A 72,089-nucleotide genomic window follows, 5' to 3' on the forward strand; every position below is an offset into this window, starting at 1 on the left:
ATTAGTTATAATTTACCTATGGGGTTAATTCCCTCTTACATGGTTAGAAAAGAGACTTACCTCGTCTAAAAGCCTACTATCCAATTCAAGAATGCGCTCAAACCTCCAAATTTGATGCCAAACTACTCAAAGCTAGTCAAACATTACATAAATAAATCAATCTATGCTCAAAAGTTGATATCTCCACTATTAGAGTGATTATCTAACCCAAATTGCAAGATTCCTAAAATTCACAATCTGGCCCACATACCCGGATTCCGGAAATGTTTGAAGAAATTTTGTTACGCATAACCGTAGGAACATAGTTATATGGTTTTCACTAAGTTTCATAATCTTTTTCGTGGTAAAATCTTATTTTTATTAAACCTTAGGTTTTTCATCTAAACTCATGATTTCTACCAACTTTTATGTTGAAATCTACCCATAATCTATATATTAAACTCACATTAAGGTACAAATTACTTACCCTCAATAGCTAGGTTGAAGTCTCCCTTTTTAAAGCTCCAAAATCACCCAAATGTGTGAAGAATGGGATAAAAATGCCTAAGTCCCGTATTAAATGAAGTTCACTACCTTCAGCGATTTCCGCACCTGCGGTCATAGCAATTTTCGCACCTGTGGACAAAAATCCGTTTCTGCGGAACTCCCCTAGGTCGGCTGGCGTCGCTTCTACGGACGGGTTTCTGCTTCCATAGAGGATGGGCTGCACCTGCGGAATCTGGGCTGCCCTTCCTTGGCTTCTTCTACGAGGCTTGGCTCGCATTCGTGAGCTCACACCTGCGGCTGGCCAAGCGCAGGTGCGATTATGGATCGCTTCAGCTATTGCTCCAAATTCTCATCTTGGTCCAAGCCTCGTCCGATTGACACTCAGGGCACCCGGGGCCCCGCCCGAATATACCAACAAGTTTGGAATTATAAAACGGACTAGCTCGAACTCTCAGAACGCCCAAAATAATATTAAAACTAAGAATCACACCCCAAAACCAATTGAATCGAACTTAAGAACTTCAAGTTCTTCAATTTACTTCTAATGCGCCGAAACGTACTTAAACTACTCAGAATGAAATCAAATTTTGCGTGCAAGTCTTAAATGATATTATAGAATTATTCTCGGTCTCTGAATTCTGTTAGGACCTCGATAACACCAAAACCCGCTCCAAACCAAATTTAAAGAACTTCTAAAGCCTCAAAGAACCAACTTTTACTATTAGGCGCCAAAATACTCCCTGGTCATCCAAAACTCGATACGAACTTACGCGCAAGTCTGAAATCATCATACAAACCTATTGGAATCGTCAAATCCTGATTCTGATGTCGTTTACTCAAAATATTGACCGAAGTCAAACTTGGCCTTTTTAGCCAACCTTAAGGAACCAAGTATTCCGATTTCAACCCGAACCCTTCCAAATCCCGAACTAACCATCCCCACAAGTCATAAATTAATAAAAGCACATATGAAAAGTCTTATTTAGGGGAACGAGATTCTAGAAAGTAAAATGAATGGTCGGGTCGTTACAAATATATACACTAATGCAGTTGGAGCATTAGCCAGTCCAAAAGGCATCACAGTAACTCCTAATGTATGTACTGAGTTCTAGAGGCGGATATCAAATTATCTGTAGTTGATGCACATTCTTAGGGATCTATTCTCTTCTTTTCTTTTTTTAACAATATTGGTGCACCCAATGGTGAAACTCTCGGTATGCTAAAACCCTTATCCAGTGGGTCTTGCAGTTGTTCATTTAGCTCTCTCAACTCTGTTGGTGCCATGTAATATGGTTTGCGTGTCCGGTGTCAACTCAATACCAAAGTCTATTTCTCATATTGGAAGTATTCATAGTAAATTCTTAGGAATACATTAGAGAATCTCTCATTATGATATTTGTTTTCTCAAAGTAAGTGTTTTTTCTCATGTGCCCCTTACCGTATCTATGAGACCCAAACAACCTTTCTTTTATAACCATTAAGCCTTCATAATATATACTTTGCTCGTCTCTAAAATCTATAATCCCCTTTTTGGACAAAACAAGCTTTTAAAGTTTACTAAACTTAATAGTCTTTCCATAATAATCTTGGGTAGCTTAGTAAGAAGATAATTAATCCATATACATCAGTACGTTAGAGTCAACCATATCAAGTACAACTTGGTTAACTAGGGTTTCCTTCTCTTAACTTGAATCTTAAAAGCTTTAAACACGTATCTAACTACTATAGATTTTTCACCCAAGTGGTAACCCAAAAATGATCGCTTAATATCTCAAAATGTCCTTGATTTTTAAATATTCGACTCATATTAAAATCCATACTAAAAGATATCTAATCTTGATCTTCTTATATAAGTTATTGCACGCCTATCATGTACATATTTTCAATCTTTCTGGTAAGTGCAACTGCTACAGAATAGGTTTAAGTCTTCGTATATGCAATTACTACCTTGTTTAGATGATTAACCAACCGTTCAACAAGCCTCTAAACTTAAGATGTTGCTCGCATATCCAGCTGAAAAAGTTTGGTGTTATATGTAAGTATACGTATCATCTAAATCAATTTCTTAAACGATCTAGCATGCAAGCTTACGTCACAAACTGTCATGAAGGAAGTGATTCATAAACACTTTAGTGAAATTATTTCCAAATTAGTTGTGTTGCTTATGTTGGCGTCCCACATTTCATGCATTCACCGTGTTCTCTAGTCTAAAAGTTGCTTGTTCCAAAAACCTTTTCATGAAATATCCTATAACTCGTAATATGGTAAGTATTTTACTAAAAATCTTTAAGGATTCTCTGAACTATCAGAAATAGTAAATTTGATATTTTCAACTTTAGGAACTTTATTATGGATACTTCGATGTTCCCTACAATCTTCTAGGTGCATGAGGACTCTAGAGCCCCATTATGTTGATTATTCTTCTCATGTTTATCCACTATATCCATCAAGATCTCAATTTTTTCTTTTTTCTTTTTTCACGAAGGTAAATACCTTTTGTGATAGCATATCTCTATCGCTATAGTGGTAGACTAGTACAAATTTTTGAAATGGACTCTATTACGCATCTTACCAGTATGGAAGAGCCTCGTAGTGGTACAATGAAACTTTCACTAGTTTTGTATACTACTTATGTAGCATTTCTTTGCTGGGAGATGGTTGCATGTCCATTGGCGAAATTTGATGTCTTTGGACCTCTAGCCGAATTCTATTATCGGGTAATTGGTCCGAGCCATACACAAATATGATAAGTAATGTCAGATTCAATTATTTGACCCTAATCGCCACACGCGTACGGAGGAATAATAAAGAAAGACAAGACACATCATATCACGTGCTCGAAGAATCACGATTATGGGAATGGCCGGCTACATAACCATAATTGAGATTCTACTGCTAATGTGTGCTCCATTAGTCATAGTAATAACCTATGACTCGGATACCAACTTTGTCAGGACCCAATTTAGGATCATGACCGGCACTTAGGAGCAAGTGCTTCAAGCAAGCCTTATGGGTATTTTATAGAAAATCGGACATATTTTCTCCTGTTTTAGGGCTATAAAAAATAAACCTGTCTTAGAAATTAACAACACAACCAACCAATATCCACCAAAATAAATTATAATCCTCATCAACGAAGTACTCTTAACAATTTAATACTAACTCCATCTCCAAAAATACGATAGGAAAGTCTAATACGAGTCACAAATCTATATCAATAAAAGAATACTTATGATACTCATAAAAATGGCTATGGAGCGACTCTAAGAGTTTCAAGAAAGATACTATAACAAATAAATAGCAATCCCTGCCCACGCAAATAATTGTGGGGCTTACCAGAAACTATCAACTCGTTTACTCTAATTAACGAAATCCTCGCCTGCGTCTATTGCTGCCTCTGTAAAAATAATAGCGGGGAGTGAGTCGCTAGCTCAGTGAGTAATAACACTTAATCACAACCATTTTTAATGGATACAAGTTAGAAAACATACTAGTATATTAAACAGAAAATATCATAAAAATGCCCTTACAGAAACAATAAACAATAACCAGTCTCATCATGTGTTTCTTGTAATATAAATCAATTGACAATTCGGTAATAAACTCGGTAAACACTGTGTAATATCAATATCAATTTTTGGGAGTCTTAAAATAAAGGATCATCTAATATGTATCATTGTGTGGACCCCTTCGTGAAAGGAGTCAAATATAATTGTAGGTCCCTACTCAAGGGAAAACTGTAACTGTATGCTAGTTCTACCTTCCACTAGCGAGGGCTATAACTGTACTCGATAATCGGTAAATACAAGGTGCACCAACGAACCCGCCATTAGCTACGGGATCCTTCAAAGTCTCCTCCCATTTATACTTTTCTTTATAAACAGTAAAGATTCACATGGAAGCATTTTCAAAATAGTACAGGGCATTTCAATTCTTATCAAATCATGCAATCCAAATTTCGGTAACGGTAATCATATCTCAAGTAACAGTAAAATATGTCTAGTAATAATGAGAATCTTTTAAATAAGTGTAAACATCTCAAGTAAAATATTTAGTACTATATCAAGTAAAGGACTTGTCCCACATGCAATTTCAAACATTCGGTAACCCATTATTTTTTCAGAATATAGTATAAACCATGCAGGTTATGAAAACACAAATTGCAGTAAGATTACTACTCACAATACTCGTGCCGAAATACCCAACGTGCCATCTCGAGCACTATTTCAACTTCTTCAACTACCTACTTGTAACAAAACCAATCTATGTATTAACTCCGTTAATTCAAACATAGCTGGTCCAATGCTTCAAATCGTTTGCACAAAAGTTGTATTCTTCCCCTCAATTAGTACTTGTACTAAATATTTCTAGCCTATACATTAGAGTGTCGGTATAACCTGAATGTTCAGTCAATTTAATAGGAATTTATTATAATGCGATATAAGAATATCTTAAGTTGTTAGTCTTGTTTCTACCCTTAATTAGTGAAATAATAACTAACAATATGCTAGGTATTGAGTAATGGGAATCCCTGATAGATTACCATGGAAATATTTAGAATTTAATTACGTAATTTGTTCTCCTGCTTCGTGAATCTCTTCGCTAGAAAGAAGCAGACCCACCTCACTGCTCCCTTCGATCGCTCCTGTGAGTTTGCCTCTGCCGAACTCCATTACTTTGCCCCTATCCCTTTTACTTGTGCTAACGTAGTGGCTTGGCCCTAATTCATCTTTTGTTATTATTATTATTATTATTTAGTTTAAGTTATTCTAAAAGAACTAATTTGCCCTTATATAAACATGGGGTATTACAGTTATTGTTGTACTCAGTATTGTTGAGCTGAGAGCTATGCGTGGTTGTGGTATTGGAATTATTTTGAGGAAATATTTTGGCATATGGGCACACGTGGTGAAAGCATTATATTGTGTTGTTATATATTGACACACGTAGTATTGTTGAGAGGATTGTTGGGGTGTTTGCACGTGAGTTGTCCGTTTTATTGCAATTATTGATATTTGCACGTGTGGCATGACAATGCGGGTTATATATGTGGGTTTGTACATGTGGTGAGACAAGGAGGGAATATTGTTATGCGCGTGCGGCGAGACAAGGCGGGCATTTACTTTATTGTTGCGCACGTGGGCTATGTCGGGGGTGATTTTTGATGACTTGTGATGGCCTAGGGCATTGTTATTGCTGATATTTGTATAGTGGTGTGCCTACCTTGTGTGATTTATACATTTTACGTATTGTTGTATTGTTTTCTATGTGCCATTCGTTGTCTCTGCTCCTACTTGTTGACTCGAGTCGTGATTGACCACTTGCACAAGCATACACGTAATTAATCACTCACATCGATTTGAGAAGATTAACCCTGATATCTAATGATCATTAACATGTATTCTCGTATACCTGCCTTCTGTGTGAAAGCTGTACTATTTGGAACGTGAGTTATCCATGCGGTTATGAGTTATTGTTATTGTTGGCACGTGAGTCATCCTTGTACAGGTTGTTAAGTCTAATAGGTGTTTTGACTGTCCCTCATTACTACTCTACTGAGTTTAGTCTTGATACTTACTGGGTACCGTTATGGTGTACTCATGATATGCTAGGTACTTCGTAGTTGGTTGATCACTAGCTAGTTGTTCGAGCCTTACTATGGAGACTCAAGGTATACCTGTTGTCGCATTCGCAGGTCTCGGAATCACCTTCTGAAATTTACCTTGTGCTATTTACTTCTATTCCGGAATGGTTGTACTTAGAGATTTTTTAGCAAACTCAATAGAGCTTATGACTTGTACTATCGATTTTGGGAATTGTATTTTATCTACCTTGGATTGTTGGCTTATTAGCAGAATTTCTACTTCATAATCCTTATCGATAGAAGTGACATTACTACAATCATGTCACTACTAGACTTATGTCTAACCGTCTAAGAGGCATCTTGGATGGCCATGCTTCTCCGATCCTTTTTAGTGATATAAAAACCTTTCTAAATGGATAAACAGAATTCAAAAGATACAAAAAAACAAATACTAGAACCTCTTTTAGAACAAAAATTATAATTTCAAGAATATTAAATGTCACGACCAGAATTCCCACCCTCGGGACCGTGATGACGCCTAATATTTCACTTGCTAGGCAAACTAATGTTAGAAATAGATTTTAGCCATTTTTAAGAGTTCAAATTAAATAATAACTCATAAGCTGAAATAGAGTGAGAAAACCATAACAACAACGATATCTAGATACAATCCAAGAATTGGTGTCACAAGTACACGAGCGACGTGAGTAATACAAATAATGGTCTTAACGAAAACATGACTGTCTGAAATAAAATAAACAGCTAGGATAAGGTAGAATGGGGTCTTCAGGGATGCGAACGTCGTGAAGTTGTACCTCAAATCTCTGTCCGGCAATCAATCCGAGCAATCTACTGACCACCGCTAGGACCGATTCCAAATTCTGCACAAGAAGTGCAGAGTGTAGTATGAGTACAACTGACCCCATGTACTCTGTAAGTATCGAGCCTAACCTCGACGAAATAGTGATAAGGCTTAGGCGGGTCACCTACAATAACATGTACGCAATATAAAAATAATAACAGGAAAGGAACAAAGGAAAAGTATGGAAGTTAACTTATGAAATAAACTCAATCATCGAAATTAGTAAAATCAGAAACATCAGTCCTCAAAATCTTGTATGAAAACACTAAAAGCTAACACAATGCAACAATGAATACAAAACACACAATCTGTTGCGACGCGTAACCCGATTCGACCGTACAAACATAATTCTCCCTTATTTCACAATATAAAATATCAAGAATAATATGTAAAATTCTTTGCGGCGCGCAACCCGATCCCACTATAAAATCAGAATTAATATCGTAATACTCTCTTATTTCACCATATCAAAATCACAAATAAAATCTATTGCGGCGTGCAATCCGATCCCACCGTATAATCACAATCCTCCCTTATTCCACCCGTTGCGGCGTACAACTCGATCCATAAACTGAATCAATAAATGTAATCAATTCAACAACTCAATTTGCAAGAATATCTACGATTAAAGAATTATGAAAGAAAAGCCATAAAGGAACCTCGTGCCAAATCAAGGAATGCTACAATTAATACAAAGCAACAAGCCAAGCCAAATATATGATAATTAAAGTGTGAAGCTAGAAATTAATCATGAAATCATGGACGAAACGAGTAGTTCAATACAAGAGTAAATAGATTACGAGTAACAAGTTACGGTATAGAAAGCAACTAAAACATGTAGCAGTTAAGACATAAAATGAGATAATTAATGAAATACGGGAAAGCATAAAAACAATTATTTTGACGACGTATATACACTCATCACCTTGCATATATACTGTTACACATGTAAGTCACATAACCTATAGTTCAATGGTTTCTAATTCCCTCAAATTAAGGTTACACCCAACACTTACCTCGCTCCGCAAGCTAATCAAAGCTCAACCGGGGCCTTTCCTCTAAAATTCGCCTCTGAACCAACCGAATCTAACCAAAATCAACTTAATATAAATAACCAATGCGAGGAAAATCAATTAAATAAATAAAGTTAATATCTTTACACTTTTCCCAAAAAGTAAACAAAAGTCAACCCCAGACCCTATTGGTCAAACCAGAGATTCGGACCAAAACCCAATTACCCATTCACCTCCGAGCCCGATTATGTGATTAGTTTCGAAATCCGACCTCAATTTGAGGTCAAATTCTCAATTTTACAAATACCCTAGTTCTTCCCAAATCCCTATTTTTCAACCATGAAAGAGAATAGATTACGGTTAGAAATCAATTGGTGTTGATGGAAATGGAAGAAAACGAGTTAACATATACTAACCTACGAAATTGTGATGAAATTTCTCTTCAAAATCACCTCTAAGCTGAGCTCTAATGAGAAGATTGTGAAAAATAGGTGAAATCCCATATTTGGGATATTTAATTGACTGGGCATCAAGCTATTTTTGCTTTTGCGAAGGTCCTAACTCATTCCGATGCACATCACTCAGAATGGCCTATGCATTCGTGTTGTTCCTCATGCGTTCGCGAAGGCTTATCCCCCCAGGCCTTCACATTCGTGATCCAGGGCTTGCGTTCGCGTAGAGTAACTGTGAAGCCCCCTTCCCAGGTTCCCTCAACCCTACGCTTTCGCGAGTGGTTGTCCACGTTCGCAACGGGCAAACCCCTAAAGCTTCGCGTTCGCGACCTAGCCATTGTATTTGTGATGAAGCAAATTCGCCTCTGTCCGAGTTCCCGTTCTCAATCACGAGGGTACCTTCACGATCGCGAAGCAAAAAAGCACCAGACATCAGATATCAGCAAAAACTTGCATTCTTCTAAGTCTGAAATGGTCCGTAGCCTATTCGAAAATCACCCGAGTCCCTTGGACTCCAAACCAAATATGCACACAAGTGTAATAGCATAATATGGACTTGTTAACATGATCAAAACATCAAAACAATACCTAAAACTACGAATCAGACGTCAAAATGAATGATATTTTCAAAGAAACTCAAGAACATGAAATTTTATAACTTGACGTCTGAATCACGTCAAATCATCTCTGTTTTACACCAAACTTTGCAGACATGTCATAAATATTGAAATGAACCTATAAAAAGTTTCGGAATCTAAATCCGTACCTAGTGGCGGTAAAAGCCAACCTACAGTCAAACTTAGGAATTCTTTAAATCTTTAAATTTCTAGTTTTCAACATATTACGTTAAATCAAGTTGGAGACTTTCGAATTAGATTTCGGACATACGACCAAGTCCCAAATCAAGATACGGACCCACCGGGACCGTCCAAACATAGATCCAGGTCCATTTACACAAAACATTGACCATAGTCAACTCAAATTAGTTTTAAGGCAAAATTTCATATTTTCTTTAGTTTTTCACATAAAAATGTTTCGGAAAAATACACGCAATACAAAATTTGACGAGTTCAAAATACAACACAAAATTAATGCTCACTAATCAAAGATAGAACAGTATAATATCGTCTCCATAGGGATTGGTTTTAAATAATGTTCAAGTAACTTTTGGTTTAATTGCTATTCAGGAGGATGAAATCTTGAGTTAACAGGTTATGAACAAAGTTTAACTACTAAATTAAAGAAATTGACAATTGACGGCAAGGAATTAGAAATTCGCAAAGTTGGTTTCTTATCAATGTGAGGAATAAGGGTTTGACACGATAGGTGCAAGAAAAATATGTGGGATTTAACTCTAGTTTAATTTACTCTAATGTTCTAATGATTCTCACAGATTTACTCGATGATTAGTTCAAACGTGTAGTCAAGACTCTTCTCTCAATTAAATCTTAACTCTACAAGGTGAACTAATATAAGCATTGTGAAGTATGCAAGTATGCGTTAATGGATTGCTCCTTAGGAAAACATCTCTCGAATATTCTCCCAACTTGATTTAATCAACAATTCAACAAGCTCTTTCGATTAATTAGGAGAATCAATGAATTAAATCAAACAAAATAATGCAAAGATAATCCCCAAGATATTTCTCTTTCGATTAAATACACTGATGAATAAAATTGCAACAATTGAAAACTCTATAAACGAATTCAAGCACAAACTAGAGTTAAAATCCACAAGTATTTATCAAAACACCATATCCGTCAAACCCTAAGGGAAACTACTCCATAATCATGGAGGAAGTCATCACAAATATAATTAAAGAATGAGAAAATATCAATCTAACGTTACAATCCAAACTCCGGTATTGAATTTATGGAAAAATGATGAAATCTCTTGTCTTGTAGCCTCCAATGCTCTCCCAAAGCTTCCCAAGTCAAAACGTCCCCTCTAAAATGACTTTTTGGTGTATTTATACCCTGTAGGAGTGGGGCCCAGGTGATATAACCTTTTCCAAGCCGAGACAGGACATATACTCTGAGAAAATTACACAGGCGCGCCGCCCCACGCGGAGCATTAGTGGGGAAGTTCAGAGAGCATGTTCTGACGGGCAACAGCAGAAATACACTGCAGCGCAGCTCCATGCGCCGCGACAGTGGAGTTTCCTCAGAGTGACTCGTTTTCTTCATGTTTTGACATCCATACTTGGCTCCCGACCATGAAGGCGATCTCGGTTTAATTCCTCTGGCTTTTACTCAGACTTCAAAGCTCCAACTTATTTGATTTTGCTCCCGAATATCATTTTAACTAGATATCACTTCTTGCAAGGCATAAAATACATAATAAGTGCAATACACTAACATTCAAGCTCGAACGCAAGTAAAATGTGGTAATTAGAGTGCAAACTATTAATAAAACACGTGATTCTAGCCTACCATCAACTACGCACACAAATCGAAAAAGGATAAACTAAGCTATTCGAGGTCTCGGAATACAAAAATGAAGGGTAAAATTATCAATGACCTATCGGGTCATCACATTCTCTACCTCTTATACAAATGTTTGACCTCGAATTAACATAGAAAGGTACCTGGACTGGTAAAAATGTGTGGATATCTACTTCGCATGTCCGACTCGGACTCCCATGTGGCTGCCTCAATCGGCTAACCTCTCCACTGTACTTGAACTAAAGTATAACTCTTAGACCTCAACTGCCGGACCTACCGGGCTAGAATAGCCACCGGCTCTTCCTCATAAGTCAAATCCTTATCTAACTGGACTGAGCTGAAATCTAACACATAGGACGAATCACCGTGATACTTCCTGAGTATGGACACATGGAACACCAGATGGACTGCTGATAAACTAGGTGGCAATGCCGTCCTGTAGGCCACCTAACCCACTCTCTCAAGAATCCAAAGGGTCTGATATACCTAGCGCTCAACTCAGAGGAATACCCTATTTCCAATCGTGAATGGAACATTACGAACTCTATGATCGATATAACTCTTCTGTCTACACTGAGCTATGCGAAATTGATACTGAATAATCTTAACCTTATCCAAGGCATCCTGAACCAAATCAGTACCTAACAATCGAGCCTCTCCCAGATCTAACCAACCAACTGGCGAACAACACCGCCTTCCGTACAGTCCTTATAGGGAGCCATCTGAATGCTCGACTGGTAGCTGTTGTTGTAGGCAAACTCCGCAAGCAGCAAAAACGGATTCTAAGAACCCCCAAAATTTATAACGCAAGCGTGAAGTATTTCATCCGATATCTAAATAGTGCGCTCGGACTGCCCGTCCGTCTAGGGGTGAAATGCTATACTCAACTCAAACATGTGCCTAACTCACATTGTACGGCCCTCTAGAAGAGCGAGGTGAACTGCGTACCTCGAACATAAATGATAGACACTGGCACACCATGAAGATGGACGATCTCACGGATGTAGATCTCAGCCAACCGCTATAAAGAGTAGCTAATTGCCAATGGAATGAAATATGTCGACTTGGTCAACCTGTCCATAATGACCCATACCGCGTTTGACTTCTTCTGAGTCCACGGGTGTCCAACAACAAAATCCATATTGATACGCTCCCACTTTCACTCAAGAATATCTAGCCTCTAATGCAAACCACCAGGACTCTAATGCTCATACTTAACTTGTTGACAATTTAGACACCGAACTACGTATGCAACAATATCCTTTTTCATACTCGTCCACCCAGTAGTGCTGCCGCAAGTCCTGATACATCTTGGTGGCACCCAGATGAATAGAATATCGGGAACTGTGGGCCTTCTCAAGAATCAACTCACGAAGTCCATCTACATTGGGCACACAAATATAACCCTGCATCCATAAAACCACATCATCACCAATAGTAACTTGTTTGGCACCACCGTGCCGCACTGTTTCCTTGAGGACAAGCAAATGGGGGTCATCATACTGACGCGCTTTGATGCGCTCATACAATAAAGACCGAGAGACTGTGCAAGCTAGAACATGACTGGGCTCCAAAACATCTAACCTCACGAGCTAATTGGACAAATCTTGAACATCTTATGCTAATGGCCTCTCCTAAACTGGAATATACGCAAGGCTACCATTACTCACTACCTTCCTACTCAAGGCATCGACCACCATATTAGCCTTCCCGGGATGATACAAAATAGTGATATCATCAAGTTGAGATCCTTCTGCTTGAACAAATACTGTAGACTTCGATGATATGTGAATACCTCAAATGACACACCGTAATGATAGTGCCTCCAAATCTTCAGTGCATAAACAATGGCTGCCAACTCTAAGTTATGAACAGGGTAATGTCTCTCATGAACCTTCAACTACCGTGATGCGTATGCAATCACCCTTCCATCCTGCATCAATACTGCACCGAGCCCAATACGAGATGCATCAGAATACATCGTATAAGATCCTGAACATGTGGGCAACACCAACACTGGCGTTGTAGTCAAAGCAGTCTTGAGATTCTGAAATCTCAACTCACACTCATCCGAACATATGAATGGGGCACCCTTCTAGGTCAATCTAGTCAATAAGGCTGCTACGGATGAAAACCCCTCCACGAACTAGCGATAATCACCCACCAAACCCAGGTAACTCTGGATCTCTGTAGTTGAAGTAGGTCTAGGCCAGTTCTGAACTGCCTCAATCTATTTAGGATCTACCTTAATGCCATCTACCAATACAACATGCCCCAAAAAGGTGACTGAGTCTAACCAAAACTCACAGTTTGAAAATTTTGCATATAACCCATTATCTCTCAAAGTCTGAAGTACAATCCAAAGATGTTGCTCATGCTCCTCCCGATTGCGAGAGTAGATCAAGATATCATCAATGAATATGATCACAAAAGAATCCAAATAGGGCTTGAAAATCCGGTTCATCAAATCCATAAATGCTGTTGGGGCATTTGTCAACCCAAATGACATCACTAGGAACTCATAATACCCATACCGAGTCCAAAAAGCCGTCATAGGAATGTCTGATGCCCTAATCTTCAATAGATGGTAGCCGATCTCAAATCAATCTTCAAAAACACCTTGGCACCATGAAACTGATCAATTAAGTCATCAATCCTCATCAATGCATACTTGTTCTTGATAGTGACATTGTTCAACTGCCGATAATCTATACATATCCTCATTGACCCATCTTTCTTCTTCACAAATAACACGGACACATCCTAGAGCGAGACACTAGGTCTAATGAATCCCTTATCTATCAAATCTTGCAACTATTCCTTTAATTCCTTCAAATCTGACGGGGCCATATGATATGGTGGAATAGAAATGGGCTGGTTTCCTAGAGTCAAATCAATACATAAGTCAATATCTATGGCGGGTCGCATCCTTGACAGATCTTTAGGAAATACCTCTATAAACTCATGCACAACTGGTACTAAATCCATGGAAGGAACCTTCACACTCGAATCACGAACATAGGCCAAATAAGCTAGAGATCCCTTCCCGACCATACGGCGAGCCTTCACATAAGAAATAATCCTGCTAGTAGAATGACCAGGATTCCCTCTCCACTACAATCGAGGCAACCCCGACATGGCTATGGTCACCGTCTTGGCGTGATAGACCAATATGGCATGGTATGGTGATAGCTAATCCATGCCCAAGATAACATCAAAATATACCATATCAAGAATTAGGAGATCTACGCTAGTCTCAAGACTCCCAATTCTAATTACACACGATCGATAGACACAATCTACAATAATAGAATCTCCCACAGACATGGAGAAATACAAAGAAGCACTCAAAGAATCACGAGGCACAACCAGATATGAAGCAAAATAGGATGACACGTTGGAATAAGTAGAGCCCGAATCAAATAGAACTGAAGCATATCTATGGCAAACTAGAATAATACATGTGATGACGGCGTCAGATGACTTAGCCTCAGGTATAGCTGGGAAAGCATAAAATCGTGGTTGGGCCCCACCACTCTGACTACGTCTTTTGGATGGCCTCTAACTTGCTAGCCTCCACCTCTAATGACCTGATCTATACCTCTAACGGTCTGACCTCCACCTCGGGTTGCATGGCCCCTGCCCCTAACTGGATGAGTGGACGGTGGAGAAACCGATGCTGGGACCATGGCACGAGAACTCTACTATGTCATTCCTCTCTACAACCTCGGACAAAACCTCTTGATGTGACTAGTACCTCTACACTCAAAACACACATCCTGCTGATGTGGCTGCTGAAGCTGAAGCTGATCCAAACGGGCCGAATAACCACAGTCATAACTCTGGATCGGAGGTGCACTGATAGGAACTGTTGGTGCACTGTAGGTTGGCTTCCCAAAATGATGCACATAAGGACCACGACTCCCTAAAGCACCGTGATATGCCTAAAGCGCTGACTGAAATGGCCTGGGAGGATATCCTCTACCAAAAGTACCCCTGCCTCCAGAAGAGGCAACCACTAAAACTACCGAAATGACGAGGCCTCTTATCAGACACCGGCTCCCTCTCTTAAGCATGAACCATCTCAATACATCTCGCAATATCTACGTCCTTCTAGAACGTAATATCGTTACTTGTCTCCTTGGCCATCTGTAGTTTGATAGTGAAAGTGAGCCCATCAATGAATATCCTCACTCTCTCCCTCTCTGTAGGAAGAAAAATAATGGCATGGCGAGCTAGGTCCACAAATCGAGTCTCGTACTAGGTAACAATCATATTACCCTGCTAAAGACGTCCAAACTGCTTGAGGTAATCCTCTCCTAGAAATACAGGGATGTACTTCTCTAGAAATAGTCATGACAACTAATCCCAGGTAAGTGCAGACACACTAGCTGGTCTAGTCAATATATAATCTCTCCACCATCTCTTGGCAGAACCAATCATCTGAAACACTGCAAAATCGACCTTATTGGTCTCAACTATACTCATGTTCTGCAACACCTCGTGGTAGTGGTCTAGATAATCATGTAGGTCCTCGGAAGGTGCACCACTAAAATGATCAGTAAAGAGATTGGTAAACTTGTCCAGCCTCAATAAAGACTATGAAAACATAGCGGTCCTATCACCGGCTTGTGCCGTAACAACTGCTGAACCACCCCAACTGGTGAGACTGCTGGAGTATGATGCTAGGGAGCCACCTGCTCTGAGGTGTGAGTAGCGGTAGTCTGTGCTTATCCCCCAGCCCGAGAGATAGTTGGTTCCACCGGGAATGTATCGGTCTAGGACAGACTCTCCATAAAGCCCACAAAATGGACTAGAGCATCCTAAAGCACTAGAGTAGCTATAAACCCCTCCGGAACCTGAGCTAGAACCTCCTCCTCAAAATCTACTTGGGGCTCCATTGCAAGTGTTGTTGCTAGAATTCTAGGTTGAGCTTTACCTTGGCCTTGGCCTCTGCCGCGATCTCAGCCTTGACCTCTACCCTTGGTTGTAGCTGCCACAAGGGGCTGTGCCTCCTGTCCGGCAGTAGATGTAGTGCGTGTTCTCGCCATCTACGAGAGAACAAAAATAGAATGGTTCAATCATCAATGATAGAATAAAATTGCACGATAGAGAAAGAAAGAAGTTAAAATATTCTAAACTTCATATCCTATGGAAAATAAGTGCAGGCATCTCCGTACCGATCCTCAAGACTATAGCAAGCTTGTCCGTGACTCGTGAGACCTGGACAACCTATTGCTCTGATACCAACTTGTCACGATAAAATACTTCCACCCTTGGGGACGTGATGGCGTCTAATATTTCACTTGCTAGGCAAGCCAACGTTAAAATAGTTTTTAGCCATTTTTAACAATTCAAATTAAATAATAACTCAGAAGCTAAAATAGTTGAAATAGAGTAAGAAAACCATAATAACAACGATATCTAGATACAATCCCAGAACTAGTGTCACAAGTACACGAGCGACTAGAGTAATACAAATAATGGTCTGAATGAAAACATAACTATCTGAAATGAAATAAACAGTTAGGATAAGATAGAAGGGGAACTTTAGGGATGCGGATGTCGTGAAATTGTACCTCAAGTCTCCGTCCGGCAATCAATGCGAGCAATCTACTGATTGCCGCAGTTGTATCCCATGTACTCTGTAAGTGCCAAGCCTAACCTTGATGAAATAGTGACGAGGCTTAGGCGGGTAACCTACAATAACCAGTATGGAGTATAATAATAATAACAGGAAAGGAACACATGAAAAGTATGGCGGTTAACTTATGAAAGAAACTCAATCCTCGAAATCAGTAAAACCAGAAACATCAGTCCTCAGAATATCATATGAAAACACTGAAAGCTAACACAATGCAATAATGAATACAAAACACACAATCCGTTGCAGCGTGCAACCCGATCCCATCGTATACAATTCTCCCTTAATCCAAAATAACATGTAAAATACCTTGTGGTGCGTATATACACTTTTTACATGTTATACGGGAGTAGATGATAATTAACAAGCTACGGCATAGAAAGCAACTAACACATGTAGCAATTAAAACATAGAATGAGATAATTAATGAAATACGGGAAAGAAAGAAAACAACTATTTTGACGGCGTATATACACTCGTCACCTCGCATATACGCCATTACACATGTAAAACACATAACATATAGTTCAAGGGTTTTTAATTCCATCAAATTAAGGTTAGAATCAATACTTACCTCGCTCCGCAAGCAAATCAAAGCTCAACAGGGACCTTTCCTCTAAAATTCGCCTCTGAACCAACCGAATCTAACCAAAATAGACATAATATCAACAAATAATGCAAGAAAAAAGAATTATAATACATAAATCTAAGATCTTTACACTTTTTCCAAATTGTCAACAAAAGTTAACCTCGGTCCTGTTTGGTCAAAACCTGAGATTCGGAGCAAAACCCAATTATTCATTCACCTGTGAGCCCGATTATGTGATTAGTTTTGAAATTAGACCTCAATTTTAGGTCTAAATATCAATTTTATAACCCCTCCCCCCCCCCCCTCCCCCCCAATTCTTCCCAAATCACTAATTTACTACCATGCAAGAGCATAGATTAAGTTTAGAAATCAATGGGTGTTGATGGAAATGGAAGAAAACAAATTAAAGTATACTAACCTATGAAATGGTGATGAAGATTCTCTTCAAAAGCGCCTCTAGGCCAATCCCTAATGAGAAGATGTGATATTTATTTACTGGGCGTCAGGCTTTCTTCGTGTTCGCGAAGGGCTTGATGCGAATGCTATGCACAACAATCAGAATGGCCTACGCGTTCACGATGTTCCTCACGTGTTCGCGAAGTCTTCTACCCCCAGGCCTTCGCGTTGGCCAGCCAGGGCTTGCATTCGTGTAGAGTAACAACGTTTCCCCCTTCCCAGGTTCCCTCAACCCAACGCGTTCACGAGAGGCTGTCCGCTTTCGTGAAGGGAAAACCCCTAAAGCTTCGCATTCGTGACCCAGTCATCACGTTCGTGATGAAGGAATTCCACCCTGTACCATCTCTCCTTCGTGATTGCGAGAGTACATTAGCGATCATGAAGCACAAAGCACCAGACATCATATATCAGCAAAAACCAACATTCTTTTAAGTCCGAAATGGTTCGTAGCCTATCCAAAACTCACCCAAGCCCATCGGGCTCCAAACCAAATATGCACACAAGTATAATAACATCATACGAACTCGGTCGTGTGATCAAAGCACCGAAACAACACCTAGAACGGACGTCAAAATGAATGATATTTTCAAAGAAACTCAAGAACATTAAATTTTACAACCGGGTATTTGAATCACGTCAAATCAATTCTGTTTTGCACCAAACTTTGCAGACATGTCATAAATACTAAAATGAACCTATACCAAGTTCTGAAACTAAAATCTGAATCCGGTAGTAACAAGGTCAACCTACGGTTAAACTTAAAAAAAATTTAAATCTTTAAATTGCTAGTTTTTAACAAATTACGTTAAATCAAGTTAGGGACTTACGAATTCGATTCTAGGCATACGCCCAAGTCCCAAATCATGATACGGACCCATTGGGACCGTTAAAATACTAATCCAGGTCCTGTTACATAAAATGTTGAGTGTAGTCAACTCAAATGAGTTGTAGCCAAATTTTACATTTTCTTTAGTTTTTCACATAAAAATATTCCGGAAAAAGACACAGACTGCGTATGCAAATCGAGGAAGGCTAAAAAGAGCTATTCGAGGTCTCAAAATACAAAAATGAAGGGTAAAACTATAAATGACCTATCGGGTCATCATACTAAAGTATCAGTTTATAAATCAAACCAGTGTTTTTCATAATTCGAAAACATATTTATTCTGATTCAGACAGAGAAATGCACTTGAGTATCAATGTCTATCATGAACCCAATATTACATACGACAATCTTCATCTATTATCAAAAACTAATCATTTATGAATATTATTAGGAGGGTCGTGCACGTCCAGTCTAGTCTACCTTTCACAAGGATTGGGATCAAATGATGACTTTGGCCATAAAGTATCAACCTAATGACCAAAAGAAAACTTTATATGTTTACTTTTGCGGATATAAAGTTACAACATTAAAAAATGCGCATATAATCAAATTTCATTATAAAAATTAAGAAAACTTGATCAAAATAGTAAAAAAAAGAAAAAGAAAAAAATAACATGATTAATTGCCAGACCAAAAGAACCCCTTACATACATTACAAATCTGGTGCTGCAGATATATTTAAAAAGCTTTCCCTCCTTTTCTCTCATGAAAACACGATCTGCAACCAATACCGAGTGTGATCCCTGTCGTAATATCCGGATGATGGCGTATATTTTGGCTCTCCGTTTGTCTTCTTTAACCATTTCATCCTTTACCCTCGGTTCTACGTGTTGCTCGAGCTGGAATCTCTTCGGATTCGGTCACCTTCGATTCTTGAATCCCGACGTATCATCTATCCTATCCCGGTTTCAATCTGCAGGCACTCTCGGCCTTACTCGAGCAAGTAACGAGTAACATTGTTCCTCTCTTTATCTCTGACTTTACCCGTACATAGATAGTCCCCTCACTTCTCGAAGAGTAGATTACAGGAGCGATGAGAAGTAACTAGTTGACCCCGGTTGCTTCTCCCGCACACCATGAGCAAGTTGACGAACTGAAACGTCCTATCAGTCACGTCCCTCTAATTTTGAACACACGTAAGCCGCCGGTAGATCATCCCCGGTAGTTTCCGACTTCGAAACGTCATGCACCCATTACCCTTTCCCTATAAAAGTGTTGGTTTCCTTTTTTCACTTTTTTACTTTTTGATTTCGAACTTCCTTGAGTTACCCTTGAGTTTTTCATCTGTTCATCAACTTTCAAATCTTCATAACTTGTTTTTCACATCTTTATTACTTCATATCTTATCTTCAAACCTTCATACCTTACATTCAAATCTTTATAACAAATATACAAACCTTCAAACCTTCAAATCTTCATATTCTCAGATAGAGATAGTTAAGACTTCGAAATCAGTACCCCAAAATACTACATCAACGACTTCTTCCTCAGCCACTGGAACTGAGGCAACACTTCTGGTAGTAGCCCGGGACCTCCCCATACAGATTTCATCCCTGGAGGTTTCTCGATAGATAATGACTTCAAGGTCGAAAAAGCCTCTGCACAAGGAGACTGGGTAAAGAAGTGTGAAGGTACATTTTCTGCATCACCGAGGACACGCTTGAAGTAGTTCGAGAGGACTACAAATAGGAAGGCAATGACATAGCCATTTCCAGTCCCGACGAGGATATCACGACACACGTGAAAGGATATTTAAGTGTTTACACGTATCCTTTCAAGTTCGTTCTCGTTGATACAGTGATCCTCAAAATCTATAAGAGGTACAAAATTTGCCTCGGGCAGGTTCATCCTTCCTTTTGGAGGATCGTGACCCTTCTCCGTCACTTTACGAACAACACAAAGGAGCCTCGGTTAACGGTCGACTACCTGATATTAGTTTATAACCCCCGAATCTTTTGAGGGGGGCTAATCAAACTTGCACGTCGGGCAAAGAAAGCTCTCTTCTCCTGCATAGACTAGGACAATGACCGAGGCTGGTTAGGAAGGTTTGTTATGGTAAAGACCGTGGACCTCATTCCTTCCAAGTTCATGTTGTTCCCCTAGAAGTGGAATCCAAAACGTAAGTTTACTTCCTTTTAAGTCGCCAAAGTACTTTTTTGTATCTACTTTTCATTCTCATCACTTATTTTATTTGACATGCAACGGTCGCTCGAATCCCCAATGTGGTCCCACATTTTAGGGAGTGGGTCGAGGGCATATACAAGCAAATTATCTATCCTGAGCGTGAGTGGCGCAAGATCTCCAATGACAAGTGGGAGGCTCGTTCTCGCGGAGAGTGCCCCCTCCCTTTTGGTTGAATTTTTTATTCTATCATTTTCTATGACAGTCCATTTTTCATAGGTTTGCCAAAGACCACCAAACTTCGAGAAATCTATGAAGCCGTGACCTCGACCTCATGTTTGGGAAACCACAACTCGTTGTCGAAGCTTCTACGGAGAAGGAGGGGAAAATGAAGAAGAAGAGAAGAGATCCACTGACTCCTAGGACGCTTCTGTCGAGGCCAAAAAGAGAAAGAGGATTGTGTTCAGGGTTAGAATGAGCACCAAAAAGGCTTTGGGCACTGGGGTACCAAATTCTGAGGCTCTTCATCGGCTCAAAGATTTCCCGAGAATTACGAGGAAATGAAGTTTGTCACCCACGAGCCGATCGTCGCCGACCAATAATTGGTGGCCCCGGAGGGGGATTCTCAATGGGCTAAATCCTCCTCATCTCGGGGGCCTGAGGAAGAACAAACGGCTAATACTTCATAAGAATCCCCTCTAGTCCTGAGTAGAATTGTGATTAATTTGGTAAATAGCGAATTACCTTACCGAAATCGATAATTTTGATATTTAGTATTCGATATTTTTGTATTTGGTATGGTATTTGGTTTAAGTTTTAAAAAAAATTAGTATTAGGTATGGTATTTGGTATTTAAAATAAAATATCAAAATACCGATATCTTACAGAAATATATACTATTATATTACAGAATACACATATATTAATTATAACATAAATATAAAAAATCTAAAATTTTACTTTTTTTATTCTCTAAATTATCAATTAACTCTAAGAAAGTAACAAGACATTTTTAATGATCAAATTTATTCCTTTATGTATAATTTTCTCTCTCTGGGTTGATATTTGCTGGATTTGGACAAATATTTTTTCAATAAACACTTTTAGTTTTGTATTTTTGAGTACTTTAATTAAGAATATTACAGTCTATGACTCTATGAACTAGTTAGTATTCAAACCGAATAAATCGAAGTTATCGAACTGAAAGGAGAGAAACCAAACGATATAAAATTTAATTAGATATGGTATTGGTATAGCATTTTTAGAAACCGAAAACAGAAAATGCTGAACCGAAATGTCTAAATATCGTACTGTACCGACCGACGAACACCCCTAGTCCCGAGGAGGGCCACCTCTGAAAATGTTATCGTCATCCACATCCAGGAGTCTCCACCTCGTATGGAGGCCATTTTGGATGAAGCTCGGGCCGCCGAAGAGATATCGACCGAAGGGTTCCGAGCCATGGATGATGCCCTTAACTCATTTTTCTAGGGTGTAGACGTTGGCATGCTGGAGGATTACTCCGACTTTGGCCACCTGGAGATCCCGAAGAGAGTCGTGCAACCGGGGTCAGGTCGGGTGAGTTCTAGCTCAAAGTTAGAGAAGCAGTTTCCCGCCCTGAGTATGGACCCTAAACGGAATAAAATGGTCATGTTCATAGTACTGACAAATACTAGCATGATATCTGGGCCAGTTGAAATGGCCGACTATCTATGTTCCTTGGTAATAGAAGAAGAACAAGTGAAGATGAATGAGGTAGATGGGCAAAGCCTTTTCAATGAGGCTCAGCGGGCATTTAATAAGGTATACCTTATTCCTTTTTCATCTTAAATAGTTCTCATTGCCTTAACGGTTTTTTAAAGACTTTCTTTCTTTATATCTCATACCTCGCTTCTTCATCATGAAAGCTTTTACCGGTCCACGATGGAGGTGAGTCACCTCGAATTTGAGCTCAATGAGCAGTTCCAAAAAATAGAGATGTACAAAGCTCTCTTTGAGCAGAAGGATGAAGTCCGTAGGGACATGGTCGACCGCTCCGCCCTCCAAGCTGAGATTGAAACAGTACCATGCCCTTTTGGCTGAAAAGGTAAGAATGTTCAAGATCAATAACGAGAGATTAAATGCAAATGCTAAATCCGCAACCTCGTAGTTTTACGAGAAAATAACTCGAATCGACTAGCTTAGGTATGAAATGGACGAGGTCAAGGCTTCAGCTGACGAACTGAGAGGCAAAATGGATTGCTTAGCATCAGAATGAGATGCAACCAAAGAGGACTTGGCATCGACCAAAGTTCAACTTCTAGTGATGAAATAAATGCCGAAAAATGGTCTCGGATAAATGAGGAGCTCCTGGCGTAACTTTCCTCGACCAAGAGTATACTGCGCTGAAGTCCAAAATTAGAGATGGCTTCGAACGAGGTCTCGGAAATCCAGGACATGTTGGCCCAGTTTAAGACTGATGTTGAGATAGACGAAGCTTGTATTATAATGATGTCTAAGTATGTAAAGCGGCTATCTCGGATGGAGGCTCTCGAGGATGTCCAAGCCCCAGGGATTGACTTTAACGGTCAATATTGAAGAGGCCAAGAATCTTGAAGTCGAGACCGAGGCGAGGTACCAACCTGAGAGTTCGGATAGCAAGCTTGAATCTGATGAAGACTAGGCAGGAAATGTCTTAGCTTATTTTTGTCTTTTTTATATATTTGTACATTTTGTACTTTGGGTCCGTTTTCTCGTGTCTTTGTAAATACCTTTCGGTAAATATATACATATATATTTTATGTCCTTTAACTTTTCTGCATTTTCTTATGTTTAGGACTTAGGATAGATAACATGTGTCTCGACCTTAATACATCATCAATGCCTTAACATAAAATTTGACATTGCTTAAATTGTTCAACTTTTAAAGCTCGGATAGGGCATGGGTCAAATAACGACTCTAAGTTGCTTTGCCTTCGGAGGATCTGATAAAAATAAAACGTAGTTTTCATTAAAATATTCAAATGATTTATTCAGACACAGTTAATCTTTGCGGAAGGTGGCTCTGAACCTTAAGTTGATCGTAGTCTTTCGTATTTAGGCCCTGCCTAGTAAGCTTGGTGCCCTTGGGTTTTAGTAGCCCGATTTGTCCGGCCTTGCTACAGGATGATAGTCCCCGGTTCAGGGCGACTCATAGGCTTAGAGGTCTAAATGATTAGGCATGGCCTCGTTGTCTCTTACTGACTTTGGGGTTTCATCCCCCCCCCCCCCAGTTAACGATGGCCCATGGGCGTAGAAGATTTTGAACCCAATATTCATTCTAAGTGACATAATGATAACATTTCTCATGTAAACATGATCTGATAAAACATAGAAGGAAAATTTCTCACTTTATTACTTTAAATGTATTGTAGGTAATCAAAGATACAAAAACGGCCCGACATGGCGAGAATGAACTATAGGAGCACGACTCGTTCGACTGTTTGACCCTTACAATAAATCCTATTATTCAAGCCTTTGCTTTTGATGTCGAACCAAATTGTCTTCCAAATTTCTGAATTTAGATCTTCTGTTCTTAACTAAGGGTGTGATAGTCCCTTAGTACTCGAGGCCATATTTTGAGGGCTCGAGTACTATTGATCCGATACTGGCAGTGCCCAGTCCCTCGTCTTACACAAGTCTTCAAAACTAGAATATCAAGCTTATTGTTGTCAAGTTAAAAACCTTATCGTAAAACGCTCTTCGGTAAAAAAATCCGGTTGAAGAGAAAACGAGTGCAACACATGCTTTCAGACCTAATTCTTGGACTTGACTTCAATTGAGTACCTGCATGGCTTAGTTCAAAGAATAATAATCCTTAAATAAATTTAGATATTCATACCTTAGCATTAGTACCTCTTTATTGAGCCACATTCCAGTTGTTTGGCAGTTACACGCCATTTCCGGGATCAAGCTGGTACGAGCCTTTCCCGCTTATATCGGTGACTATGTATGGTCCTCCCTAGTTCGTGCCTACTTTTCGATCATTCGGGTTCTTGGTATGTAGTGTGACTTTCCTCAACACGGATTACCCAACTTGTAAATGTCGAAGGTTTTTCCATCGATTGTAATATCTTCCCATTTACTACTTTTGAGATGCTAACCAGACTAGGGCAGCTTCTCACTTTTCGTCCGCTAAATTTAGGCTTGCGGCCATGGCCTCATCGTTCGATGTTTCCGTAGCATATTGGAACCTTAAGCTAGGCTCTCCCACTTCTACAATAATCAAAGCATGTACATTGTAGACTAGAGAAAACAGTGTCTCACTAGTACTCGACCTCGAAGCAGTATGGTTTTGTTAGTCAACTTCGCCTGACCATTCACGTTTGGGTGATAAGGGGTCGATAAAACCTTTTTGATTTTGTGATCTTTAAAGAACTTATTGACCTTGCTGCCGATGAATTTTCTCCTATTGTCACACGTAATTTCGGTTGGTATCCCAAATCGGCAGATTATATAATCCTAGATGAACTCGATGACCTCATTTTCTCTGACTTTCTCAAACGCATGAGCTTCAACACACTTGGAGAAGTAATCGGTCATGAGCAAGATATACTGAGCCTTACCAGGCGCCCACAGTAAAGGACCTACGATATCCATTTCCCACTTCATGAACGGCTAAGGGGAAAGGACCGGGTGAAGCACCTCTACCAGTTGGTAGATCATGGGGGCATGCCTTTGACATTCGTTGCATTTTTTAACAAATTCCTTTGCATCCTATTCCATTTCGTTCTAGTAATACCCAGCCCTAATCAATTTCTGAACTAACAATTCTACTCCCAAATAATTCCGCTCCAGACCTTCCATATAGTTGGCTTTTAATCAGGAAAACACTTGGCAGCTTTAGTTCAAAGGGCCCTTGATTCTTTAGGATCCGATGGCAATTTCCTCTTTTGAATGTAATCCACATATTTGTTTCACCAGTCTTAAGTCAAATTCATTGAGTTTACCTCGGCATGACCGGCCTTTATAACTGAGCTCATCAATTGCATAATCATTCTGTAGTTGAATTCATCGGAGTCAACGGACGATCCTAAATTAGCCAATGCATCGGACTCGCTTTTCTAATCTCGAGGCACATGTTGTAACGTCCATTCCTTGAAACGCTGTAACACTACATGCAATTTATCCAGGTATCTCCGCATCCAGTCTTCTTTGAATTCGAACATTCCGTTAACTTAGTTAACAATGAGGGGGGAATCGGACTTGGCTTCGATTACCTTAGCCCCTAGGCTTTTAGCCAGTTCTAGACATGTAACCATAGCCTCATACTCGACTTTATTGTTAGGAAATTCACAGTTCTAATTGATTGCCTTATTATGTTACCTATGGGGGAGGAGGGTTAGTATGATCCCCAACCTAGATACTTTCACATTGGAAGCACCATCCGTGAATAGGGTCCAGACCCCCAAGCTTGTCCCCGAGGTAAGTAACGATTCTTTATCGACCTTGGGGATCAAGGTCGGTATGAAATCAGCCAATAACTGAGACTTTATAGATGTTCGGGGTTTGTATTCAATATCATACCTGCTAATTACTACGACCCATTTTTCTAGTCGGCCTGAAAGTTCGGGTTTATGCATAACATTCCTTAGAGGGTACGAGGTCACGACACTTATAGGGTGACATTGAAAATATAGTTTTAGTTTCCTCGATGTGCTTAGCAAGGTAAGTGCTAATTTCTCCAGTTGTGGATACCTCGTTTCGGCTTCACCTAAGTTTCTACTAACATAATATATAGGAAATTGTGCACCTTCGTCATCCTGGACCAGGACTCCATTTACTACTACCTCGAACACTTCCAAGTAAAGGTATAACTTCTTGTTCGCCTTCGAGGTGTGCATCAAAGAAGGGCTTGAAAAGTATCATTTGAGTTCCTCCAAAGCCTTTTGGCACTCCGGGGTCCAAGCAAAATTACTCTTTATCTTTAGCAACGCGGAAAATCGGTGGCTTTTGTCCAATGACTTGAAAATAAATCAGCCCATGCGGCTATTCGGCCGGTCAGCTTTTGCATTCACATTGTTGACCACGGTGATATCTTCTATGGCATTTATCTTATCCGGGTTGTTCTCTATTCCCTAGTTAGGTACTATGTAGCCGAAGAACTTACCCAAGCTGACTCTAAAGGCACACTTCTCCAGGTTCAACTTCATATTATGTTCTCTTAATCTGATGAAAGTTTCCTGGAAATGTTTCAAATGGTCTTCTGCTCGTAGGGACTTAACTAACATATCATTTATATAAACCTCCATTGATTTCCCTATTTGTTCCTCAAATATTCGATTAACTAGGCATTGATACGTGGCACCGATATATTTTAACCCAAATGGCATCACGTTATAACCGTAAGAGCCAAACATAGTTATGAAAGAAGTTTCATCCTTATTACTCGGGTTCATCCGTATTTGGTTGTACCCGGAAGAGGCATTGATAAAGCTCAACGTCTCATGCCATGTTGTCGCATCGATCATTTCAGTTGATGTTAGACAAAGGAATCGATTCCCTTGGGCATGCCTTATTCAAATCCTTAAAATCTAAACACATTATATTATAAGTTTGTTTGCCTTTTTATGTACGATGACTACGTTAGCTAGCCAATACGGGTATTTAGCTTCCCGAATGTAACATATTTTTAAGAGTTTAGATACCTCGTCTTTGATGAATACGTGCTTGACTTCGGAATGTGGCTTCCCTTTCTGTTTGATCGGGCAAAAGTTTGGATCCAAATTCAATTTCTGAGTTGTTATCTCCGGAGGGATTCCTATAATGTCTAAGTTAGACCAGGAAAAGCATTCGGCGTTAGCTTTAAGAAAGTCAATGAGCTTTTTCCTGAGCATGGGGGTTAGCCCCGTGCTAGGTATACCTTTCTATCCAGCAGGTGCTCAAACAATATGATTGTTCCAGTTCCTCGATCGTTCCCTTGGTGGCATCGGCGTCATCGGGTGCTACGAAGGATCTCGGAACCCCGAAATCATCTTCTTCATCGGTTAGAGACGCCTCCTATTTTCTTGGCTCGGTCGAGTCTAAGACCTGTGGTTTATATTTGGTGCATTTTTCTCTTCAATCAGTCCCTTATTTTTTGATGTTGTGACCACGGGTGTTGGGGTAACCTCTTCGATGGAGAACATCTCCTTTGCGGCCAATGTTTCCTCATATAATATTTTGATCCCACCTGGAATTGGAAATTTCAATGCTTGGTACTAGGTCGATGGTACTGCCCTGATGCTATGAACCCATGGTCTTCTGAACAAGGCATTGTACCTCATATCCCCTTCGATCACATAGAAGTCTATTTGCTCAGTGGTTTCAGTTGTGTTGACCGATAAGGTGATTTCATCCTTCGTTGCCTCGCACGCCATATTTAGCCCGTTCAGTACTCGAATTGCTGGTACGATCTGATCCAACAGCCCCAGTTGTTCCACGACTCTCCATCAGATGATGTTGGCCAAGCTACCTGGATCAATTAACACACGCTTAACTCGAGATTTATTAATGAGTACAAATATTTCCAGTGCATCATTATGAGGTTGAATGAAGTCATTAGCATCTTCATCACTAAACGAGATGGATCCTTCTGGAATATAATCTCGAGTTTGTTTTTATCTTTTGATAGAAACTTTGGTGCGTTTTATCATCGGTCCTTATGGAATGTCTACTCCTCCGATAATCATGTTAATCACATGTTGAGGTTCTTCCTACTCGATCTTCTTATTGGTGTCCTTGCTCTTGAAATGGTTTTTGGCGCGCTTACTTAGGAGTTCCCGAAGATGCTCATTGTTGAATAGACGCACGACAATCCTCGGTTCTATGCCCATGAGTACTGTGATATTTGCATATCAAATTGTGATCCCTTTGTGCAGGATCGAGCTGGAGTGGACTCGGCCACTTGGTCTCCTTTATATGACCGATAGATGACACCAGACTCGCTGCATCCATGTTAAAGTTATATTCTGATAGGCTCGGGGCATCTCTGACTCCGGATGATCGTCGAAACTGTTTCTATTCACCAAACCTCGATTGCTTGGACCCTGATAATTTCTTCTATCGTTCCTTGCTGGATAGAGACTGGGTCTATTTCCCCTTCGTTCCGAGTTGTTAGGCTGGTCTCAGGGTGGCCGCGACTCCTGATCCACTATTCTTTTAGACTTTTTATTTGCTTTATTGGGATAAACCGACCCCAAGGGAGCCCCTAGTTGGTCATCCTCGACTCTGATCTTTGACTGATACCTGTTATGGATATCGGCACAGGTAACCGCTGGGTACTCCACCAGATTTTGCTTCAGTTGTTGAGACGCAATCGAATTTTGGGGGTTCATCCCCTGAGTAAATGACTGAACGACCCAATCGTCAACAACCGAGGGCAGGTCCATTCGTTCCATCTAGAATCTTGATACGAATTCCCTAAGAATCTTGTTGTCCCTTTGCTTGATTTCGAGCATATCTCATTTTCTTGTCTCACCTTTAATAGCGTCGGCATGGTCTTTAACAAAAATATCTGCAAGCATAGCAAATGAATCAATAGAAATTGAAGGTAAGTTGTGACACTACTACAAAATAGACCTTTAGCTGCAAGACAAAACCGTTTTAGCGGCAATAGCAAAAGCTGGTAAAAGGTGTGGTTTATTGACGCTAAAAATTATTATCTTCAAAGGGCAATTATTTGCAAAATAATTGCTACTAAATCCAATCCAAAACGGCTAACTATACTTCTTTAGCATCTAATTTTATAGCCGCTAAATTAAAAATAATTGCCGCTAAAAGTTCGCATCTCTAACGAAAATTGTTTGGGGCAATTATAATGGCTACTAAATCTAATCCAAACTGCTAATTATACTTCTTTTGCATCCATTTTTATAGTCGTTAAATTCAAAATAATTGCCGCTAAAAGTTCGATTCTTTAACGGCAATTATTTTCTGGCAATTAAAATAGTCATAGTATCCCTTCCTAAAACATCTTAGTTTGCCTTTTTAGTGTCCATTTTAATGGCTAATATGTTTAACTAAATTGCCGCTAAAAGTCAATATCTTTAACGGTAATTGTTTTATATCAGTTATAACGGTTGCAATATCCCTTGTGAAAACATCTTAATTTACCCATTATTGTCCATTATTATAGCTGGTATATCAAACAAAATTAGCGCTGAAAGTCACAAGCAATAATAGCAATAATTTAGCCACGATTAATAATAGTTACTACATTTGTATAGAATATAACCCAAATAATAAAATTTATTAATATTAATTCAAAAAACAAAGTATATCTCATTAAATCTTAACAAACAAAAAGAAGTACTAATCAAAAATATTAATATCAGAATAACTTAAAACATAAAAATATATTGTTTGGACTAAATAGCTAATGTCATCATATTACTAATCCAGACGAATGATGGTCTTCAAAATATTTTCGCAACTTTTCATCATTTTAAAATCTTCCAAACGCTAAATTATCGAACATCTGACTGTAGGACCTGAAATTATGAAATAACTGTGTTAAAGGATAAAGTATAATATGAAATAACATCTTGAAGATTCCATCACTGCTAGATTCTTTGTCAGCCAACTCCCTCACCCAACATCTATAAGCAGAAACAACTAGATTATTTGAACATCAATGGCTTCATAAACCAGATTGATAGATTTGGAATTTACAGTCCTATTCCCTTCGTAAACTAGCTATTCATGAGGATTCTCTAGAGGGACAACTGGATGAAAAACTCGAATGATGCAGATGTGAATGGGGAAAAGGTAAACTGAGTAACTCTAAACTTAGCCATTAACTTCTGGAATGACTAAGTCACAGTAGCAGAGTTAAGGTTGTTCTGAGAATAGTATGCGGTATATACCTTGGATTCCATTACACACACAAAAAAAAAAAAAGAAGCTCTGTAGACATCAGCCACTATTCTTGTCTGATCAATAACCTTAGCATAAAGGTCTAGAAAGAAGAAACCAAAATCAAGACTCAATGAAACCTGTTGTTGACGAACAAAATAGACTGATGTTCCTGTTGATCGTGCTATCTAGGATGTTTTTCAATTAGTTAGTCCAAAGTGCCCGCCATTGATGCGATATGCATCGAGGTGAAAAGGAAAGTAGTTGAATTATGTCAAGCAGTTGAATTATGTCAAGTACCAACTAAGGAAAGAAGCTGAATCTAATATTCTGAATGAAGCCAATAAGGAAACAAAGAAACGCTCTTTTTATACGCGGAAAGAGAGATTCTGCAAGACCAATTCAAGCCATTGATGAATCTTTTCCAATTTCTCTCTTATAGCCGTTGGCTTTTCCTTACCTTTTCATTTCCAACCTCTTGTGTATATAAAATGATATCTTGAATGAATAAAATAGAATAGGAATGAGATTATTATATGTTCAAATCTCTTCTTGGTAACAGAGCCCTCACAAGAGATTGGAACAAGCAAAACTCTCATGGCCAATTCCAACCAACAAATGCAAGAACCCTCTCTTTCTCTTCAAACTTTGCACTAGTGTACTAGTCTCATCTCATTGAAACTAGACACTTCAAACTTCTTACTTTGGCGTTCTCAAATAGAACCTTTGATTCGGAGTATTGGATTAGAACATCACCTTACTAATGAAAGCAAGCCGGAAAAAGAAATCACTGGTGACGACGGAAAGGCTGCTCCAAATCCGCAATACCTTACCTGGCTCAACAATGATGTCTTACTAACGGCTTGGTTACTAAGAAACATAGAGACAGATGTTCTAATGTCGTTGGAAAACATCCAAACGGCACATCAGGTATGGCAATCTATTGAGAATCAGACTCTCCCTACTACGATTGAAAAAGAACAACTTTTGAATGAAAAATTGACATCCCTCAAAAAGGGAAACATGTCTCTTGATGAATACCTTAAGAAGTTCCGTAAAAGGTGATCTTATTTTTAGGCTTTTTATTTGTGAACCTTGTTGGCACATTTGGAACCTTTTATTTAAGGCCTTGTTGGCCAAATAAACGGCCTTGTATTTTGAGAAGATGTGGCCAATTGTTGGCCAAGCATTTCTTTCTTCTCTTCCTATATAATGAGGACTCTTTACTCATTTGGAAACACACCAACAAGACTTGAGTCTTCATTTCTTGTTTCTTCCTTTCTTCCTTTATTAAGAGTGTTTTGTATGAGAGTTAATGTTGGGAAGCACTTGTGTGAACTCTTTCTTTGGAGTGATCTTGTGAGGTTATTCCCTTAGGGTATTTTGGATTAATTAGAGTATTTACTCTAATTTTGTACTCTTATTGTTATAGTAAATTGCCACTCTCCGCTTGTGGACGTAGGTCACTTTGATCGAACCACGTTATATTTGTGTCTTCTTTATCTACTTTAATTGTCGATGTTATCAACTTCCATTGTCTTTGTTATTGTCATTATACCGTTGTTTGACTATAGTCCGCACTACCCGGGTTTCCGATCCTAATAAATTGGTATCAGAGCCGGATCTAACCTGATTAGTTTTAATAGCCAAAATTACTCTAACAAAGTGAGAAATTTGATCGAAGTGCAAACTTCGGAATGTGGCAATTAAAGATAGAAACTATCCTAATTCAGGATGGCTTAGACTTGGCGTTACAAGAAAAGGAGAAGAAGCCGGATAAAATGACGGATGAGGAGTTTGCAGTCATAGACAAAAGGGCAAAAGCAGGTATCATTTTAAATCTCTCAAATGAGATTTTACGTGAAGTTTCTGTAGAAATCACAGCCAAAGGCATGTGGAAAAAATTGAAAACCTTATATATGAAGAGGACGGTGGAAAATAGACTTTACCTGAAATAGAAGCTTTATACAATTCGTATGGGTGAAGGTACCTCTATTCTCTCTCATCTTGATACCTTTGATTCCATTATTATGGATTTGAGTAATATAGATGCTGAAATTAAAGATGAGGATCAAGCCGTGTTACTGCTTTGTTCTCTACCCCCATCTTTTAAGCATATAAGAGATACTATGCTTTATGCAAAGGATAATATCTCTTATAAGGATATTAAATCTATCTTAAAATCAAAAGAACAGATAGATAGTGATATTACTGGGGAAGCTAGTGGAACTCAAGCGGAAGTTGGCTTGTTTGTTAGGGGCAAATCCGACTCCATATCCAGATACAATAATTTAGAGTGTCGCTATTGTCATTAGAAAGGTCACAATATCTCCGAATGCTATAAGTTGAAAAATAAAGAAAAGCATAAAGAAAGAAAAAATGAGCACAAAAATACTGACATCGCCGAAGCTAGTGTAGCAACTGATGAGATTGAGGGAACTATATTTTTAGCAACTGAAACTAGTTTCAGATTAGATAATGAGTGGATTTTAGATTCCGGTTGTTCATATTATATGTGTCCTAGCAGGGACTTATTTTCTACATATGATTCAGTTGCAAGTGGAGTTGTCCAACTGGGTAACAATGTTACTTGCAACGTTATTGGCAAAGGTACAATTCGGTTCAGAATGCACGATGATGTGGTGAGAACTCTCATTGATGTTAGATATGTTCGTGAGTTGAAGAAAAATCTCATATCTTTGGGCACTTTAGAATCCCTTGGGTGCAAATTCACTAGTGAAGGTGGAGTTTTAAAAGTTTTTCAAGATGCTCTTGTGATCATGAAAGCACACAGATCTGGTTCGTTGTATACTTTATTGGGCTCCACTGTTATAGGCCCTACTGCAGTTTCGGTATCAGACAACTTGTCTGATTTTGATGGCATTAAATTTTGACATATGCCCATTGGGGCTTTTGCGGAGAAGGTGAAGCAAATTTACTATAATCAGCCAAAATTAGGCCAAGGTGGAGATTTGTAAAAGGTGGCCTTATTTTTAGGCTTTTTATTTGTGAGCCTTGTTGGCACATTTGGAGCCTATTATTTAAGGCCTTGTTGGCCAAATAAATGGCCTTGTATTTTGAGAGGATGTTGCCAATTGTTGGCCAAGCATTTCTTTCTTCTCTTCCTATATAATGAGGACTCTCTACTCATTTGGAAACACACCAACAAGACTTGAGTCTTCATTTCTTGTTTCTTCTTTTCTTCCTTTATTAAGAGTGTTTTGTATGAGAGTTAGTGTTGGGAAGCACTTGTGTGAACCCTTTCTTTGGAGTGATCTTGTGAGGTTATTCCCTTAGGGTATTTGGGATTAATTAGAGTATTTACTCTAATTTTGTACTCTTATTGTTATAGTAAATTGCTCATCTCCGCTTGTGGACGTAGGTCACTTTGACCGAACCACGCTAAATTTGTGTCTTCTTTATCTACTTTAATTGTCGTTGTTATCAACTTCCATTGTCTTTGTTATTGCCATTATACCGTTGTTTGGCTATATTCCGCACTACCCGGGTTCCCGATCCTAACAAGTTCAAAGGCTTATGTGATAGCTTGGCTGCAATTAAAAAGCCATTGGACGATACAAGTAAAACTTTTCAACTAGCTAGGGGTTTTGGTGCTAAATATAAGGATTTCCGAACTGCTATGTTAGCAAAAGCCCCTTATCCTACTTATAATCAGTTTGCTGTATCCTTGCAATCTCATGAACAAATGATGATTAATGAAAGTGAGGAGAAAGATCACTTGCAGCCTCACCATGAACACACTTTCGTTGGACAAAGAGTAAGAGGACGACATCGTGGTGGAGGAAGGTTTAACTCGAGAGGACGAGGCTTTGCTCCAGCAGCGCGCCATGGTAATTACAGTGCTAGGCCAAACTTCAATGATAAAATATCGTACCAGCCGAAGGTAAATAATTATAGTGTCGATCCGCGTCAACAAAAGAAAGAACAAGTGATCATTTGCCAAATCTGTGGTAAGACTAATCACTCAGCCTTGGAATGTTGGAATTGGTTTGACCATTCTTTTCAACCCGAAGACCAACTTCCTAAGGCCCTTGCTGCAATGAAACTCGAACATGAAGATTCTTCACTCTATGCTTATTCCAGAGCGACAACTCACATCCTAAACAATCCAGGTAAACTTGCCAAAACTACTTCATATAAGGGCAATGAATCTATATTTGTAGGAAATGGTGACAGCCTTCCCATTTCTCACATTGGTGAAGGAAAACTAAAAACAACAGAGAGTAAATTTTCCTGATATAAAGAAAAATTTACTCTCTGTTGGACAACTGACTCATGGCAATCCTCGTTCCGTTAAATCTTTTGCTGATGATTTTGTGGTTAAGTAACAACAGGCAGGATACTTGCTAAAGGATGCAAAAAGGGAGGACTTTATGCTCTTGAAGAAATAAATCAACAAGCTCTCCTCGCCTTTAAGAATAAAGCTTCGCAAAATATTTGGCACCAAAGGATGGGACATCCCCATTTGCGATATCTAAAGATTCTAAAGTCAAAACATTTGATAAATATTTCGAGTTGGGAAAAAACGTCCAGCAGTCTGTAGTAGTTGCCAAATGGGAAAGAGCTGTCGAATTTCCTTTTCGTTATCAAATAACATTTCGAAATTTCCATTAGGTAAACTACATTGTGATTTATGGGCTCCAGCACCCATTTTATCCTGTCAACATTTTAAATATTAATCAAATGAACTTGTTTGATTGGGACCGGAGTTTAAGAAAAAATAAAGACTTTTGTAATTTGTGGTCCTAAATAATTCAAAAAGGGGTCCAAAATATTTGTGTATTTATAAAAGCTTCTCATTAAGGGTAGAATTGTAAGTTTAAGCAAAATTGTTTCCAAATTTAGAAATAAGTCATTCTTTTTAGAACGGACCAAAAAGGAAATAGGTTTATATAAACTGGAACGGAGATAGTATGTTGTTATTGTCGACGATTGCAGGAGATACACATGGTTGTTTCGGTTGAGAAAAAAATCTGATTTTCTTAAAATATTTCTTAATTTTCAGAAAATGGTAGAAAATCAGTCTGTGCGTAAAATAAAAGTTCTTCAAAGTGATGGAGGCGGAGAATTTGTTTCTACTGATTTTAAAAACCATCTGATTCACTGTGGAATTCATCACCAATTTTCATGTCCAAACACACCTGAGCAAAATGGTGTGGCAGAAAGGAAACATGGTCATATTGTAGAAACAGGGCTCACGCTACTTTTTCAAGCTTTTTTACCAACCAAATATTAGGTGGATGCTTTTCTTACATCTGTTTATCTCATAAATCGTATGCCTTCTCAATCACTGAATATGGAAAGTCCATTCTTTAAATTATTCAATCACCATCTTGACTATGGTAGTTTAAGAATTTTTGGTTGCAGGTGTTTTCCCTACCTTAGAGATTATGGAAAGAACAAATTTTCTAAGAAGACATATCCATGCATCTTTTTGGGATATAGTCCTATTCAAAAAGGATAGAGATGTTTGGATCCTTCTACAAATAGGATTTATTTATCTAGACATGTTGTCTTTGATGCAACTATTTTTCCTTGTGCCTATAACAAAGAAAGTATATCGCAGGAGAATCTTGACGTCTCAACATTTTCCGACACTGATTCTTGGATACAAAAAGGGAAGAACAAACCTCAAAAGGAAAGCTCCGATGAAAAGATAAATGACCTCCATATGAAAAAAGGGGACCAACACATTGTACTGGATGACATCACAACAACTGATGATGCATAAGTCATGCCAGCTATATTTCCTGACAAGAATAAAGATCATAGTCAAGCTGAAAATATTGAAGCTAGCCCTACAAATGATACCGAGAATAACATCACTAACTCTATCAATGTTAATGATTTACCTGATCCGAGTAATAGTCTAACCATTGATTTGAACACATCTTCTACAGGTTCAAGTCTTGATGTAGCACAAACAAATAAGCATCATATGATAACTCGTCGAAAACTTGATACTTAACCTGATCTTGACCCCATATTGGCTGAAAGCATTCAACAGCATCGAGAAAAGCCGATACATAAATCCTTGATCACTACCACGGCCACTTCAGTACCAAAAAGTGTTAAAACGGCTCTCACTACCTCATGGAGACAATTACATGGAACAACCTCCTCGCTTTAAGGACCCTCAACATCCAAACCATGTTTGCAAACTGCGCACAAGTCACTTTATGGTCTTAAACAAGCTCCTAGAGCTTGGTTTGATCGTTTATCAAAATTGCTTATTTATATTTGGTTTAAATGCAGTCAAGCTGATCCTTCTCTCTTTACATTACATAAAGAAAGTATTACTGTACTAATGTTAATTTATAGTGATGATATTATTCTCACAGGAAACAATGACATACTTTTAGAGGATCTTATCAAGAAACTACAATCTGAATTCTCTCTCAAGGATCTTGGCCAACTTCATTACTTCCTTGGCCTCGAAGTCCAATATTTCCCTGGAGGAATCACTATTTCCCAAAGTAGGTACGCAAAGGAACTACTAGATAGAGTCAAGCTCACAAATTGTTCTCACATCAATAATTCCAAGGCATTAAAATCGCAGCCGTCACCTTAAGGCTCAAAAACCATTGATCCAACAGAGTATCGAAGCTTAGTAGGTGCTCTCCAATACCTCACCTACACTCGACCTGACATTGTTCATGCAGTCAACAAAGTCTGCCAATATTTCCAGTATCCGAGGGAAGAACATATGAGAGCCGTCAAAAGAATTCTTCGATATCTAAAAGGAACGACAGACTACAGCCTTAAATTCCTTTCTCAAAGTCCATTCAAACTTTATGGGTATTGTGATGCATATTGGGCAGGTTGTCCGGATACAAGGAGAAGTACTTCAGGATTTTGCATATTTCTAGGTGCTAATTGTATTTCATGGTCCTCCAAGAAACAACCAACAGTGTCTCGATCTAGCACAGAAGGAGAATATTGATCCATGGCATCTACGACGGCTGAATTGGTTTGGATAACTTTTCTCCTTCGAGACATCGGTATTCCACTACATCACTCACCTCAGCATTTTTGAGATAATAAAAGTGCATTGTAAATGTCAATTAATCCAGTGTTTCATGCTCGAGCCAAGCATATTGAGATAGACTATCATTTCGTTCAAGAAAAGGTTGCTCTTGGCGCACTCACTACACAATATATTCCTTCTGAGCTTCAAATTGCAGACATATTTACGAAACCTCTTCCAAAGCTTCCCTTCCGATCATTTCGAGCCAAGCTAGAAGTACATTCAATCATTACCTCCAGCTTGAAAAACGGTGAAAAGGAAAGCAGTTGAATTATGTCAAGCAGTTGAATTATGTCAAGCAGTTGAATTACAACTAAGGAATATGTCAACTAAGGAAAGAAGTTGAATCCACTATTCTGAATGAAGCCAATAAGGAAACAAAGAAACGCCCTTTTTATACATGGAAAGAGAGATTCTGCAAGACCAATTCAAGCCATTGAAGAATCTTTTCCAATTTCTCTCTTATAGCCGTTGGCTTTTCCTTACCTTTTCATTTCCAACCTCTTGTGTATATAAAATGATATCTTGTATGAAAAAAATAGAATAGGAATGAGATTATTATATGTTCAAATCTCTTCACGAGGACACATGCTTGGGTTTCTGATTCAAGAATATATAAAAGAATACCAATAATCACCGAAGAAAACAAATCATATTTGTTTTTGGTTGTTGAGCACTTCATTTGAACCAATAGAAGAAGCGGAGTATCAAAATTACTACGGAGCTGAGCATAATAGGCCAGTTGGGAATTGAATTTAAAGTAGCTCTCAACTTTACAACCTATGTTATGTTTGTACAACCTGTTAATAGGTCTTTGAAAAGTTTCACTATTCTCCGGTTTACATGTATGCAGGTGCCTGGTATGGAAGTTTTAGAAGATTGTCTTTGTTTGGTAGTGGTACAGTGGCATCAGCTGATATTGAAGCAACATATGTTGTAGGCAAGACTTCAATTTTGAAAGGATTTGAATTACATGATCGACCTGTTATTGCATCTGTTGAACCAGCCGAAAAATCAGTTAGGGTGGAGAAGCACGAATAGGAGTTACGAGTGGAAAATCCTATGTGCGATGAGCAGACTGCTAAGCTAGACACGAACACTTCTCATATTGTAGCTACACGTGATGGCGAGGTGGAATTTGGGTGAGATCGTTGCTACAACAGCTGGGCAAAATTCTAAGGATCAGGGCCAGTACACTAGGGAGGTAAAAACAACTATTGTAATAGGTACAACAAATATATCTGCTACTGTTGAAGCTGGTGCACAAACCGCTTGTTTGGAAGCTGCATCTGTTAATGTTGAGGACCAGGACAACGTTTCAAATTCATCTAATGGTGAGGGATTACATAGGAGTGCAGCTGGGGTGGATTGGACACTGGTGCTAAGGTCACCTACCAGGCATAATACAACTCCAAACCTGAGGAATAGCAGCAGAAATCTGCAACCTATATGAAATGGTTTGTCACTGGTAATAAGTAGAACAACCTCCCACAAATTTCCATCCTCTGCAACCTATAGCAAACATGTTTAGAACCTAATTAGGGGTAAAGATGTGGATCACTCCATTAATTTTAGTTCTAATTAAATTTCCATCCTCTGCAACCTATAGCAAACATGTTTAGAACCTAACTAGGGGTAAAGATGTGGATCACTCCATTAATGGGGATGTACAGAATATATTTTAAGAAAACCATTGTCTGAAATTTAATTAGAACTAAAAACCTATCAAAAAGAAAAACTTAAATGGCAAGTTAATATATTTAAATATGTTTGCTACTTTCTTTCCTTGTTTACAAGAAGGAAACTCCTAGGCAGGCTGTAATAGAAATGTTCAACACATGCTAGTGTGTCTTGTACTTCTAAAAATTATCACAACCTTTGGTGATATCAACAACAATGAGAAAAGGAAATATATAAAAGCAAGAAGCATCCGTGGTAAGCCCAAATAAAACAACAAATTAATAAAAATCGAAGGAGGAAAACTCAAACAGTAACGACGAAGGACAAAGATGAGTAGTACCATGAGAAGGTTGAGCATTTTCAGCAATACTAGGCATTCTTGATGTTTGTGGTACTCGTTCATGTCCACTATTGGCGTCGGGGATCTAATAAATATTAACATATTAGATAATAATACTTTTATATGATTGGAATTTCATTAAAAATATCTAAAGTTTATGAAATTGAGTTACCTGTTCACCTAAGGTGCCATTGCTACTTTGAGGCATAGATGCATTAGGAGTATATTTGCGCATTAATTGTCTCATTTGGATTAATGTTGATTGCATCTTCTCCTGATTTTGTTTTATCATATTCATTTCTTCATTTTGTTTCTCCTTTAACTCGATTATCTCTTGTTCTAAATTTGTATAACCTCATTAGAAGCATCATCTGCAATAATATTTCCTAAGGATGACCTACTACCCCATAGAACAGAAGGAGTTGGACCAAGTCCTAAACCACAAACATACCCATTTTTTTTCATTTTCCAATACCTGAGAATACACATCGCCTTCCCAAGCAACACTACAAGGAGGTTGCTCAGTAGATCTCTCACTATTGCTCATCCTTTCATTTATCATTTCCTGACCATAAAATACACAATAAATCCATTTTAGAATTCATGAATAGGAAAAAATTGCACCTTGTTTGATGGAGTCATCAAACAAAAAAAATAAAAGAAAGAAAAAATCTTACGATTGTCTTTGCAGAATCATCATCCAATGGCCTACCATACTTATGTTTTTTATGAGTTAATATGAAAATTTCTGCTCGTGTAGGTTCTATCCCGTTTATAGCCTAATATAATAAAAGTGATATCATATATACATGACAAACAAAGTTTAAAATATTATAGTTTGTAATTTTCACAGGTTTACTTGCTCATTCATCAAGGTAACAATACGTGTGGATCCTCCTATGTGAGGCCTCGTTTGCTTGGCACTATTATTTCTATTTGCTTGGGTACGTCTTTGTCATTGAAACATTAAAACAATATCTTATAAATATAAATTGAGCATAACAAAACCCATAACGCTATAAAAATGAGCTAGGAGAATTTTCAAGCTTGATTCCTTAGCTTTATTAGAAAGCCAATAAGAGACAAGACCACTCCATTGATCCCTCGGTATGCGACTTGGTCTATTTTTTAGCAAAGCGTCTTTAGTCTTATATTTTTGCGCATACTCATGTAACGACCTGATCGGTCGTTTTAAGAGTTATAGCCCCGATCCCATATTTACTGCTTCCCTCGTATTTTTTCTGCTTATGTGACTTGTCGGGAGGTTTTGTTCGTAGTTTCGGAGTGTTTTGGGACACTAAGTCCCTAAAACGGAAGCTTAAGTAATCAAAATTTCTCCAATCATCTACATGTAGAGGTGCTAGTTCTGGAGTTCTGGAAATAATTCCTAGAAAACTAGCAATCTTTCGACCCTCTTTCACAATAGCTTGGTTACGATTATTAAACGGCACATCAATTGTCTTCCCCGACGGAAGTTTCCAAATATCTTTCAGTAAAGTAGGACCACGAACCTTTTTTGCTTCTAAATTACCTATAATGAAAAAGATATAAATCATCTGATGACATCAAGAATCCTAACTCTAGATACTTTAATATTACACTACTGAAAGAGACTAGCAAAGCAGGAATATTACTATAAATGTTACAACAATGTCAAGGAATTACAACTGCTCATATTGGAACTAATGTTAAGGCTGTAGGAAATCAAGAATCATCACATGAAACGAAGCAAGCAACTGATCCTAATGACGAAGTTCTGTTAGTTTCACAATGTGCAACACAACCAAAAGATGCAGACACAATGAACTTTATGTAGATTCTCCCCTTGCTATGCGACAAAAATACAAATAAACAACAAAAGAGTGTCCTAATAAGTTAAAAGAAGTTATCTTCAAGGTTGCTATAAGTACAAAAGCCAAGAGAAGAACAACTGTGTAGTCGTCCCTCTACTGTTGTTGCACAACTATGCGGTTGTTCTTCTGCAGTTGATCATTAGTTTAAGTATAAACTCATGATCCCCAACATACATCTTAATAGTTAACAAAGAGAAACCACATCTCTTGTCTTCAAGATAAACTAATTTATCAGTTGTATAATAGGGAAGTTACAAATTATTAATAGACGGTCTAAGGATTTGGATCTCTAAGGTTAACCTTTGAGAATATACAGAACAATAATGATGCTATGATAATCTTATCCTTGTCAAAGGCCATAAAATGTACCGTTAACATCCTTTACACTACCACTGGATCCACGAGGAGCTTTCAGTTTACCAAATAATTGAACAAAAGCCAAGGTTTGGAGTTGTTTATTGTAATGACCCGACCGGTCGTTTTGAGCTCTAGCGCATCGTTCGGCGGTTTGAGGTTTTGAGTAGCCTCACTTCAAGTTTTATGACTTAAGTTGGAAGACTTGACTAAGGTCTGACTTTTGAGTAAACGACCTCGGAATCGAAATTTGAAGGTTTCAACAGGTTCGTATGATGATTTTGGTCTTAGGAGCGTGTCCGGATGTCGATTTAGAGGTCTGTGGGTAATTTCGGCATCATTTGGCGAAAGTTGGAGATTTGGATGATTTTGGGAAGTTTGACCGGGAGTGGACTTTTTGACATCGGGGTCGGATTCTGATTCCGAAAGTGGGAGTAGGTCCGTAATGTCAACTATGACTTATGTGCAAAATTTGAAGTCAATCGAACTTGATTTGATATGATTCGTCGAAGTTTGGAAGTTTGGAAGTTTGAAAGTCAAAGAAGGATTTTGACCGTCGATTCATAGTTTTTATGTTGTTTGGCATGATTTGAGGCCTCGACTAAGTTCCTAATGTGTTTCGGAATGCGTTGGTATAATTGGTTAAGGTCTCGAGGGACTCGAGTGGATTTCGGAGGGTTAACAGATCAAGTTTGGGCTTGGGGGAAAAGCAGAGGCAACTGATGTCTGGTGCAATCGCACCTGTGAGAAAAGGGCCGCAGGTGCGAGACCACAGAAGAGGCCCAGGGGTTACAGATGCGGAATGGAGTGAGGGTGGATGGATTTGCAGGTGCGAGTAAATTGCCACACTTGTGGGCTCATAGATACGGGCGGGGGAATGAAGAAGCGGGAGCTTGGCTGAGGGGAAAGGCCCCAAAAGCGGCAGTTTGTGCGCAGAATTGCATTTTGGCATACAGAAGCGGAGATGGCCCAGGTGAGGGACGTTCGCAGAAGCGAGTTTTTACTCTGAAAAGCGAAGCCGCAGATGCGGCAATTCTGTCAGAAGAAGCGAAAACTAGGCAAAACATAAGGGATCGAACTTGGTCATTTCATCATATTAGTTTGAGATTTTTAGAGCTCGGTTCTTGGGCGATTTTTAAGAGTTTCTTTATATAATACAAGGTACGTAATTTTTCACTTGTTGTGAGCTAAATGTAAGGTTTATATGTTGATTTAAGGAGGAAAATTTGGGGAAATTTGGGATTTTGGTAGAAAAATCTAGAAATTGGTATTTATGGATTTTGACCATGGAATTTGACATGGAATTTGGAATAAGTTATATATTTTAGTTCGTGGTATTATGGGTAAAGTTATTTTCGAAAACTTTACGGAATCCAGGCACGTGATCCCGAGGTTTAATTTTATAGATTTTGAGAGCGGAGTTGAGAATTATTTAAATTAATTAATTATGAGTATTAGAGTATATTTTGATTGGTTTGTACCTTGTTAGAACAATTTTGGACCGACAGGCATTGGTTTGAGGCGTTAGAGAGGCTTTGGAGTCGGTTATAGAACGTCAAAGGGAGGTAAGTCTCGTGTCTAACTCTGTGAGGGAGAAACTACCCCTAGGTGATAATTATTGTTATGTGCAACCAGTTGTGGGTGCTACGTATACACGAGGTGACGAGAGTCCGTACGTAACTAAAGCATGTTATGTTCGTGTAGACTTAGGATCTTATCCTGTGATATTTGAATTATTTGAACTCATTATGCTGGCTTAACTAATTAAAGTTATAACTGAGTTTGAATTAGAAATAAACGTATGTATAATAGGCCAAGCCTTAACACTTTGAATTTTGGGCAGGTAAATTGAGAAGTGGTAAAGATTATAATCGATTTATGCCCATATGTTATATTATAAATGTGTGTCTCGTAATTCGGGAACTTCCTTCCCTTTCTTGTAGAGAGGGCCGAAAGCCTCGATAGTATATAGATGCATCTATTTGTCACAACCCAAAATTCTCACCTTCGGACCGTGATGGCGCCTAACATTTCACTTGCTAGGCAAGCCAACGTTAGAATAATATTTTTAAACGTATTAATAACAAGAAAACAAATGCGGAAGTAAAGTTTGAAATATAGTAAAATAATCCATCAAACAACGGTGTCTAAATACCATCCCAGAATTGGTGTCATAAGTGCACGAGCTTCTAGAATAAATATAAATAAAAGTCTGAATAAAGTAAAGCTGTCTGAAAATAAACATACAGCTAAAGTGAAATAGACGGGGACTTCAGAACTGCGGACGCCATGCAGTTATACCTCAAGTCTCCTCTGGTAGCTGAAATCCGAGCAAGTCTATGGTACGCCGCTGGGACCAACTCCAAAATCTGCACAAGAAGTGCAGAGTGTAGTATCAGTACAACCGACCCCATGTACTGGTAAGTGCTGAGCCTAACCTCGACGAAGTAGTGACGAGGCTAAGGCGGGTCACTTACATTACCTGTACGCAATATTAGATACAACAACAATAATAGAAATAAATCAAGTAACTCATTTATAATAATTGAAGCCAACTCAGCAGTCATAACCAATTATCATTTCCATCAATTCAGTTGCAGTGTGCAACCCGCTCTCACAATATATTCACATTCAATTTTGTTGCAGCGTGCAACCCGCTCTCCAATATTGACTTTTAATAAGTCTGTTGCGGCGTGCAACCCGATCCTCCAATATTGACTTTTAATAAGTCTGTTGCGGCGTGCAACCCGATCCTCCAATATATACTTTTAATAAGTCTATTGCGGCGTGCAACCCGGTCGTCCAATATATTCATTATAATCAACCATGTTGCGGCATGCAGCCCGCTCCTCCAACATTTTCATTTATCAATTCTTATAGAAAATTTTTTCCCAATAAATGTAATAATTAATATAAAATTACAAGACAACAAGCATACAATAAATATGGTTTAATTATGAAGCAAACAATGACAAATAGCAAATTATTATGGAAATCAGGGAGCAAATAGGCAGTTTAATATTTAATATGCTAAATGTCAAATAACAATTAAGGCACATAATTCAAATAGCATGTAACAATTAATGCAGGAATTCAAGAATTTATAGTTGCAAAGAATAAGTGAGAAATAATTATTATAATAATTAATTTATGATTAAAAATAATTTATGATTTTTCAAGTAAGCAGGTAAACAATTAATTTGACGACGTATAGACACTCGTCACCTCGCCTATACGTCGTTTACATGCATTTCACATAACAAACAATTTAAGGGTTCTATTCCCTCAAGTCAAGGTTAACCACGACACTTACCTCGCTTTGCAAATTCCAATCAATTATTCAACCACAGCTTTTCCTTTTAAATTTTCCTCCAAAAGTTTCAAATCTATTCACAAACAATTCGATATATTCAATACAAATCATAGGAATTAATTCCACATGAATTTATAATATTTTCGGATAAAAATCTGAAATTCATTAAAATATTCGACAGTGGGACCCACGTCTTAAATCCCGGAAAAACTCACGAAATCTGAACACCCGTTCCGATACGAGTTCAACCATACAAAATTTGTCCAATTCCGATATCAAATGGACCTTCAAATCTTAATTTTTCATTTTTGGAAAGTTTTACAAAAATTCCAATTTCTTCCATCTAAATCCGAAATAAATGATGAATAGAGATATGGATTTGTGAAATATAATCACTTTATGAAAAAGAACACTTACGCAGTTCAAAGTCGTGAAAATCTCTCTTGAAATTGCCCAAATCCGAGACTTAAAACTCAAAAATGAGTAAAAATGGCTAAGACCCGATTTTATGTATTCTGCCCAGCATTTTCGCATTTGCGGGCTATATTTTCGCACATGCGGTCTCGCATTTGCGAAGTGGGGCTGCCAGGCGAGATTCCGCATCTGCGGACAAAATGTCGCACCTGTGACGTCCGCTTCTGCGCAAAAGGGCCGCACCTGCGAAGACCGCATCTGCGATGGAAGTCTCGCTTCTGCGAGCTCGCACTTGCGGTCAAAATTCCGCAGGGCGATTACATCAGAACTCAAGATTTCAGATTTTGCTTAAGTCCAATTCTTATTCCGATTTTGATCCGTTTCACTCTCGGGGTACTCGGGACCCCGCTCGAATATACCAACAAGTCCCGTAACATAATACGAACTGACTCGGGGTCTAAAATCACGTCAAACAACACTGAAATTACAATTCACACCCGATTCGAACTTTGAGTTCTAAACTTTCAATTTGCAAATCTCGTGTCAAAACATATTAAATGAATCCGGAATGACTTCAAATTTGGCACACAAGTCATAAATGACATAACAGAGCTGTTCAAATTTCCAGAATCGGATTCCGGCTCTGATATCAAAAAGTAAATCCCGTAGTCAAACTTGGAATATTTAGCCTTTAAATTGCTAGTTCCGTTAAATGATCATAACTTGAGCTAGGGACCTCCAAATTAAATTTCGGGCATACGCCCAAGTCTCAAATCACGATACGGAATTACCGGAACTGTCAAAATACCGATCCGGGTCTGTTTGCTAAAAATGTTGACTAAGATCAACTCACTTAAATTTTAAAGCTCTATTTCCCATTTTAATTTATTTTTCACATAAAAACTTTTTGGAAAATTATACGAACTACGCACGCAAGTCGAGGAATAATAAATGGTGCATTTTGAGGTCTTAGAATACAAAATTACTTATTAAATTTAAAGATGACATTTTGGGTCATCACACTATGGTTAATGCCGCTAGACCCTCGGCAATGTACACATTATTCTAGATTAGGCCGAATGACCTCAGCAGTATCGTGCGTTATATCGCTAGTAGCCGAATGTTCACGAGCTAGTCTTTCCACTGATGCCCGGCATGTTATGGTATTTCTTATTTATTAGTATTTACACTTGGCATGTTCGGAGATATTAAGAAATAATACAAGATAGAGGAAATTTATTTACTAAAGGGAATAAATTGGAAAAAAAAATGAGATTTCAGATTTATTTCACTACAACTGTACATTTCATATTTGTTATGAATTATCTTGTTATTTATTTGGACCTCTAGTAAGTGTCGATGTCAACTACTCGTCCCTACTTCTCTATGGTTAGACTAGATACTTACTCGGTACGCATTGATTTACGTACTCATGCTGCACTTCTGCACAATATGTGCAGGATCTGACATGCTCATTTGATGACCACCTTAGCTCATAGGCGCACCTGTTGAGAAGACTTTATGTGAGCAGCATCCCAGGCTACGCATCGCAGGACACCGGGTCTTCATTGTGCTATTTATTTTACTCTATCTCATTACATTCGGGACAGATGTTGTATTATTATTATTGTATTCCTTAGAAAAACTCATGCACTTGTGACACCGGGTTTTGGAAATTTCCTTCAGGTTATTTATTATTGTCGTTCGTATAAATGTTTTCATTTACTTTGTAAATTCTATTTTATATTATTTAATTAAGAAAAATTTAGATGTCAAAAATATTAAAATGAGTAATTAAATTGGTAGATCATCGTTGGCTTGCCTGACGGCGGCGTTAGGCACCATCATGACCTGCATCGGATTTTGGGTAGTGACAACTTGGTATCAGAGCATTAGGTTCATTTATGTCTCATGGGTCATGAGCAAGTCTAGTAGAGTCTTGCGGATCAGTACGGAGACGTCTGTACTTATCTTCGAGAGGCTATAGGGTTGTTAGGAGTACTTCCCTTCTTGATTTTCTCATCGTACGGTTTGATTCCATCGAGGCTTATGCCTTTATTTCCTTCCTATCCAATCTTATGCGACGTGAAGTGTTTGTTGTCAATTGGACGTCCAAGAGTTGTATGGGTACTGCAGACGTGGTGCAGGATATTTTCCATGCGTGTTCGGGCAGGCTATTATCATCGCCTTGCGGAAGGATGTTCTTTTGTCCAGCTTAGTATCTGTATTTTCTATGGTTTTGAGACTGTGCACGTATTTCTATGATATCTATGTGTAGTTATCACACAATGTCGGTGTAATGGTAAGGTGTTTGTTTATGTGTCGAGGCAGTGAATGGCTTAAAAAGAGGATCTCTCAGTGCATGATTTAGAGATTCAGTATTTAATTCCATCAAAGGAAAGGCAAATGGACTATGAATTTTCAGGTTTAGGTTGATGGAGTAACGAGACTTGGTATCTCCGAGTGTGATGGAAATTTTCATTGTGATGCAGTGTCATCATACTTGTTGGAACGCATTACAGTTCGCCAATGTTATGATCGTCTTTGATTTTGCCTTTGGGGTAGGGTATTATGAAATGGCGCCTCAGGGGCGGTGGTTAGAAATAGCAGTGTGCAATGGTTCAGGATCGAATTGGTAATTCTAATGTGATGGCTCGAGGAAGATGGTCTTCTAGGAGGCTTAAAGTTGGTATCAATTAAGTAGCTCAAGTGCTACAGCGATGGATTTTGATTTGATACAATATTTGGATAACGAAGAATGAGGAAGGACATGTGGGAGATGGTTTGACCGAAGTGGGAGAGGCAGAGTAGTATATGAATTCTGTGGTAGGATAGTCACGTACTTTGAGAAAGTGCTGAACGGTTTGGGAATCGTGATGAAAGGTGATTTGGTCTACGTATTTTATTTGGAATAATGGTCATTGTATGGAAAAAGATTGAATATGGCAAGAAGGAGTTTGCTTGAAATAAAGAGGGGTGTGAAGAATTAATTATCGTTCAGATGCAATATGACTTGAGTTCGGATAATATTGTTGAACTCTCAGTTGATGTCAATAAGGAATGAACGGTCTTGTACAGTTGCTGGACGAGCATGGGCTCAGAAAGGTTATTGACTGCGTGGTAGTTGAACCCAGTGCAGCGTCGTTGGAAGATGTCGGCATGAAATTCCACATGTGGGTTATCTCCTATGAATAGGTTAGCAGTTGTGTTATATTGATGAAGCTTCTAAGAAGGATTTTACTTTCTACCGATAAGAGGTCGAATATGTGATTGTGGCTGATGATTCATAATGCTCATGAGATGTTTAACAAAAAGATTTTGAGAAATTTGGCAGGTTAACAGTGCGAGATCATGATAATTGAGAAGGAGGAATCTTAGTGAATTTTAGATTTATGTAATTGTAGCTTAAAGCTTAGTGGGAGATCCCCACCGTCTACGATTGGATCACGTGGTTGTCTGTTTGTGCGGGTGACTCTCAACAACGGTTCAGTGAGTTCAAGGATTTAAGTGCGGTGCCTAAGGATTTCAGGTCTGTTATGTTAAAGATCGAGTTTTGCAGTGGATTGTGAATGGGACTTCGAGTGATCTATGTTATCACCGGGTAAGCGGTGCAGTATTGGCAGAAAGGAAGAAACAACTTCGAATTTGTGGGAAGTCTTGTAGAATGGGTATACCAGTTGGAGGTGCCATTATGCGCATGATTAGGGTATGAGGTGATTCATGGGTATTGAGACGATGTAGTCTCGCGATTCGGGTCACTTGGGATGAGTGCGGATTGAGTTCGTTATGTTGTGATTGGAGCTAACGACATTTCTAAGTCAAGTCAAGAGTAAATTTAAAGAAGTTGGGTCGGTGGTAACGGTTGAATCAGCATGATTGTGGCAATGATCAGTTCCTTCAGCGTGTGAAGTTACACATGTGGTTTGTGGTTGTACGTGCGAGCTCGACAACCACCATAACTTGATGATTTTGGGAGGTATTTAATTCAAATGGCTTTGTTGTGTAAATAGATTCTGGCAGAGTTATGGCAAGTAGATCATGACTTGAGGGTTGTATTTTCTGCAGTTTGGGAATTCAGTTGCGTGTCGCATTGGTTCTTCTGAAATAAGCTAAGCGGAAGGTTTTCTAGCCAATGAACTGCTCATTCTACTAGTAGTTCAGGGGTTACGATGAATTCTGGTATTCTCGCATAGCAGTTTTATAAGTGCAGTGAGCGTCATGGGAATTTGAGTTGAGGATCAAGGTTGCAATTCGATGTTGTCAACAATGTCACAGGCTCGAATGGGCAGAGGAGAATTCATATGTTCAAAGTAAGCAGGCATTTTTCTTTAGTGTAACCTGAGGGTGGAATTCTGTGGGAGAGGCATTGTGTATTGAATTGCAGATTGTGGTTTACCTTACAGAATTAATACGGTTGATGGTATGTATATGTGGACTTTGCTACCTTGGTGGGGATTGTGAGAGCGTACCCCATGGGGAGGATTCTACAAGTGTGGCATGGTAGCCACTTGATTGTTATAGATTGAAACCAAGTATGAAGATTTTGGTGATATCGCTAATTGTGCGAGTTTATGCCTAAAAGGCGTTCTATTCCTTAGGTTGTGGACTGTGTGGGTTGTTCCGGATTTCGTGATTGTTTTTGTGTGTCATGGGAAGGGGTTATTGTGGATCCTTGAAAGGTTAGTATCCCAGTATAGTAGCATCAGATTCGGCTTAGGTCCGTTGATGGGTCTAATGTAGATGTGTGCTCTACATCAGGACGGATGTGTTCATTTAGCATTGCGTTGCTTATGAAGGAGTCTTCAGATATTGGATGTCATTCCCGTCGTTAGTTATTCCATGTAATACTCTATTGTGCCATGTGGGTTGTGAGACGACTTGTTTATTCGCACATGTGTTGAGGTCCCGTGTAGCTTGTGGTGTTATGTGACAGAATGGATCTCGATATGCAGGTCATTTATTGCACCTTAGTTGTGCTTGAGTTTCGTAGCGTATGGCACTATATGTTTCCCCAGGATTTGTATTGTGCACTTGGCATGCTTGTGGTCGATATTCGGTATTTCATAGGTATAAGCATTATGGCTTGATGGGTATTCCCTTATTTGTTGTTATGGGTGGATTCGGTTGCACCCCGTAACAATAAGATGTTGAGTACGGTTCCATATATTTGTTTTTGTGTATGTTGATTCTCATTCACTGCGGAGAGTTCATAGCGTCTTTTCGACCGTTTTATTTGTTACGCGGGCTAGGAAGTTCCATTCCAGAGTCTGCTTTCCTCATATATCGCATTCGAGGTTGTAGCATATTGGCGCATTGTTGGTGTCGTACGAGATCTTGGTCAGTGTTTGAGGTGGCCTATTGCCTGTGTAACTTATACTAGGTGATATGAGACTATTGGACCTGAAATCAGTGCAATCATATTTATATAAGGTATATTAAAGAGAGAATATCGTTATTCGATTCAGAATGAGGTTATGGTCCTTATCAGGAGAAGCTACTCCATGATTTGATTGATTCAGCAGGTGGTTATGAATTTCTACACATCTTCTCTGTCATGGAAGTATTGTGAGGATTGAAACCAGGCTTATTTGTATTATGATGTGTATTGCGGGCATCAGATTCGTAAAATTTTAGTTATTGTGGTTGAGGGATGTTATTATGGGAAACCGATTTATGTGGTGCGTGGTGTGATTTTTGCATAGATGCATGATCATGTTTTGGTATAGTGTGTGGTGATTGGCACGACGTTCGTGTGTTAGAATCAGGTCTTGTAAAGAAATTCGGAAGTTGGAATTTGGTTCTAAGTCTTATTGACTAAATAAAAGGGAGGACCTTCAGTTCGACTCGAGCTAATGTGCCCAACTAGGTTGTGATGGCACTATTAGGTGCATAAGGTGTTAAACAGTAAATTTGGATAACTCCGGAGAAGTTCTTAGCACGTTCGAGTACGAACGTATGTTTAAGTAGGAGACGATGAAACGACCCGATCGGATATTTTGAGATCTAGCGCGTCGTTTGGTGGTTTGAGGCATTGAGTAGCCTCACTTCAGGTATTATGACTTGTACGTGTGGTCAGAATGGAACTTTGGGAAGTTCGGGGGTGATTTGGAAGGAAAATCTTAATTTTGGAAGCCATAAGTTGGAAGAATTGACTAAGGTCTGACTTTTGAGTAAACGACCTCGAAATCGGAATCTGAAGGTTCCAACAGGTTCGTATGATGATTTGTTTCTTAGGAGCGTATCCGGATATCGATTTGGAGGTCTGTGGGTCATTTCGGCGTCATTTGGCAAAAGTTGGAGATTTGGATGATTTTGGGAAGTTTTACCGGGAGTGGACTTTTTGACATCGGAGTCGGATTCCGATTCCGGAAGTGGGAGTAGGTCCGTAATGTGAATTATGACTTGTGTACAAAATTTGAGGCCAATCGGACTTGATTTGATATGATTCAGACGCGTTCGTCGAAGTTTGGAAGTTTGAAAGTCAAATAAGGACTTCACTCGTCGATTTGTAGTTTTGATGTTGTTTGGCGTGATTTGAGTCCTCGACTAAGTTCGTAATGTGTTTTAGAACGCATTGTTATAATTGGTTAAGGTCCCGAGGGCCTCAGGTGGATTTCAAAGGGTTAACGGATCGAGTTTGGGGTTGGGGGAACAACTGAGGCAGCTGGTGTCTTGTGCAATCGCACCTGCGAGAAAAGTGCCGAAGGTGCGAGACCGCAGAAGTGACCGAGGCATTGTAGATGTGGAATTGAGTGAGGGTGGATGGATTCGCAGGTGCGAGGAAATTTCCGCACCTACAGGCTTGCAGATACTGGCAGAGGAGCGTAGAAGCAGGAGCTGGGTTGAGGGGGAAGGCCGCAGAAGCGGCATTTTGTGTGCAGTAGCGCATGCGTAGAAGCGCATTTTGGCACGCAGAAGCAGATATGGCCCAGGTGAGGGACGTTCGTAGAAGCGAGTTTTTACTCGCAAAAGTGAGACCGCAGATGCGGCAATTCTGTCTGCAGAAGTGAAAACTGGGTAGAACATAAAGGATCGAACTTGGTCATTTCATCATTTTCATTTGGGATTTTTGGAGCTCGTTTCTTGCGCGAGTTTGAGGAGTTTCTTCATGTAACACAAAGTAAGTAATTTCCCACTTGTTGTGAGCTAAATGTAAGGTTTATATGTGGATTTAAGGAGTAAAATTTGGGGCATTTTTTTATTTTGGTAGAAAAACCTAGAAATTGATTGTAACAACCCGATCGATCGTTTTGAGCTCTAGCGTGTCGTTCGGCTGTTTGAGGCCATGAGCAGCTTCACTTTAGGTATTATGACTTGTACGTTTAGTAGGAATTGAATTTCAGGGAGTTTGTAGTTAATTTGGAAAAATAATTCCCATCTTAGAAGCTTTAAGTTGAAAAAATTGACTAAGATGTAATTTTTGAATAAACGACCTCGGAACCGGGATCTGAAGATCCCAACGGGTTCTTATAATAATTTTGGACTTGGACGTATGTCCGGATCGGGTTTTGGATGCCCCGGGAACGTTTCGGCGCCTATGGTGGAAGTTGGCATTTTTGAATGATTTCATAAATTTGGGTTCAAGTGCATTTCAATGTTATCAATGTTCGTTTGGGATTCCGAGATGGGAATAGCTCTGTATGGTGATTTTGGTATTGGGAGCGCGTCCGGAAGTGGATTCAGAGATCTGTAGGTCATTTCGGGGTCATTTGGCGAAAGATATGAGTTTGAAGGTTTTTTAGAAGTTTGATCAGGAGTGAAATTTTTGATATTGGGGCCGGATTACTATTTCGGAAGTTGGAGTAGGTCCGTAATGTGAAATGTGACTTGTGTGCAAAATATGAGGTCAATCAGACGTGATTTAATAGGTTTCGGCATCGAATGTAGAAGTTTGAAGTTCTAAAGTCCATTAAGCTTGAATTGGGGTGCGATTCATGATTTTAATATTGTTTGATATGATTAGAGGCCTCGAGCAAGTTTGTGTTATGTTATGGGACTGGTTTGTGTGATTGGACGGGGTCTCGAGGGCCTCGGGTGTGTTTCGGGGTGGTTTCGGACCAAATTGGAATGATGTGTTGCAGTTGTTGCTGCTATCTGGTTTCCTTCTCTGCGAACGCGGAGGGACTCATGCATTCGCGAAGGAGACTTTTAGGGGCTGCTGGATTTGCCCATCGCGAATGCGATTGGAGAGACGCGAACGCGGTGAAGTGCTTGAGGGACCTACGCGAACGCGATTGGGCAGTCGCGAACGCATAGAAGGAAGTGAGGAGCTGGGCCTGGGGCTGTTTAGCCTACGCGAACGCGAGGCCGGGTTGGCGAACACGAAACAGTGAGGGCGAAAGGCTTCGTGAACGCGTCGTGAGGAGCACGAACGCGAAGAAGTTTTTCTGGGCCTGGCCCTGGGCTTGCTGAGCTTCGCGAACGCGATGGGCTTGCCGCGTTCGCGAAGGAGGGTTGTCTGGGCAGTGTATAAGTTGTAAAAATACGGGTTTTGGCCATTTTTATCTTATTTCCTTCATGGGAGCCGACCTAGGAGCGGATTTGGAGTATCATTTTCACCGTCAATCATAAGTTAAGTGAATCCTACTAGTTGTGAGTTAAATACAAGGTTTATACATGGATTTAGACATGAAAATATGTAGAAATTTGGGATTTTGGTAGAAAACCTAGAAATGGGTATTTTTGGATTTTGACCACGAATTTGGGCATGAAATTTAGAATTAATTATATATTTGAATTCGTGGGATTATGGGTAATATTTATCTTTGAAAATATTTGGAATCCGGGCACGTGGGCCCGAGGGTGATTTTTATCGACTTTTCGAGCGGAGTTGGAAATTGTTGTAGCACAAAGAATTCACTCACTTCAACCAATAATTAACCAATACAAACATGGAAAATCCATAGCTGACTAGCATGCATCTTCTATCAAATGACTCAAATAATAACACTTGTAAGAAAAATATTCTATAAGTTCCACCTATCTTATTCAGAATCACATTCATTTTTAATGTCATTTTCTCCCTCAACATTAGCTTTACCATCAATTAAAGAAGCTTGAGAATGTACGTTTGTATCAATTACTACCCCATCGACACTTCTTACCCAATAATTATACTCATCTTATGGAACACGAGCATTTTCTAAGAGAGCCAAGTCAGTGGAATCACTCTGCATTGATGACTCAGACTGCAAACTATTTTTCTATCTCATATTAAAAATATCTCGAGGTTTAATTAACCTAGGGACAAACCATTCATGATCTTCAGGATCTTGTACAAATTTTACTTGTTGATCTTGTTCTACAAAAATAAAGGGCTCATGACGTACTCGATCGCCAGAGTCTTTTAGGCGTGAAAAATTCACCAGTGTGAAACCCAAGTCATCTTCCTTAACTCCTCTACCTTTGGTTACATCATTCCAATCACACTTAAATAAAACAACCTTAAATTCTTCATAGTAGTTTAACTCCACAATATCATTCAATCTGCCATAATATGTGATATTTGCAGACTTTGGAGTATTGTCACTTATACTTGTATAACTTTCAGTCTTTGAAACGACCATAATACCACTATTTTGTGTCACCTGAAATTCTTTATTGTTCTTCGTTAGAACGCATTAAATCTTTTAGCAATGTAACTCAGTCCTTTTGCAAGGACTTTAACATCCTTTAAGATGTTGGATGTGGCTTCAAGATCTTTTACCTAAACAAATAAAAGATACAACTATAAATATGGATATATGTACAAAGGACAATAATTTAACGTAACCAATGACTTAGTCCTACTATTACTTTCTCCTTGAACAACTCATGAAATGTATCGAAATGAACACGATCAAGTTGACGTTGTGTCAAACGACACTTACGATGTGATATCTTGATTTCAGCAATATTTTCCCTATTCACGCAACTCGCATATATCAATTTTGTTATCAATTAAGTAATATACATATAATAAATAATATATATAACACTTACTTTTTATAATTCTCAGCCACTTCTCACTCGCAATTGAAAAGCATGTGTCAATGTGCTCACAACCATGTTTTCTCATCCAACTCAAATATATCTACTTCACCGTACGACTCCCCAACAGTTGGAAAAAGACATTCTTATTTACTAGTCTCATGCACAATCTCATCACCGCATTTTCTTGAACAAGAAGACCTTGAATCTCCACCCTCCAAATATCGTGAGAAAAATGTCATACACTCATTTTCTATGTATGCTTCAGTTATCAAACCTCCTGGACATGCACGATTACGAACATATAATTGTAAAGTACCCAAATACCTATGGAATAAAATAATGGTATTAGTTTGATATTGTAATATTTAACAATAAAAGATATATAATAAGGATTCAGTGATATTCTTCATACCTCTCAATTGGGTACATCCAGCGATAATGTACTGGCCCCGCATGTTTTGTCTCAGTTGCCAAGTGAATTACCAAATATATCATAACAGTAAAGAATCCTGGGAGGAAATGTTTCTCCATAGTAGACAATGTTTCTGAATTTTTTCTTCAAGTAACTTTAACTCTTCTACTTTTAGTTCTTTGCTACATAGAACACGAAAGAATGTGCATAGTTCAATTAAAAAGGAACAAACTCGTTTGTCTACTGATCTCCGCAATGCAAGAGGAAGAAGTTCTTGCATTATAACATGACAATCATGAGTTTTTAGCCCAGATATATTTTGTTTGCGAATGCAACGTGAGATATTAGATGCATAGCCATATGGAAACTTGGCATTTGTAGTACATCATAAAATAACTCCTCGATATTGAGGACATAAACTTGGTCTTATTTTCATCCCCTTCAAGTCCAATCGATCTTGTAAGTTATCTTTAGACTTTTTGCCAAGATCTAATAATATATAAATTAAGTTATCACACACATTGTTTTCTATGTGCCTCACATCAAGATTATGGCGCACCAAGTTAGACTTCCAATAAGGAAGATCGAAAAAAAATACTCCTTTTTTTCCATGTGTTTTTATCAATCCACTAACCCCTTCACTCGACTGGCCGAGAGTAAATTTTATATTTTTAACTTGATTTAACACTAGTGACCCAGATACTGGACAAGGTACATGTCTTGTTTCTTTAATACCATCAAACAATTTTGCATCATTCCGATATTTGTGTCCCGGCTTCAAGAAGTGTCGATGCCCCATGTAACAAGACTTTCTGCCATGTGTGAGACATTTAGATTGAGTGTTTATGTTACAAGAAGGGTATGCAAACCGACCATAAGTGCACCATCCAGGGAGAGTACCATATGTTGGAAAATCATTTATAGTCTACATGAGAGCTACCCGCATTTGAAATATCTCCTTAGTAGAGACATCGTATATTTCTATCCAATATCCCATAATTCATTTAACTCTTCTATTAAAGGTTGTAAAAAGACAAATATTATTGCCAGACGCTTTTGGTCCAGGAATAAGTAAGGACAAAATCAAGAACTCTTGTTTCATGCACATCCATGGTGGAAGATTATATGATATTAAAATCACTGGCCATGTAATGTGTACAGTTCGCATTGTGCCAATTGGATTAAACCCATTAGTAGTTAATCCTAGGCTCACATTGCGAGGATCTCCCGTAAATTTAGGATATTTACTATCAAAATGTTTTGAAGCTTCAAAATCGGCAGGATGTCATAGAACTCCATCTTTGTTGCGCTCTTCATGATGCCATCGCATTGCTTTAGAAGTTTCTGAAGACATAAACATTCTCTGTAGCCTTGGTTTTAAAGGAAAATATCTTAGGACCTTGGCTGGAATTTTTCTAGCATCATTTTTCCATCTAGATGCCCCACAAACTTTGCATTCATTAATATTCTTATTAGTAATATCTTTCCTAAAAAGCATGCAATCATTGGGACAAGCATGAATTTTTTCATACTCTAAGCCCAAGCCTTCAACTATCTTTTTGGTCTCATAGAAAGAAGGATGCAACTTTTCTCCTTCAGGCAGCGCATCTTTCAATAGTCCAAGCAAAGAATTAAAAAATTCATTTAAGCATTTGAACATGCATTTTATACGATACATATGCAGCAAAAAGGACAGTTTGCTAAACTTTTTACATCCAGGATATAGTTCTTCATTTGCCTCCTTCAAGAGCCGTTCAAACTTATCCACCTCTGGATGAGGTTGATTTACAGATAGATGAGCAGTATTCTCTTGTACATTTTTCTTCATGCCCCCACTTTCACAAATGTCAGTATCCATGAACTGTGTAACACCTCCAAATGCACCATGTATCATTCCTCGTATATTATCGCCCCTTTGAGTTAGTTGATTGGGTTATTTTCTCCAGTATTGTTTGATCCTTTAGAGACTTCCCATGACAAAACCAAGTATCATATGACGGTATAATATCGTTAATCACAAGATGATCATATGTTGTAGCCCATTTTACTTGATGGATAAGCACACACTCTGTACAAGGACATGCAATGTTTTCTCCACTGTGTTTTTTTAGAAAATGCATGATTTAAAAAACTCCTCTACTCCATCCAAATATTCTTTACTAACTCTATCACAATACATCCATCTTTTATTTCTAAGATTGTCCATGACATTCAAGATATTCCTTTCATTTCTATAATTACTGCGAGAGCTACAAATTCCTTAGTAAAAAGGATGAATTAATCAAAAAGGTAGTTCAAAATAAAATAACCATCCTATTAGTAAGTAATTCCATAGCTCAAAGATATCATTTTAACAATTAAAACTGTCAAACATAAATCTATTAAAACTATCATTTTAACAATTAAACTATCAAACAGTTAAACTATCTCTTATTTCTTCTATGATTTTCACATATTGGTTCAAATATTTTTTAAGAATAGAATTATTAAACGTATAAATTACACTTCTTCTATGATTTGCATACATTGGTTCATAAATCTTTTAAAAATAGAGTTATTAAACTTATATTTTATAGAAGAACCATATATTATATGTTTTAAAATTTTCAAAACTTACTACTCCTATTTATTGACTTTTCAGATATATACTCCATTTTTACCAATTTGTTTTTAACTCTTTTGTTCATTGAATATCAGTTTAACTAGTTCTAAAGCTAAATGGAATATAAGTTAGTTTATATATTAAAAGTATATAATTATAAATAAAAAATCCAATATAATTGCAATGAAATTATCCACCTAAAGTTTCAGTTAAAGACTACTTAAACCAAACATGACAAGAAAAAGAGAGTAAATAAACTTGAAACAGATTATGCAAAGCCTAAAATGGTGTGGACTCTTTTAGCAATACGACGATGATTGTAGTGACATGGGGCTACTACATGGGGCTGAATCGATATGAAATATTTTGCTATTTATAAACAGATCATAGTCATCATAGAACAAACATGTAATTGAGAAAGAAATATAACCAAAGACAACTTGCCAATTTTTACCATATTGGTTCATAAATATTTTAATAATGGAATTATTAAACTTATAAATAATACAAATTTTTAAGACTGGACATTCTGACTATAACTACCAAGAAACTAATGGGTACTGACTGTCGAAGGATTCCGAATATTGCTAACAGCCCAAGTTGTTTCTTAAAAAATGAATGAATTACTGTGGTTGAGAGTCCTATTAGCTATTGAGATTTTACATGGTGAAAAGTAGCCTTAGTAAACATACAGAAGAACTAATTCATAAAATAATACCAGAACAGAGGAGGAATCAATTCAATCAATCGACTATCAATCTAACTGTAATGACCCGACCAGTCATTTTGAGCTCGAGCGCGTTGCTCGGCGGTTTGAGGTCTTGAGTAGCTTCACATTATGCATTATGACTTGTACTTGAGGTCGGAATTGAATTTCAGGAAGTTCAGAGTAGTTTCGGAAGGAAAATTCTCAATTCAGAAGCTTTAAGTTGGAAGAGTTGAATAAGGTTTAACTTTTGAGTAAACGACCTCAATATTGGGATTTAAAGGTTCCAATATGTTCATATGACGATTTCAGATGTGAGCGTATGTTCGGGTTGAGTATCGGGTGGTCCGGAAGTATTTCGACGCCTCATATGAAAAGTTGGCATTTTGAAGATTTTAGAATTTCCTAATTTTGGTTTGAAGTGGACTTTGGTGTTATCGATGTCTGTTTGGGATTCCGAACCTTGAAATAGGTTCGTATCGTGATTTTTGACTTGTGCGTAAAGTTTGGCGTCATTTCGGGATATTTAAGTATGAATCGGACGCGTTCGTCTAAGTTTGAATCTTTGAAAGTTTGGAATTTTTCCTAGGTTTGACCATGGTTTGACTTTGAGTCTATCGGGTTCGTATTTTGGGTTCACGACTTGGAATAGATCTGTTTTGTCATTTGAAACTTACCTACAAAATTTAGTTTTATTCGGAGTTGATTTGATGTGGTTCGGACGATTGGTTGCAATTCTATAATTTCCTGAAGTTCATTATGATTTTTATGCATTTTGGTGTTCTGTTCTAGAGGTTATTTTGGTGATTTGTTCGTGCGAGCAAGTTCGCATTATGTTTTTAGACTTTTGGACTGTCACGACCCAAAATCCTAACCTGCCGTGATGGCGCCTATCGTGGTACTAGGCAAGCCGACCTTTCGAAATAATTCCAACACATTTAACAGAAATGCATTAAAGCAGTTTAAATAATAAAAGTTCTCATAAAAACAGGGATAAAAAACCCAAAACACAACGTAGAAGATCCCAACTATCGGGATGTCACAAAGTACATAAGCATATATACATCACAAGTCTGGATTATACTGTCTATGATAGTCTGAAATTAAATACAATAAATGAAAGATAGGGATGGAGAGACAATATCTGCGAAACACCGGGCTGCTACCTTGGAATCTCCAAAAGATCAATTGTGCGATGGAATCAACACCCACCATGTCCGAAAACACCTAAATCTGCACACAAAGTGCAGGGTGTAGCGTGAGTACAACCAACTCAGTAAGTAACAAGACTAAATAAAGAACTGAAAGTAGTGACGAGCTTCACAGTTATAGTTCGATTACAGTGATTTCAACATAGGAAGGTAGGAATGCTTTCAAGTTCGATAAATTAGGCCAAAACAGTTACTTCATGACAAGTTTAAGTGAAATAGAGTGTAATATCTTTCAGAAATTTCAAGACAGTGATACATGGAAGCTAAGTGCAACAATAATGAAATCAAATGCATCCTCTCAGGGCCACAGTCACTCAGCCCTCCCATTCACTCAGCACTCGGCACTCGCACTCAGTAGGCACTTGCACTCATTGGGGGTGTGTACAGACTCCAGAGGGGCTCCTTCAGCCCAAGCGCTATAATCCGCACAGACAACTCACATGTTGCAAGGACAACTCACGTGCTATAGTATAATATCTGGATCTGAACGGACAACTCACGTGTTGCACGGACAACTCACGTGTTGCACGGACAACTCATGTGCTATAGTATCAATATCTCACTATCGGGCCCTCGGCCTCACTTAGTCATCAATCTCTCCAGTCTCACGGGCTCTCAGTAATCATGAAAATCAACCCCCAACAGAAATGATATAATGCATCAACAAGGAACCATAGAGACTGAGAAATAATATACAAGTAAAACTGTGACTGAGTACAAAACAGCAAATTTAGCATATAATTCGACATATACACGACCTTTGTGGGTCCCTACAGTATCAACACATAGTAGAAACATGATTTCTAACATGATTTATGGTTCAATTTCTCTAATACATGGAGAATGTACAGATAACAACATATTATTCAATTACACAGTTCTATGGAATTTGAACAAGTCACAATTCCTATGGTGCACGCCCACACGCTTGTTACCTAGCATGTGCGTCATCTCAAAATCAAATACATGACACAAAATATGAGGTTTCATACCTTCAGAACTAAATTTAGAACTGTTTCTTACCTCAATCCGAGCAAATCTCTACTCCAATATACCCTTGCCTCACGAAACGGCTTTCGAATGCCTCGAATCTAGCCATAAACAATTTGATATAATCAATACGGGCTAAAGGAATTAACACCATAAGAAAACTCTAAGCTATTAATCAAAATCAAAAATCGATTAAAAAGTCGGCCCTCGATCCCACGTCTCGAAATTCGATAAAAGCCACAAAACCCGAAAGCCCATTCAACCACGAGTTAAACCATACCAAATTTATCAAAATCTGACACCAAATTGCCACCCAAATCCCCAAATGAAACTCTCCAAATCCCTAGCCTCAACCTCCCAATTTACTCCTTAAATATACACCAACTAGGTGGGAAATCAATGGGGAGGCAAGATTATCGATAAAAAATGAGCACAAGGGACTTACCTCAAGAATCCCATCGAAAACCCTCTCAAGAATCGCCCAAACCCGTGCTTGAAATGTTTGAAATGAGGTCAAAATCGCGAACCCTTATTTTAATAATCTGTCTAGCCCTTTTGATTCTGCGAGAACTTAACCGCTTTTGCGGCGTCGCAGAAGCAACAACACACACGCATTTGCCGCCCATTCCTCTCTTGCGGTCCCTCACTCCGCTTCTGCGGACTCACTTCTGCGAGCATCCAAGTCACTTATGTGGTCCCAGCTCATCTACCCACTCCCACTTCTGCGGTCCTCCTGCGCGCCTTCCGCTTCTGCGCACCTCTCGCCGCACATGCGGCCACGCAGGTTCAGAAAACTCCTCGCACATGCGACCACCTTCACACTCCCCTCCAATCTCTCACCTGCGCAAGCCAGCCCGCACATGCAAGCTTGCATCTGTGATCAAAGCTCCGCAGGTGCGGTTACACCAGCAGAGGTCCATCTTCAGCAATCACTCAACTTCAACTTTTGATCTGTTACCCATCCGGAATCAACCCTAGGCCCCAGGACCTCATCCAAACACACCAACAAGTCCTAAAATCTCATACGAACTTAGTCGATCCCTCAAATCACATCAAACAACTTCAAAAACATGAATCGCACCCCAATTCAAGCCTATTGAAACTAAGAAAATTCAACTTCTACAAATGATGATGAAACCTATCAAAACACGTCCGATTGACCCTAAATTTTGCACAAAAGTCACATTTGACATTATGGACCTACTCCAACTTCCAAAATTGGAATCCGACCCGATATTAAAAAGTCCACTCCTGGTCAAACATTCAATAAATTCCAACTTTCTCCATTTCAAGCCTAATTCTACTGCGGACCTCCAAATCACAATTCGGACACACTCCTAAGTCCGAAATCACCCAACGGAGTTAACAGAACCATCAAAACTCTATTTCGGAGTCGTTTGCTCATAGATCAACATCCGGTCAATCATTTAACATAAGCTTTCAACCTTGGGACTAAATATCTCATTTTATTTTGAAATCTCTCCGGATCATAACCGACCACCCCGGTAAGCCACATAACAGCAATTAAGCACAAAATGAGTAGTAAATGGGGGAACGGGGTTATAACTCTCAAAATGACCGGCCGTGTCGTTACATCCTCCCCCTCTTAAACAAACGTTCGTCCTCGAACGGGTCTAGAAACGTACATGGATTCTCAAATAGGTGTGGATATCTGCTCCACATCTCCCACTCGGTCTCCCAAGTAGCCTCATCAATCGGCTGACCTCTCCACTGCACCTTAACCGAAGCAATGTCTTTTGACCTTTACTTCCACACCTGTTGATCCAAAATGGCCACCGGCTCCACATCATAAGTCAAATCACCATCCAACTGAACTGTGCTGAAATCGAAAACATGAGACAGATCTCTTACATACTTCTGGAGCATAGAAACATGAAACACTGGATGCACACTCGACAAACTAGGTGGCAAGGCAAGCTTGTAAGCCACCTCCCCAATCCTCTCAAGTACCTCAAACAACCCAATATACCGAGGGCTTAACTTGCCCTTCTTCCCGAACCTCATAACACCCTTCATGGGTAAAACCTTTAGCAGTACCTTCTCCCAACTATGTACGCAATATCACGTACCTTCCTATTGGCATAACTCTTCTGTCTAGACTGTATTGTGCGAAACCGCTCCTGAATCATCTTAACCTTGTCCAAAGCATCCTAGACCAAGTCAGTACCCAATAGCCTAGCCTCACCCAGCTCAAACTAACCCACTAGAGATCTACATCGTCTCCGATACAAAGACTCATACGAAGTCATCTGAATGCTCGACTGGTAGTTGTTGTTGTAGGCAAACTCCACAAGCGGCAGAAATTGATCCTATTATCCCCCAAAATCAATGACATAAGTAAATAGCATGTCCTCCAATATCTGAATAGTGCGCTCAGACTGTCCGTCCGTTTGAGGGTGAAACGATGTGCTCAACTCAACCTAGGTACCCAACTCCCGCTGCACGGCTCTCCAAAAATGCGATGTGAACTGCATGCCACGATCTGAAATGATGGACACTGGCACACCGTGAAGGCAAACAATCCCTCGGATGTAAATCTCAGCCAACCGCTCCGAAGAATAAGTAGTCCTAACTAGAATGAAGTCCGCAAACTTGGTCAGCCAATCCACAATCACCCAAATAGCATCGAACTTCCTTGAAGTCCATGGCAGCCCAACCATAAAATCCATGGTGATCTGCTCCCATTTCCACTCTGGAATCTGTAGCCCCTGAAGCAATCCAGTCGGTCTCTGATGCTCATAGTTCACCTGCTGACAGTTGAGGTACCGAGCTAGAAACCTACTATATCCTTCTTCAATCTTCTCCACCAATAATGCTGCCTTAAGTCCTGATACATATTCGCAGCACCTGGATGAATGGAATACTGCAAACTGTGGGCCTCCTCAAGAATCAAATCACGTAGCCCATCTACCTTAGGAACACAAATCCGACCATGCATCCTCAATACTCCATCATCCTCATAGTAACATCTCTGGCATCATCGTGCTGGACCGTGTCCTTAAGGACAAGAAAATGAGGATCATCATATTGGCGCTCTCTGATACGATCATATAAGGAAGACCGAGAAACCACACAAGCTATAACCCGACTAAGCTCCGAAACATCTAATCTCACGAACTGGTTGGCCAAGGCCTGAATATCAACTGCAAGAGGTCTCTCACCAACAGGAATGAATTCAAGGCTACCCATACTCATTGCCTTTCTACTCAAGGAATCGGCCACCACATTGGCCTTCCCGTGATGATATAAAATAGTGATATCATAGTCCTTTAGTAGTTCCAACCATCTCCGCTGCCTCAAATTTAGATCTTTCTTTTTGAACAAGTGCTGAAGACTCTGATGATCTATAAACACCTCATAAGACACACCAATAAAGATAGTGCCTCCAAATCTTTAATGCATTAACGATGGCAGATAACTCCAAATCGTGGATAGGGTAGTTCTTCTCATGGGGCTTCAAATGACGCGAAGCATAAGCAATCACTTTACCCTCCTGCATCAAAACGCATCCAATACCGATCCAAGAAGCATCACAATACACAGTATAAGAACCAGAAGTTGAAGGTAGAACTACCACTAGAGCTGTGGTCAAGGCATTCTTGAGCCTCTGAAAGCTCTCCCCACACTCATCCGACCACCTGAAAATAGCACCCTTTCTGGGTCAATTTGGTCAAAGGAGATGCAATAGATGTGAAACCCTCCACGAAGCGACGATAATAACCGGCCAAGCTGATAAAGCTCCAAATTTCTGTAGCTGAGGACGGTGTGGGCAAACTCTGAACTGCCTATATCTTCTTCGGATCAACCTGAATCCCCTCGTTGGACACCACGTGCCCTAAGAATGCCACTGAACCAAGCCAAAACTCACATTTGAAGAACTTAGCATAATGCTTCTCCTCCCTCAACTGTTGCAACACAATCCTCAAATGTTGGGCAAGCTCCTCCTAGCTACGAGAGTATGTCAGTATATCATCAATGAACACTATGACAAACGAGTCGAGATAAGGCTGAAATACACTGTTCATCAGGTGAATGAACATTGTTGGGGCGTTGATCAGCCCAAAAGACATCACGAGGAACGCATAATGACCATAACAGTCCTGAATGTTGTCTTTAGAATATCCGAGTCCCAAATCTTCAACTGGTGATACCTAGACCTCAAGTCAATCTTAGAGAACACCTTTGCTCCCTGAAGTTGGTCAAATAGATCATCAATGTGTGGCAAAGGATACTTGTTCGCTATTGTAACTTTGTTCAACTGCCTGTAATTAATGCACATCCGCATAGTACCATCCTTCTTCTTCACAACCAGAACCGGTGCACCCCAAGGAGACACATTAGGCCTAATAAACCCCTTATCAAGAAGTTCCTGAAGCTACTCATTCAATTCCTTCAACTCAGCTGGTGTCATACGATACGGTGGAATAGAAATGGGTTGAGTGCCCGGCACCAAGTCACTACCAAAGTCAATATCCCTGTCGAGCGGCATGCCCGGTATGTCTGCAGGAAATACATCTGGAAAACATCGCACCACTGGAACAAAATCAATAATAGGAGTATCAGCATCATCATCCCTCATAAAGGCCAAATAAGATAAACAACTCTTCCCAACCATTCGTTGGGCCTTCAAATATGAGATCACTCTGTTAGGAACATAGTCTAGAGAACCTCTCCACTCAATCCTTGGCAACCCCGGCATCGCCAATGTCACGATCTTAGCGTGACAATCGAGAACAGCATGACATGGAGACAACCAATATATACCCAAGATCACGTCGAAGTTAACCATACTAAGTAGAAAAAGATCAACTCTAGCCTCAGATCCCCCAATAGTCACTACACACGACCGATATACACAGTCCACAACAATAGTATCGCCCACGGGCGTGGATACGTGAATAGATGAAACTAAGGAATCACGGGGCATATCCAGATAAAGAGTAAAATACGATGATACATACGAATAAGTGGAACCGGGGTCAAATAATACAGAGGCATCCATGTGGCATACTGAGACAATACAAGTAATCACTAGATCTAAAGCAGCAGCATCTGGTCTGGCAGGAATAGCATAGAATCGGGCCTAACCGCCACCTGATCGGCTTCCACCTCTTAGGCGACCCCTAGCAGACTTAGCCCCACCCCAAGATGGTTGAGTGGGTGGTGTAACTGCTGGTGCTGGTGCTGGTGCCATCGGCCAAGAACTCTGTTGTGGAGCCTCACTTAACAACCTAGGGCAATCTCTATTGATATGACCAAAGTTTTTGCACTCGAAACAACCCCTCCTCTGACGGAAATACTGCTCCTGATAACCCGAGGAACAATTGTAAAAAGCTGAGAGGATGAGGTATGGTGAGAAATCTATATTGGTAGTGCACTAAATTAAGACTGGCCTGAGTGAGCACTATATAAACCATGGCTGGATGATACACCACGGTGAACCGGACGAGCCGTTTAGGCGTGCCTATAAGGACATCCTTGGTCGTGGTAAAACTGACCCCCAGAAGGGACACTGATGAAACCACCCGAGCTACGAGACCTATTGACCTCCCTCTCTCCACGCTCCTGACTGCAGACCATCTCTATTTGCCGAGCAATGTCAACCACCTCGTCGAAAGTAGCACCAGACACCCTCTCCCTAGTCATAAGAAATCGCAATTGATACGTGAGGCCATCAACGAACCTCCTAATCCTCTCCCTATTAGTGGGAACCAACCAAACCGCGTGATGAGCCAAATCAGAAAATCGCATCTCATACTATGTCACAGACATACCCTCCTATCGTAACTGCTCAAACTGTCTGCACAGCTCCTCCCTCCGAGACTGCAGCACGAAGTACTTCAAGAAGAGAACGGAGAACTCCTGTCGTGCAAGTGGTGCTGTACTGAATGGGTTGTGCCTCTCATAATCCTCCCACCATCTGAAGGAAGCCCCAGTAAACTGAAAATTAGTGAACGAGACCCCACTGGTCTCCAGAATACCCGCAGTGTGAACAATTCGCTGGCACTTATCCAAGAAACCCTGGGCATCCTCTAACTCATCACCGCTAAATGATGGAGGCTGAAGCCTCCCAAATCTCTCAAGTCTCCTCTACTCATCATCAGCCATAACGGGGACCACCGGGGCTTGAGAAGCTGCAACCGGTTGGGCTGGTAGTACCCCCGATTTCTAAAGTCGAGTACCTCCCTTGGCATGAGAAGTGTCTGGTGGCCTGAGTTGAAACAGCCTGAGCAAGGCTAGTGCAAACAGTTAATATCTGGGCCAAAGCCTCCTGAAGGCCTGGAATCACAATAGACACAGCTGGTGCCAGAGCTGGCCCCAACGACTCAACCACATCTGGAATCTGCTCTTGAGCTGGAGCAACTAGTGGGTCTATAGGTGCTGTTCTAGCTGCTGTACGAGCTGCACCTCGGCCTCTACCACGGCCGAGGCCTCACCTCGGCCTATCATGACCCTACCTGGTGGTACTGGTGACTGTCCGTCCTGCCCGGTAGCACGTGTCCTCGCCATCTGTGAGAGAATAGAATAATAGAAATTTAGTGACCGAAATCAACAAATATGCACGACAAGAATACAAGAATGTGAAGTTTCCTAAGGGTTCGACAGCCTCTCAAAGATAAGTACAGATGTTTCCCTACCGATCCGCAAGACTATACTAAACCTTCTCATGACTCGTGAGACCTATGTAACCTAGGCTCTAACACCAACTTGTCATAACCCAAAATCCTAACCTGCCGTGATGGCGCCTATCGTGGTACTAGGCAAGCCGACCTTTCAAAATAATTTCAACACCTTTAACAAAAATGCAATAAAGCAGTTTAAATAATAAAATTCCCCATAACATAGGGATAGAAACCCAAAACACAACGCGGAAGTTCCCAACTATCTGGATGTCACAAAGGACATGAGCATCTATACATCACAAGTCTGGAATATATTGTCTATGATAGTCTGAAATTAAATTAAATAAATGGAAATATAGGGATGGAGAGACAAGATCTGCGAAGCGCTGTGCAGCTACCTTGGAATCTCCAAAATATCAATTGTGCGATGGAATCAACATCCACCGTGTACGGAAACACCTAAATCTACACACGAAGTGCAGGGTGTAGCGTGAGTGAAACCTAATCAGTAAGAAACAAGACTAAATAAATAACTGAAAGTAGTGACGAGCTTCATAGTTATAGCTAAATTACAGTGATTTCAACATAGGAAGGTAGGCATGCCTTCAAGTTCGATTAATTAGTCCAAAACAGTTACTTCATGACATGTTTAAGCGAAATAGAGTGTAATATCTTTCAGAAATTTTGAGACAATGATACATGGCAGCTAAGTGCAATAATAATGAAATAAAATGCATCCTCTCAGGGCCACAATCACTCAACCCTTCCATTCACTCAACACTCAGCACTCGCACTTAGTAGGCACCTGCGCTCAGTGGGGGTGTGTGCAGACTCTGAAGGGGCTCCTTCAGCCCAAGCGCTATAATTCGTACGGACAACTCACATGCTATAGAATAATATCTGGATCCCCGCGGACAACGCACATGTTATACGGACAAAATCACGTTCTATAGTATCAGTATCTCACTATTAGGACCTCGGCCTCACTCAGTCACCAATCTCTCCAGTCTCTCGGGCTCTCAGTAACCATGAAAATCAGCCCCTAACAGAAATCATATAATGTATCAACAAGGAACAATAGAGACTAAGATAAAATAAATAAGTAAAATGTGAATGAGTACAAAACAATTAATTTAGCAGATAATTCAACATGTACACGACCTCTGTGGGTCCCTACAGTGCCAACACATAGTCGAAACATGATTTGTGGTTCAATTTCTCTAATACATGGAGAATATACAGATAACAACAGATTATTCAACTACACAGTTCTATGGAATTCGACCAAGTCACAATTCCTATGGTGCACGCCCACACGCCCGTCACCTAGCATGTACATCACCTCAAAACCAAATACATGACATGAAATACGAGGTTTCGTACCCTCAGAATCAAATTTAGAACTGTTGCTTACCTCAATCTAAGCAAATATCTACGCCAATATACCCTTGCCTCGCGAAACGGCTTCCGGATGCCTCGAATCTAGCCATAAACAATTCGATATATCAATACGGGCCAAAGGAATCAACTCCATAAGAAAACACTAAGTTATTAATCAAAATCAAAATTCGACTCAAAGGTTGGCCCTCGGGCCCACGTCTCGAATTTTGATAAAAGTCACAAAACCCGAAAGCCTATTCAACCACGAGTCTAGCCATACCAAATTTATCAAAATTAGACACCAAATCACCACCCAAATCCCCAAATCAAACTCTCCAAATTCCTAGCTTCAAACTCTCAATTTACACCTTAAATATACACTAAGTAGGTGGGAAATCAATGGGGAAGTAAGATTATCGATTAAAATTGAGCACAAGGGACTTACCTCAAGAATCCCATCGAAAACCCTCTCAAGAATCGCCGAAATCCGTGCTTGAAATGATTGAAATGAGGCCAAAATTGTGAACCCTTGTATTAATAATCTACCCAGCACTTCCGTTTCTGCAAGAACTTGCGGCATCGCAAAAGTGACAACACACATGCATGTGCGGCCCATTCCGCTCCTGCGGTCCCTCACTCTGCTTCTGTGAGCATCCAAGCCACTTCTGTGGTCCCATCTCATATGTACACTCCAGCTTCTGCGGTACTCCTGCCGCATTTGCGTGATACCCTATCGCACTTGCGCGCCTTCTGCTTCTGCGCACCTCTTACTGCACCTGCGACCACGTAGGTACGGAAAACTCCCCACACCTACGACCACCTACACACTCCTCTCCAATCTCACAGTTGCACAAGCCAGCCCGTACCTGCGAGCTCGCACCTGCGATCAAAGCTCCCCAGGTGCGGTTAAACTAGTAGAGGTCTATCTTCAGCAATCATTCAACTTCAACTTTTGATCCGTTACCTATTCGGAATCAACCCGAGGCCATCGGTACCTAAATCAAACATACCAACAAGTCCTAAAACCCCATACGAACTTAGTCGAGCCCTCAAATCACATCAAACAACTTTAAAAGCATATATCGCACCCCAATTCAAACCTATTGAAACTAAGGAAATTCAACATCTACAATCGATGTATAAACCTATCAAAACATATTCAATTGACCCCAAATTTTGCACACAAGTCACATTTGATATTACGGAACTACTCCAACTTCCGGAATCGGAATTCGACCTCGATATCAAAAAGTCCACTCATGGTCAAACTACCCAAAAATTTCAACTTTCGTCATTTCAAGCCTAATTCTACTATGGACCTCCAAATCACAATCCGGACATTCTTCTAAATCCAAAATCACCCAACAAAGCTAACAGAACCATAAAAACTCCTTTCCGGTGTCGTTTGCTCATATATCAGCATCTGGTCAATTATTTCAACTTGAGCTTTCAACCTTGGGACTAAGTGTCTTATTTCATTCTGAAATCTCTCCGGACCCAAACCGACTACCTCGGCAAGTCACATAACAGTTATAAAGTTCAAAATGAGCAGTAAATGGGGGAACGAGGCTATAACTCTCAAAACGACCAGCCGGGTCCTTACATGTGGATGGAATATTGTGTTTGGAGCCCCGTGGGCTCAAATGAGTTTTTGGACGCGTTACGGAGGAGTTTATAGAGGTTCAGCTAGTTCTGGTGCACTGTTCTCACATTTACGAGGTTTTAATTGCATTTGCGAAGATGGGGTAGGACAGGAAAGTTCGCAATTGCGAACTATTTAATGGCAATTACGATTGGGACAACTTCCGCATTTGCGAGGTTCTAGTCGTATTTACGACTCTGGCAGTGTTGGTCAGCCTTCGCATTTGTGATGTCTATTTTGCATTTGCGAGCCTCATGTTACAAATGCGACATCTGAGGTTATTATCAAGAATTCATTTCAGGACTTAGCCCATTTCTCTCACATTGTCATTTGGTTGAGTGATTTTTGGTGCTCTTGGAGGCAAGATTTTCATCATCTATTGCAAGGTAAGTAATTCTCACATAATGTAAGTTAATTACATGGATTGTTTTTAGCAAATATACCACTAGGCTAGCTGCCTAGTGGTTAATATATAAATATAATTGTCACACCTCTTTTTTCCCACGCAACCCTTATTACGAGGTTGAGTTAGAAGAGTTTTTTCAATTAAAGTGACGTTTTGAAAAGGGATTATTTATTATTTAGAGTCGCCACTTGGAATTGAGTTTTGATGTTCCAAGTCACCTTTTATTGAATCCCTTATCAAAAGGAAGATTTGACTCCTAATTTATGGTCTGCGAAAACAGAAGACTGAGTAAGGAATTCTGTTGACTGAGGGGAAGGTGTAAGGCACCTCTCGAGTCCCGTAGTTCTAGCACGGTCACTTTATTGACTAATGTAAGGCTTAAATCAATTTTTAGCTATTCTTGTATTTTATTGATTATGGCTTATTTATTACCGCTTAATTAATTATTAATTTTTTTTAATTGTTTGGACCCAGATGCGATACGCACACAAGGTATTTCTTTGAAGTTAGATATTAAACCAAAGTACGGAATGTACACATGGTTAAGATTTATTTTAAATTTAAAGGCATCAAGGCGTGGAATGCGCACATGATCCTTTTATTATTTAAGCATATCAATCCAAGGTTCGAGTATGAACACATGGGCTAATATTTAAAGTGCGTCTAAACTTTTTCTAGTGTATTTAGAGTTATTCTAATTATTTTGTCTCTTTTAGATTCGAGATATATATTT

At 39.4% G+C, this 72,089-nt stretch overlaps 1 protein-coding gene across 1 annotated transcript; it reads left to right on the forward strand.

Moving 5' to 3' along the window:
• The first annotated feature begins 32,170 nt into the window (after positions 1-32,170).
• Positions 32,171-34,647, forward strand: LOC142177285 (uncharacterized). The gene is made up of 3 exons (XM_075245758.1): positions 32,171-32,216; positions 32,943-33,031; positions 33,955-34,647. The coding sequence occupies exons 1-3, from the start codon at positions 32,171-32,173 to the stop codon at positions 34,645-34,647; spliced, it is 828 nt and encodes a 275-aa protein (XP_075101859.1).
• The last annotated feature ends 37,442 nt before the right edge of the window (positions 34,648-72,089 follow it).

Source organism: Nicotiana tabacum, chromosome 23 (genome assembly GCF_000715075.1).
Source record: "Nicotiana tabacum cultivar K326 chromosome 23, ASM71507v2, whole genome shotgun sequence".
Lineage (NCBI taxonomy): Eukaryota > Viridiplantae > Streptophyta > Magnoliopsida > Solanales > Solanaceae > Nicotiana > Nicotiana tabacum.

Coding starts and splice junctions, on each gene's coding strand:
- LOC142177285 (XM_075245758.1), top strand. CDS start 32,171: ATGACGGATGAGGAGTTTGCAGTCATAGACAAAAGGGCAAAAGCAG. Junction 32,217..32,942: donor AGACAAAAGGGCAAAAGCAG/GTATCATTTTAA, acceptor CATATGATTCAG/TTGCAAGTGGAGTTGTCCAA. Junction 33,032..33,954: donor TCAGAATGCACGATGATGTG/GTGAGAACTCTC, acceptor GCAATTAAAAAG/CCATTGGACGATACAAGTAA.